At 41.6% G+C, this 60,948-nt stretch overlaps 3 protein-coding genes and 1 long non-coding RNA gene across 6 annotated transcripts; 3 read left to right on the top strand and 1 right to left on the bottom strand.

Annotated features, from left to right (window-relative positions):
• The first annotated feature begins 298 nt into the window (after positions 1-298).
• Positions 299-7,991, top strand: lgi3 (leucine-rich repeat LGI family, member 3). The gene is made up of 9 exons (XM_033618818.2): positions 299-1,013; positions 1,827-1,898; positions 2,529-2,600; positions 4,004-4,075; positions 4,209-4,280; positions 4,563-4,732; positions 4,816-4,980; positions 5,078-5,168; positions 6,273-7,991. Exons 1-9 carry the CDS (start codon positions 811-813, stop codon positions 7,000-7,002), a joined length of 1,647 nt encoding a protein of 548 aa, XP_033474709.1. The 5' UTR covers positions 299-810; the 3' UTR covers positions 7,003-7,991.
• Positions 7,992-8,485: 494 nt separating this feature from the next.
• Positions 8,486-12,483, top strand: chmp7 (charged multivesicular body protein 7). The gene is made up of 10 exons (XM_033620161.2): positions 8,486-9,066; positions 9,155-9,326; positions 9,722-9,907; positions 10,009-10,142; positions 10,397-10,445; positions 10,894-11,013; positions 11,110-11,208; positions 11,312-11,369; positions 11,456-11,689; positions 11,776-12,483. Exons 1-10 carry the CDS (start codon positions 8,804-8,806, stop codon positions 11,829-11,831), a joined length of 1,371 nt encoding a protein of 456 aa, XP_033476052.2. The 5' UTR covers positions 8,486-8,803; the 3' UTR covers positions 11,832-12,483.
• A 2,801-nt stretch (positions 12,484-15,284) lies between these two features.
• Positions 15,285-25,107, bottom strand: ccdc92 (coiled-coil domain containing 92). Of its 2 annotated transcripts, XM_033620163.2 has the most exons (5): positions 24,967-25,099; positions 22,013-22,088; positions 21,729-21,900; positions 21,058-21,099; positions 15,285-17,199 (listed from the first exon to the last, which is right to left on the bottom strand). In XM_033620163.2, exons 3-5 carry the CDS (start codon positions 21,862-21,864, stop codon positions 16,394-16,396), a joined length of 984 nt encoding a protein of 327 aa, XP_033476054.1. In that variant the 5' UTR covers positions 21,865-21,900; positions 22,013-22,088; positions 24,967-25,099; the 3' UTR covers positions 15,285-16,393. The 2 variants fall into 2 exon arrangements, with proteins under 2 accessions (XP_033476054.1, XP_033476053.1); XM_033620162.2 differs by lacking the exon at positions 22,013-22,088 and having other exon boundaries at positions 24,967-25,107.
• Positions 25,108-35,178: 10,071 nt separating this feature from the next.
• LOC144464360 (uncharacterized) lies at positions 35,179-40,489 on the top strand. Of its 2 annotated transcripts, none has more exons than XR_013492086.1 (4): positions 35,179-35,590; positions 38,233-38,347; positions 39,705-39,788; positions 40,033-40,489. It is a non-coding gene; the product is annotated as an uncharacterized LOC144464360 (long non-coding RNA). The 2 variants fall into 2 exon arrangements; XR_013492087.1 differs by having other exon boundaries at positions 39,682-39,788.
• The last annotated feature ends 20,459 nt before the right edge of the window (positions 40,490-60,948 follow it).

Genomic DNA, 60,948 nt, shown 5'->3' with positions numbered 1-60,948 from the left:
TACTTAATCACTGGAGTACCCCTTTAAAGATGTTGTTCATTTTCTCTGTCATCTAGGAGAGTGTCTTTACAATACAGATTGTATGAAACTCATAAATCTACCTATAGCTCGTGTTTTGATCAGCATTTGTATTCAGATTGGCTTCATCAGTGTTTCTCTGTGTGCACTTTCATGCTTCATGCTTTGAGAAACTCTCAGCACTGGTTGCTGTTTAGAAACTGCCAGAACATAGACCTCCGCCCACACACTCAGTCACTGACACATGGATGCGAGCACACACATTTTCTCCCTGCCACCCTGATGCCTCCTCGTTTGCTCTCATGACTGCAGCAGCTCGACATGACTTCACACATGATAAGAGCTCCACAATAATCTTCCATCAGCACTGACCCAACCTCCCCGCCCCTCTTTCTGCCTCCACGCTGCTGCTGTTGTTTAAGGCTTTCTGCCTGTGCTGTAGTAAATAATTTATTGTCAGCGGCGCTACCTACAGGTCCTAGTGCGGAGAAAGCACTCCTGCTCGTCATTCCTGCAGTGTTCACTCTGGCAGCAGCTCCTGAGAGAGACAGAGAGAAAGATTGCATAGATCCAAGGAAGCTGCAGAGCACCCACACCCACCGAGGATACACAGGACTCCCCCTCCTCCCTCCCGTTCTTTCTCTCCCTCTGTCCCTCTTTCTCGTGCTCAGCTCTGCACTCAGCATTATCAGATCTGTTGGGGCTATAGGTACGCTGACCATTGCCTCTCAACAAGCCACTTGAGGAGAAACTTCAAGAAGCTCATCAGCTTCCCTTTCCTCCTGCCCAAGGATGCTGAAGCTCAGACAAGGATGGACAAGGCTGATCTGCTTGTCGCTTCTGTGCCTGTGTCTCAGCCTGCTGGGGGAATCAAACGCCAGGAGAGCCCCCAAGATACCCCGCTGTCCTGCTACCTGCTCCTGCACCAAAGACAGTGCTTTCTGTGTGGATACTAAGGCTATCCCCAAGAGCTTCCCCCCTGGAATCATCTCTCTGTGAGTCCAACATTTACATGTGTGTGTGCTTTTCACTCACCAAAAGCAGCTTTTCATAACCTGTGTGCAGGCTGGTACAGATGGCTACATCACTGATGTCACCCTGCATTATGTAACGAAGCATGGATCCTTACTTGTCTTGTAATTACCTAAAAGTGAATATTGGTATGTTGCCAACTGATGTTTTCTTGATGCAACGTGTCTTTTCATTAACAGAGAGATGTATACCAGAAAGCATTACATCATCATAATAAAAATGTCCCTTCACTGTGCCATATGCTGAACTTCGCAGAAGGAGCACAGCAGTAAAAATCCTGCCGAGCTCCAGGGAGGAATACTAACAATAGATTCCCTATCTCACTGCAGGAGACCTGCTTGTCCTCTGAGAGATCTAAGATTGAAGAGAGTTCAGGGATTTGTTCAATAAATGGAGCACATGTAATGAAATGGAAAGCTTGACACTTGATGGGGGAAGGTTATGTATTGCTGAGAAGGTTAAACGGTGCCCTCTTTGATGTGATATTGACCCCCATCGCCCGTGAATTGAATATTGAGTCAAGGGAATTCCAGAGCGCAAGCTGGTGGAGGTTGCCCTCATTTTTCAATAGAGAAGAAGTAAAGAAGTGGAGAAGGAACTTGTGTGTCCTAGTTTTTAAAAGATTTAGCCCTGCTTGATATTTAATCTGCAAGGATGGCCTAACCTGAGAGAAGACTTAAAACAAATACAGTCAGGGTTATAAATATGACATTTCCATCATGAAACAGTCACTCTTTCGCACATCCCATGATAACTGATGTTGTCTTTCTGAACAGAACGATGGTGAATGCAGCCTTTACTACGATCCCAGAGGGAGCCTTCTCTCACCTTCACCTCCTGCAGTTCCTGTGAGTGTCCCGACCCACAACAGAGCTTTTTCACAACTTTCAAAACATCAAAAACTCTTAATTCTCCCACAACCAGTGAGGTCCGCAGTCTCCCCGTTTAAACTACAGTCAAAACACTTAACACCACACTTAAGTTTTCACCCTGCCGATATCGTGGTGCAAGCAGACAGCTTTTGTTTTGCACTGACAATGGAAGTGACTTCAGCTCCTAGAAAATGAATGGTTATTGAAACAGTGGGTGACATAGCAGTAATAAGAGTAAAGTGGCTCTGTATCAGTGTCATTGCCAATCACTGACTGCCTTCAGTCCTGCTCTGCCAGACAAAGGGCCATTTATCTACTTAGATGCAATCATGAGTGTGTGTGGTCACGACCGTGTGTGTCTGTTTTTGTGTAGGTCTTAGTGTGTTTTTGTAGACTCCAAATGTATTTATGTGTTTACGATTTATGTGATTGAGAGTACATGAATGGATTTTATCAGCTACTTTACAAAGCATCTCTAAATTTACCCAGAGACAAATAGTTCTTTTTAGATATTACAATGGCAGCCGGTTGTTTAGCCCCATAGTTTCAGTTGAACATGTACTACATTATCTGTACAACTTGGTCATCATTGCTTCCTTTGTGCAGGCTATTGAACTCCAACACATTCACCACTGTTGCTGATGATGCCTTTGCTGGACTGTCTCACCTGCAGTACTTGTAAGTGCCTCACTACATGTGTGCGCCTCAAATATGAGCTAACTTGCTGTGTTTTGAATCACCTTATTTTAAATATTTATCAAGTGTACTACTGTATATGGACTGACAAAACATTTTGCTTAGTTAACAGTTTTTAAGTCAGACTACCATTTCATTAAAAGACAAAACACATAGCCTTCTTTATATTACAAATGGAATGTTAAATTATAAGCTGTCAAATGCACCCTTGCTCAGTTTGATACACTCGCGGGTTTAGCATCCATGGCCTTACTTGTAGTATAACCAATAGGAAATGGTGGCTAACGTTAGCTACTGTTAGCAAACTTTGAATAAAAACTGCAGAGTCAGCTTACTGACTTTGACTCTCTCTACTTGACTTGTACTATTTTTTTGCTTATGCGGCTATGCTGTAATTGTTTAATAAAAGTTGAATTTGCTCAGTTTAAAGCAAAGTCTTCAGCAGATTTTCAGTTTTGCACTCCTTTCTGATCTGTCATGCACTGTTTACTTATGGAAATGATTTATAACAGTAGCTCTAGGTAGGTTTATGAGGCTTATTATTGAAAACTGAATAGAACAAGCCTTAAGGCTGCACTCCAGGATTGGCCTCTGCAGTATGGCAAAGAATGCCAAAAGTAAAACTGAAAATAAATCCTCCTACGACAGCGAGCACACTGCCTCTGTGCTGTGGTAAAGCTGAATATGCCATTCTGTGAATTGATGGGTTTTACAAAGTAGTTAGCTGATGGCTTGGCGCACGCAGCTCTCTGTGATGGCCATGCCTCTCTTTGGCTGCTGGCTGTGTGGCTTTTGGCCACAGCCCAGCCATCAGGCCTCTCTGCATCACTGCCACTACCATCGTCGCTACCCGCTGTGAATGCTAATAAAGTCGTACTTTCATATCCAGCCACCTCCAGAGAGTCTGCACATGCTGCATGTCCTCGACTATCAAAAGACAAACCGTAGACAGGATCAAATGATGCTGATACGCAGACCTTTGTAAAACTGCTGCAGTCAGTGTCTTATTTTTATCACTTTAATGAAATGCATTAAATGAGCTTTTAGCATTATCTCATATTTCTTTTTTTTTCTTTTACTGCTGCAGTTAACACTGATTGTATTAGTTGGCAGGCTCAATAACATGCTAAATAAAAATCATAAAATATTTTTATGACATCTTTGTTGTCAACCCTAAGATAGACAAGCCATAACCTTTTGATCAAATCCACCAGATGCAGACTGTGTTATTACTGAAATAATTGCTGCTTACAGTCACACTCCTATTGTGCCCTGCACTGACAACACAATCTCCTCTCCAAACAAGCATGCCATCCTGTAATACTGGCTGAATTTCAGAGGCTGTCCTCACTGTGTGACATGTGAGTGCTTTGTTCTGTCCTCAGGTTCATTGAGAATAATGACATCCAGGCTCTCTCAAAGTACACCTTCAGAGGACTCAAATCCCTGACTCATCTGTGAGTACATAGTCGAGCTAATGCTATGAAGAAACCCACATCTAATGAAACTAAAATATGTATATTTTAAAACCAGGAATTTGGACTTGGATAATGATAGAATGATAACTGTCTTTTCATGTTTTGTTTTCAGATCTCTCTCAAACAACAACCTGCAGCAACTGCCAAGAGATCTCTTCAAACATCTAGACATCCTCACTGATCTGTAAGCATGCCTTCACTGAAATAAAAACACTGTGTTGACAACCCACGAGCTTTGACCCCACAATCTGTCACTATAAAAACACTGGTTTGCTGGTATTCCCTGAGGGTTTAGTGGACTACCACACTCATCTGCAAAGCTGTCTGGCTCGTGTGTGTGGTTTGTGCCTGAGTCAAACCATACTGGTGCACAAAAACACATTTCTTCTTCCTCTTAGGTTTGGATGATGTTTGAGCAATCTGAGGTAAAAAATGACATATTCTCTCTTCCCTATCTGTTACTCAGAGACCTGCGGGGGAACTCTTTCCGCTGCGACTGTAAAATCAAGTGGTTGGTAGACTGGATGGAGAAAACCAATACTTCTGTTCCTGCTATCTACTGTGCCAGCCCCTTTGAATTCCAGGGACGCAGAATCCACGACCTCACACCGCGAGACTTCAACTGCATCAGCGCAGGTTTCTCCTTGTCTCTTAGCACTTTGGTGGTGCCATGGAATAAGTTTTTGGATAATAAGTAATTCTGTGTTGTCTTCCCACAGATTTTGCTGTTTATGAAACCTTTCCTTTCCACTCTGTGTCCGTGGAGTCCTATGAGTTCAATGAGGATCAGTTTGTGGCCTTTGCTCAGCCTGACACAGGGTTCTGCACCTTGTATGTATGGGATCATGTAGAGATGGTCTTCAGAAAGTTTCACAACATTACCTGTAAGTTGCTGGCTGTGAAAGCATAAATATTGTAGCATTCTGTGTTTTAAAAAATGAGTCCTAATGGCTTTTCTGCTTCTGTGTGTATCTCTTACAGCTCGCTCTGCTGTGTACTGCAAACCAGTGGTGATAAACAACAGTATTTACATGGTTGTTGCTCAACTTTTTGGAGGATCTCATATTTATAAGTACGGCTACAAATCATATCTTGCAGTTAGTGACGTGTTAAATTTCTCCAGTGTATTAAGAAGCCATAACCTTAAAAGAATAGCTTGACATTTTGGGAAATATGCTCATTTGCCTTTTTGTCAAGAGGAGATGAGAAGATCAACATCACTCTCACATCTCTGCGGTAAATTTATCACTGGTGCCAGCAGATGAGTAGCATAGCTTAGCACAAAGACTGTAAATGGGGAAGCAGCTAGCCTGGCTCTGTCTAAATGCAGTAAATCTACCTACCAGCGCCTATATGCTACATTTAGAAAAATTTCATGGATTTATCTTGCTGTCAGACAGCCTTTTTCAACAGGGCACTCTGGCTGTTATCTCAGACTCCACTGACAAAAACAGTCGTTTTACTTTGCAGAGCATGGGAGTTGCTGATTTAACACTGCCTTCATCAGTTAGTATGTAAGTTAAAGTGGTGAAAGTATTCCAAATATAGTGTACACTTACACCAATATTGATTTTTTTAGGTGTCTAAAATCCATTTTGCTGCAGCCTCTATCCACAGCTGTACCTTGTGTTGCTTCTGTGCCAGTAGATTTAGACGGTAGCAAAGCAACATAGTAGGCTACATAAAATAAGCACAGCAGAAATGTCAGGTAGGTTTGACCACCGTATTTAACTTGAATCTTCAAATGTTATAGTGACCGCTGAAAATGACAACAGAAATAATCCAGGGTGCTGATTTCACATATCTCCAATATTCAAATCAATTGCCCGTTGACTACCCAGATGTGACTGTTGTTGCTGTGTGACGTCACAGTGATTCAGTCTATAGTCCTGCACATAACCCCTTGTAAAATGGCAGATTGTTGTTTTTATGCTTCCATTTTTGTATGGGTTAAACAAATGAAATAGCACGTGTTAACTCATGCACTTTAGTGTGATGATAGGATGTTTTCCCCATCCTCAGTTTTTATGCTAAGTCAACCTGCTACAGAGTGGTGCCAATCTTCTCATCTAACTCTTGCCATAAAAGCTAATAAGCATATATCCCAAAATGTCAAACTATTCCTTTAGTTATGAAAAGCTTTCGGAATACTATGACAACCTTTTCATTATCACAGGTGGGAAGAGGACCCACAGCGCTTCGTGAAGATCCAAGACATTGACACCACTCGAGTAAGGAAGCCCAACTTCGTGGAGACCTTCCAGCTGGATGGAGAGTGGTACTTTGTAGTGGCAGACAGCTCCAAGGCAGGCTCCACCAGCATTTATCGCTGGAACAGCAATGGTTTCTACACCCATCAGTCCCTCCATCCCTGGCATCGGGACACACATGTGGAGTTCCTTGATGTTGGGGGAAAGCCTCACCTCATCCTCTCCAGCGCCTCTCAGCCACCGGTGGTTTACCAGTGGAACCGAGGCCAGAAGCAGTTCGCTTTCTTCTCCCAAATCACAGAGCTAGCGGATGTGCAGATGGTCAAGCACTTTTGGGTGAGGAAAGTTCTTTACCTTTGCCTCACACGGTTCATAGGTGACTCCAAGATCCTCCGCTGGGAAGGGCAACGTTTCATAGAGATCCAGACTCTTCCCTCTCGGGGCTCAATGGCAGTGTATCCTTTCACAGTGGGCCTCCGCCAGTATCTCATCCTTGGAAGTGATTTCTCCTTCTCCAGAGTATACCTGTGGGATGACCTCACTCAGCGCTTTCAGCCCTTCCAGGAGCTCAACATGAGAGCCCCACGAGCGTTCAGCTTGGTATCTGTTGACAACAAGGACATACTGCTGGCTGCCAGCTTCAAAGGCAACACCCTGGCTTACCAGCATCTGGTGGTGGATCTCAGTGCCAAGTAGACATGCTACAGTCAGAGCGCAAGGAGGTGTTCCTGAGCATTTATCAACATGTGCCAAATAAATGAAAGACTGCAAAATGTTTAAGCCATGTAACTAAAGGTCTGCTGTTTCACCTGATGTTTTAAGCGAGGCAACTAATAAAATGATGATCTATTTTTATGCACTATCCCTTAACATCTGAATGAAATATCACACAGATAACACACAGCATCGGTAACACGCCAACATTGCTGCCGCATTACTGCTTCTGTTCTGCCAACCATATATTTAGGCCAATTATTTTTCAAACATATTATATTGTATACTGTACTTTACTAATGTGAAAATGATGTGCATGTGCATCTACTGAATTACTCACTGGATGAGACTGGATGAGATGGGATATTGTAAAACTATAAAGGTTTTGTAAGTTACACAGTGTAGTTTATCTGTGTGGCATTTTGCATGACACGGTACACATGATATAACTATGTAAAATAAGCAATACTTACCTGCGCAATACTTTGAATCCTTTGTTGTGTTTATCTTTATATATGAGAAGCCCTTGAATTTGTTTTGGATATAATGGTCATTTTGCAATAATAACATGGTATCAAGAGTAGGCCTGAGGCATGAACAAACTAAGGCTTCAAAATGAACGGAAAATGTGAAGTTTTTAAAGATGATATCCTTGGTTTTGTTTTCCAAATCCCAAAACGTCCCAGCAGTTGACGACAGTGGGGTCTTTTGGGGACAAGAAATGAGGGAACATTTGGCGGCAACTTGGGGATTAAATTAAAAACAAAACTGAAAGGTGTTGTAAAAAAAAGTGTGGGGATTTCTGGGAGCTATAACAAGATCAGAGAATGATTATTAAAGTTATAAAAACTTAGAACCCTTTGCTATGTTTTTATGTACAGTCACAAACTGTATTGTTGCTGTGTACATTTGCACATTGAATAGAGTGGGTGGGAAAGGGGTACGATTAAATCCAGCTTATGGCCCCTAAATCCTGTGTCCTGTCTTATGTGGTTAGAACATCTTTTCAAAAACAACTCCAAACACAACTTCTGCAGCTATTAATAGTTTCTCTTATATTACAGCACAAATGAGTCCTAAAGACTTGATACCACATCAGTCTCTATGGTGGATGATGGTGTAACCTTGTATAGCACTTAAAAAGAATAATGAAATTAAGCCATTCACACGTTAAACAGTTTGTACTTACTGACATCGTCGAAAAATAGGATGAAATTCAAATAAAAAATACTTTACACATATATCCTGGGAGGAAAATCCATGGACTGTATGGGAAAATCTCAGCTCTGTTGCAAGGATGCGTATTAAGGGCGCAAACTAAATGTGCATGAGGAGAAGTATGTGTGCGCTTGCTTTGATTTTCAGGGTGTCTGCTTGGGTGGAGTTAATGTATTTGTTTGTAGTACAGATGTCACCGCCTTTTCGCACGGTTGTGAACAATAAAACGCGCGCCACCATACATTGTTGTTGATATGTGAAACGTTAGCTCGTGTTAGCCAAATTTCAATGCATCATGGTGAAGTGAGGGTTCGCTCTGACAGCTGGCAACGACATGTGAGCCACGGCTCTGAATTTTCCCTCAACAGACGATATTTTAGCTTTTATGACCTTAACGCTACGTGTCGATATTTGTTTATGGTGAGAGAGGGCAGGTAACGTTAGTGGGTGTTGCTAGCTAACCTAACGTTAACTTAAGCTAACGTTAGCTGCTCGAGGTGTGGGCTTGGTGTAACAAGCAAGTCGTTAAAAGGGTTGAGCTAAAGTTTGGACTTGGTTATAGCAAATGTTTAACAGCACAGAAATGACTCTGCCACCCGAGTGGGACGACGATGAACGGATGAATTTCATGTTCTCGGACTTCAGTGAGAACCGAGATGTCAACACGACGGACTGGGACAGTAAGATGGACTTCTGGACGGCTCTGATGTTAAAAGTCTGCAGGGACCGAGGCACCGTGTGTGTCAGTCTGCAGGAGCTGAATAAAGCCTTTAGGAGGAAAGAAAAATCACCGCTGGGTTTGGCGACTGTCATCCAGTCCATGGCCAGGTAACTCTTATTACTGTGTCAGTCACCGCTGACTGTCATTGTCTCTCTGGCTCAGTATAGTTATTGTCTTTATTTTGACTTCTGCCAGATGTGGGAAGATCCAGAGGGAGTCAGAGTTTGCAGCCAATGTGGACTGTGGCTGGCTGTCCTGGGGTGTTGGTCTGCTGCTGGTTAAACCTCTGAAATGGACCTTTTCCACTCTTCTGGGAAGCAGCCGGGTGCCTTTGGAGGAGTCCTTTGTTGTCATTGAACTAGTGAAGGTTTGCTTAACTCAGTTTATTCCGATGTGATTCAGAAACACTGCAACACAATATTGTTACAATGCGTGAGACACCATGATTTTGCATTTTTTTTGTTATACTTATTTCAGTAATATGCTGTGCATCACATTTATCTGAATTTTTCCGTATGTAATCTCCATACAGGTTTGTTACATAGGTCCAGTACAACTCTTTGATATAATGACCTAAATTGAGCATAGTATGCATCTGAATAAGAACTGGAACATTCTGTACTGCCATGGGTACTTTGGACACAGGTCAACTTGCAACCATGCTGGATGGTTTCACTTTCCCTATCTGTGGTTGTAAAATTCTGCAATGAAGGTTACCATGGCAGATGCTAGATATAAAGTTGGTTATCTTTTCATTTCCAGGAGAAAGCAGCAGAATTACTCAGGGTGTACCGGAGCAGTGAATTTGCAAGCCGCTCCATCCTGTCATTTCAAGAGCTCCTTACTCTTTCTTCTGATGTCTGTGCTGATGAGAGCACCCTGTGCATGGCTCTCCTGCAGCTGCAGAGGGACAAGCAAGTAACGGTTTCATTGCACGAGGGCGAGAAGGTAAACAAAGAGCTCATTCACAGCCCTGAGAGACATCTTTTGCAAGTTACCTTTCACCTGTCTTTCTATCTTTCATCTGTCTTCATGTGTCTTGTTTACAGATTGTCAAGTTTTGTCAAGATGGGCAAGATCACGTTTCACCAGTCAGCGATGTGGATATGGGCATCTATCAGCTGCAGCGCAGTGAGAAGCTGCTGGGAGAGCGGGTGGAGAAACTAAGTCTTGAGGCTGACAAGTACAGTAACTCAAATATGATTTTAAAGTAGAAGTAGTAGTATTTGTGATTGATTGCTGACAAAGAAGTGTACTGGTATGTGACTTTCGTTCCAGTCGTGAAATAACCAGTACTATGTGTGCCGCTTGATGCTTTGGCCATCTTTTTCTCCAGGGATTGGACTAATAGTCAGATTATCTGCACTGCACTTAAATGGTTCTGAAAGTCAGACTTTGTTGTGATTATTGCTATAACTTTGCATAATCTAACTGCAGGTGCAAAGAGGAAGCAAGGGTGTTGCTCCGGGAAGGCAAGAAATCACAGGTACTAATAATATTTAAAGGAACAGTTTGTAAGATTTAGGGGTAGGGTAGTGGCATGTGGTGATGAGAATTGCAGATTGCAACCATCTGAAACTTCTCCTGGTCAGGATTCCTTCAGTATTCATTGTTAAAGAGGTTTTTACCTCAAAATCAAACATAGAGGTCTCTTTCTCTTCAAAACAAACAGACCATTTAAAAACACTGAATAAAGCAGTTACACATTAAATAAATCAGTGTTTTTCCAACACTTTCATCACTGAGGGCCTGCTTACTACAGCAGCCAATGACCTCAGGTGATTATACATTTAATAAAACATACATATTATATATTCCATTTCTGCCAGTATATCCCCCTAAATCCCACACACTGGACCTTTAACTGAAGGGAATAAAAAACATTTTATTCTGCCTTGCACAACCAAATGTCATTTTCACTGTCTGTCCCGCAGGCTCTGAGGTGTTTAAGAGGCCGCAAAAGGGTCGAAAAGAGAGTAGACAGCTTGTTTGCCAAACTGGAGTCCATCAGAGCAATCCTAGACAGAATAGCCCAGTCACAGACTGATAAGATGGTAAGTGGCAGAATAATCCTCAACACTCTTTCCGTGCAGGTGTCTGTAACGAATTTTGTTGCCAGTCTTAGACATGGGTGCTGAACATGTTTGTAGGTTGTGCAAGCATATCAGGCCGGAGTTTCAGCCCTGAGGCTCTCTCTGAAGGATGTGACTGTGGAACGTGCTGAGAGCCTTGTGGATCAAATCCAGGAGGTACAGTGACTGTTCATTGTCAGACAACAAATTGTATATTGTATTATTTTAATTGAATCTTACACGTAAGCATCTTGATATATCTTTTCTATGTTTTAACCAGTTATGTGACACTCAAGATGAGGTGAACCAAACTATATCCAGTGGTGTGACTGGTGCAGGTATGCTGTACTATTAGTGCCACATCTTTAATACACTGCGTATATCAATATCATGAGATCTAACTTTGTTGTGCTTTTTTTTGTAGATGAAGACATCGATGAGTTGGAGGAGGAACTGAAATATTTGTTGGACGAGTCAAAGCCAGATTTCCCCTCAGGTTTACCTCAAGTTCCAACAAACCGTCTGCGCCCCTCCGAGGAGCTGAGCCGTCCAGGTACTGACCTGCTCAGTACTCTGCCTGCAGTACCTTACCGCCACTTGGATATTAGCACTGAGCAGCTGGAGGACGAGTTAAATCAGTTAACCCTTACAGATTCAGGTTTGCACTTTTTGATGTCTTTTTTTTTCTCCATTGGATTGTAATATAAATGTATTGAATTAACATATGGTCACTTATCTGTTCAGGCTTTCAACAGAAGAAAATGACTTCGCCAGCCAAGAGATTAGAGCCTGCACAATAATGGGAAAACATGGCAAGTTTGAAGCTCTGCATCAACATATCAAACTATCTCTTCAACATTTCTTTGAGTCAGAGTTCATACAAGTAAAATAAAGTACAGAACAACTATATTAGCAATCGCTAAATCATAATTGTAAGAGTTGTAAAATCAATATCAGGATAAAAACAAGGCACTTTCTTTCATTAATAAAAAAAAAATAAAAATGCCTTTTCCATGGAGGCATGCCAAAAAGGATTTTAAAATATTTCTTTTTCTTTTGTAAATTATTTTGATTTTTAACTTGAAAGCTTTTAGATCTGCCCTGCCATGAGGATCTGAAGGATCTCAAGTCAAAGTGAACATTTTCACAGTTAAATATGCTCTTTGGTATGCCACCAGGAAAGCTCTTAATTTTTTTGGTATTTTTTGACAAGAGTGTAAACAAGTATATTTGTTGTTTGTAGTGTGTGTTAATTGATGAACAGTCCTGTAAAGTGTATTAAGTGGCCTTTTCAACTGTAAATGTGAAACTGAAAGTAAAGAGAATATTATGCCAAATGATTTAATCAATAAGTATATTTAGTCTCACTGCAACATACCTGTGATGACTCAGAAGCCTACCCTAAGTGAGTTCAACCAAATATGTTTCTCAAAATAAAATTTATTTTAATCACTTGTCTGTAGTGGTATATAAATGTCAGTGTCAGTCACTGTGTTCGAAGCAGCCCTGAAATGAAGGCAGTGTTACTCTTTGTTTATTCCAGGGGTGACACCACACCTCGTGTGGTTTGGGGAAAAGTCAGGGAGACTTGTAGTCTTATGTAATTTTCAACCTGCCAAGGAGACTCACATCAATGTACCAGAGGCACAGACTGTAGGCAGTTATGCTTTTGAATACAATGGCAAATATGAAACCTGAGTGTCCTGATACAGTAATACAATTAAATTTGCTCATTAAACCTAGAGAGGAATTTTTGCAGTGTATGGATTCAGGTCATCTTAGAGGCTTTAACACACACACACACACACACACACACACACACCTTTAATAGCAAGTCACTATCCATGGTTTATAAAATTAATGTTTGGTAATATGGATTTACAAAAGTAAACAGTATAAACTCATATTTGAATATATCTGATAAAAGAAACCTAAATAGCTAAAGAAGAGCATTTCACTAAAGTATGTACAGAGCTTTGACCACCAGGGGTCACTGTTATTCCTACTAATATTTTTGACTCAACCAGATAATTAACTGCTGGCAATCAGAGGTTCAAGCACAGCCTCTTTATACTTGTATTTTAAAGTATTTACACTACAAAATCTGATTCCACATGTCATAAAGCCAATAGGGTGTAAAAGACACTGTTCTGCTATTGAACTGTGTCTGTGTTTGTGCATAATATCTTTGATTTAAGACTCAATTTGACCAAATGTACACAGTAAAACAATAAAAATGAATCCTGTGTTATTGGGAGTTAAATAAAAACCTGTAAGATGTGTACGTGTAGCAGTGTCAGAACAAAAGGATGAAACATAGAGGCACGATTATATTCGATATCTGAATATTGTAGTGGAAACATTCTTTGGAATAATGAAGGTAAGAAATTCTGATTTATTGATGCTTGCAAAATACACACCAATATACATAATACTGTATCAAGATCCTTAAAGATCTCCAATGTGTTGGTGTCAATTGTACCTTTCCTTAATTGTACCTTTCCTTACTTAAGATTACTTCTTTAGCAATCATTATAATATGTTTGCATAAAGAATGTGTTTTAGTTTTTGAAGGATCTGTAAAGTCCAGCAGTTTTTATAATTAAGTTGTAAATCCTGGTTTGTTAGGCAAGCATGAGGGGCCTTTGTGTGACAGATGTGACCCTTAATTTTCCAGAGTTCATGAAGGAGACCAAAACATTTCCAAACTATTTAATCACTGGGCCTTTCAGTAGCTCCTAGTTTATTTTAAGTTCAGAAAAACATCCACAGATGTAATAATGTATCACTAAATTGCTGGTAGGTACTGGTGGTGGTGTGCCCTATTTTCCATTTACGTCCATCACTCAGCTTTCCCTGTGATGAAAGAGTGACACCCAGTGGCCACATGTTGAACTACATATACATTTGTAGAAAAAGGCTCACTGCTTCTTTCACTGACATTTGTGTTCCAGTATCAGCAGACTCACACTCAGAGCTGCATTAAGTTGTTGTTGCTGGGAGACAACATAATGTTATTAATATGATACTGAATGGTTGCTGTAGATAATCCCTCTCACATAATGGTTCCCTCTGCTGGATTGTCAGCTCTGAAGTGCACTTAAACAAGACACTTCACTTACAACTCATCCAGTGGACCAGCTCAGTGATTCTTACACCCTGATATCAGTAACTACATACACTCTTAGAGGGCATGAGGGGACACTGAATGGTCCTGAACATGGAGTCTGATTATGATGTAAATTATATGCTCTGACCTTTACAATCACCAAGTCTCAATTCAATTTATTTTTGATGTGCTAACAATGTACTTCTTCCCAGGAAAAAAACAAAAAAAAAACAAAGTACACTTAACTTGGCCTTATCTATTTAAATGTAATTATTAGCAGTGTTCTAAAAGTGTTATTTTTGATATACTAACAATATACTTAGTATGCCAATGCTATATCAAGTGCTATGAAAGATATATTAATATAAAGTCAAACATAATTGGTTGTACTATTTCAAGACACCTCCAAGGTTCACTTAAATATAGCCTATTTTTATACAAGTTTCTTTAATTAATGTTGTACTTTTTTAGAAATATACTTTAAATCAACTTTTGTTTTTAAATTACATTTTAAGTGCACTTGAAACTCATTACAAATTCAAATAAATTAAAATGTATTCTCAACACAACTTTTAATTTAATTCTGAATATATTTGGTGTAATAATTGTATTAACATTTATTTTGCAAGCTGATTAATTAATATACTTAAAGTAATACCAACAAAGATGTTCTTAAGTATATTTAAGTGCATCTTAATGGTGTGTCAAAATACTACAGTCAAGTACGCTATTTGTATTCCAGTATGTCTATCATGTCATATACTATATCACTGGTATTTTAAGTACATTGTTTGTACATTGAAAATTGCACACTTCTAGTGTATTAATCATGTGCTTATGTAAATGTACTAAGTATACTTAAATTAGGTGTACGTCAGTATACTTTTCTTTTAAACTTGGGAAACACCTATGGGAGATTTTCAACAGATAGATGTTAGACAGCGCTCTCCACAACCATCATCAAAACAAAAAATAAGGGGAAAAATCTTTTAGCAGAATGCTCTTCACCTCTCCAGTGGACTTCCACAGACTCAGATTCTGCAAAATCTTTGCTGAGGAGCACTGAAGTTGCTCTGAAAGTTCGTAATGGCCCATTATCTTATTACAAAAAATTTGTCACCCATCTGTACGAACAAATACCAAGTAACCAAACCAAAAAAGCATTGCTTTATTGTATTGTTTCATACGTATACTTCAAGGACAAGTGATATTAATGTGAAAAGCAGGTTATTAAGTGATTATAATTACCGTCGTGTTGGTGGTGCTGTAACTACTGTCAATATCTGAGGTGCTTTTGTGTTCTCTATTAAACAATAAATAAAAAAAAAAAAGAATTCATTACAAATGTACAGCCTTTATAAAGTACAGGTAATAATATCACAAAACCCTATTACAGCAGTGTTTTCAAAAATGCCCTTGTATTACAAATAACATCAATCGGTACTGTTTAAGCCAAAACTTAATTCTCTCAATGGCCTTCACTGTCTCTCTCTGAAACACACACACCAATCCCTCTCTCTTTCCCTCTCACGCACACACACACACACACACACACACAAATAAACGGCCATCGTTTCATGCTGCTTTACACACGTACGCCGCTGTTTTTGCAAGCCAACGAAAGAAAGATGAAATTACAGCTCTTTCACCTCTCACCAGTAAATCTCAATTGCACATTATGCAGCTCGTACTTACAGTAATGTTATCATACTGACATCACAAGAAGATGAAAGACATTCGGGGAGTATTAGTTTAATAATTTCAGTTCTATCCTATGCAGCTGCAGACATCTTGTTATATAGTTTGTTGATACTGTATATCCAGACTGTTGTTGAGAAGATGGAGCAGACAGAGATATGTAAAGATAACTATGAGCCATGACTACACTACACAGCTTGTGTATGGTTGATCTGGTCGAGCAGGCACTGATGCAGATATTTGGCTGAGAGTTTGTTGTATGCACCACATAAGACAGGATGAAGAGAAAGTCTAAGCAAAAAGTCAAGATGTGTATAATACAAGATCTCATTGGGTGTAAATAAGAAACATTTGGCATGCTTTATAGTAGTCCTTTTTTAAATGTATATCAAGAAAAAGTCTTTATGGAATACCATGAACAAAATTATAATTTTGTACTTTTTAAATATTGCAGTGTTGCGTCAAAAGCAGGCTACACAGTGGGTCAGGCTCCATCCTGCTCTTGCAGTGTGTATACAGTAGATGTGTGTTTATGTGCATGTTAGCATTGCAGTGTTAAACTGTCCTGTCGGTTCCAGAGCGCTTCCGCACGACCTTCTCCTCGTTGACCTGGTCCACTGCCAGTGTCTCCAGCTCTGCTTGCGGTGGGGCCAGGGGAGGGGTGCCATGTGGGATGCGGTGTGCCACGCCCACATGAGCCCTGTACTGACGGTCCCGAGCGGGGCTGTGACGAGGGCTGGCCGTAGCACCCAGTGGAACGACTGGGCGCTCAGAGGCAATAGGAGGGATAACAGCGGGTCGTTCTCGCACTACCTGCGGTTCGGGTGAGTCTCTCCCAGCCTGCAGGAAGGGTGTGGGGTCGGGCATGGCGTCTACTGTCTCCCGCAGAACCAGCCGCCTACCGTCCGGGCCGAGCCGATACACCTCTGTCAGTTCTGGGTGAAGAGGCTGGGAGAGACTCTTCTTCATGCGACGCCGTGGGGTTTCAGGCTGCCTGTCCTTTGCTGGCGGAGGCGTGGGCTTGTATGACGTGACTGGACTGACGTTAGGGCTGGCCTCAGACGAACTACCAGCTAACAGCTTCTTCTTGGTGGCATGAAGCTGTGAGGTAAGGTAAGCAATAGTGCTTGCTCTCTGCTCCAGCTCCCCGGACAAAACAGCCAGCTTGTGGCTCTTCATCTTGAGCTCCTCCAGGTACTTCTTCTCCCTCTCCTTGATGGTGTTTTCCAGGACTGAGATCATGGCGTTCTTCTGCTCAAGGTCCCTGAGCAGTTCTGTGTTCTCCTCCTCCTTCTTCTTCAGCTGTGCCTCCAGCTCCTCACACCTGCGTTGCAGCTCCTTGCAACGGATCTCACTGCTGTCTACACACACACACACACAACAAAAAACTGTTAAACAGCAGCTCTGACATGTGTGCACATATGCATACATGTAATAAACAGCAAACATAAGTACACATATACAGGGTTTCTGCAGGTGTCAGACTCTTACATGTAATGCTTTTAAGGCCTTTTCAGATAATTTTTTACTAAATTTCTGACAGATTTTTGGACAAATCATCTCTTTTTTTATTCAAACACTGCAGCTAAGTATAAACATGAGTATATATGTGATCCCGGGCAAAGGTAGGTTTTATGTAGCGAGTATGAACCATACACTGTAAAAATAATAGGCATAGCTATCGTGAAGTCACCCATTGGTTTGTGGACTGCCGTGTTGAGGCCTAAAATTTGGCATTTTAACTGTTGCCATCTCAGTTTTTTGGAGTCAGAAGAGACCATATTTGGGCGAGAGGCTGGCACTGTGAAGGAGCGAGGGGTGGATCTAACTGAGAAGCCCCAAACACTATCTGCAGAAAGCCTGTCATTCAAAGTGGCCCACCCTTAATTATGCTTAACTTTAAGCCATAATTAAATGTAAATGGTAGCGTTATATGAAAATTCACCCCCTGTACAGTTGTTTTGACAGGGGAAATTAGCTATGGAGACCAAAACCATTTTGTACTATGCTGTAAACATATTCATTTCTGCTGTAAAGTTGGGCATTTTACCATGGGGATCCACGGGGACTGACTGGCTTCCAGAGCCAGCCTCAAGTGGCCATTCAAAGAACTGCAGTTTTTGGCACTTCCATGTTTGTTCCATTTATCAGCCCCAGAAGTTGCCGCCTGGTATAAACAAGCTGTAACCTCCAAGGCTCATTTTATGAAAGCCCCAAATTATGCATATTTATTGAGAGCTAAACTGTCTGAGAGGCGTCGCTGCAATCTGTGAATCAGATCCACCCTTTGCTCCTCTGTAACTCTACCCTCTCGTCCAAACATGGTCACTTCTGGGTCCAAAAAACCAAGATAGTGACTGCTGAAATAGCCCAGTTTCCACCAAACACTTTCGGTATGGTACCTTTGGAACCAAAAGTAACCCTTCAGGCATGATACCTAGACCCTTGTGTTTCCACCGCAAACAATGCCCTTTCATGTGGGCACTGTATTTCCTCATTACTGGTGACACAGTGGGTAGTCTGCACTTTGTTTATTGTCCACAGAACGGAGTTACACACTGACATTTTCAGAACAAAATAGAACAGGCTGCAGTGAGAGTCTCTCTCCATGGGGTATTTAAGATTAGTAGGTTTGTGCATTTAGTCCTTTTCAGGCAAGCTTGGGGGTTTAGTGTTGCTGGAGCACACAGGAACAATGCTCTGTGGCGCTTTCTTTTCTCCAAGTGAGGATTAGGATATATGCAGTTCACGTAATCCGGTCGAAATTAATATATATAAAAACACTTGAAGATCCACTCATTACTAAAAGTGTATGTCATACAGAAACTCAAGTAATAGTCTCAGTTGTCGTATGTAATATGTAAGGTAAGGTAAGGTAAGATTCACGTCGTCAACTCGTGCATTGAGTAACATTACAAGTTAACGTTCCACCTTAGAAGTTGCCGGCAGTCGGCCCTGTGAAAGAAGTTATTTTTTTCCACAGACTCCAGCTGCTGCAAAAGGCAGCAAAACATCCTTAAACATTATAGCTACAGTTTACAAAACTCTCCACGGTATAAATAGAGGTTACATAAGCCTCAAAACCAGCCACAACTCGGCCCTGAGCAGAGTGACTGTCTGCTATTGACCAATCAACAGACTGCAGTGTTCACAGCTCCACCTTTTAGTACCAGATCTGTGCGCTAGGTATACAACAGAGGGGGGACCAAATATAGGGATGGTACAGAACGGTTCCATTGGCACCATCCACAACTTTTTGCAGTGGAAACGGAAAAAAAGCGTACCTAACTGAACTGAACTGTGCTGTACCGTACCGTATTGCTCGGTGGAAACAGGGCTAATGCCCAACTCAAGGCTTCAAAATGTCAGTCCACAAACCAGTGGGTGACATTATGGTAGCTACGTCCGTTATGATATGCAGTCTGTAGGTATAAACTGAAAAGACAGCTTTAGGTTCAGTGGCAGATTTACAGATTTGTATCCTAAGAAATGTGGACTTTTACACACACAGCACGGTGGTACAGTGGTTAGCACTGTTGTCTCACAACAAGAGAGTTCTGGGTTCAAGCCGGCTGGGGCCCTTCTGTATAGAGTCTGCATGTACTCCCTGTGTCAGTGTGGGTTTTCTCTGGGGCTTTCTGGATGTCTCCCACAGTCCAAAGACATGCAGGTTAGATTTACTAGTGACTCTAAATTGCCCCTAGGTGTGAATGTGAGTGTGAATAGTTGCCTGTCTTTATGTCTTAGCCCTGTGATAGTCTGGTGTACTGTCCAGGGTGTACCCTGACTCTCGCCCAATGCTGGCTGGGATAGGCTCCAGCCCCCCCGTGACCCTTGAGCGGTCATTCATAATGAATGAAATTTAAATTTCAGACTATATAATGACTTTAAGGCCAAATAATAATAACACTGAATTTAGGACATTTTAAGACTTTAGACTGGATATAGAAGTGCACACAAGAAAAACCCAGAGACCAGAGACAATCATATCCCCAGACTGGGCCGATCATTACTACATTAAGCGCAGACACTGACTATGGACAGTCTGCCAGCTGACAGTATGATCCTATGGAGACTCATCTGCAGTGGGCAAAAAGCTCCAGTCTCACGTTTCAGCTCTGGCAGGCAGAGAGGGTACTGCTTTCCTCCGACCTTGATCAATGTGCCGCCACCCTGCCCCGCCCAGTTACAGCCCATACAGCCATGTTTGTATATGTGCAAAAACCATAGAATAAAATACAATTGCATATTATGTGTATAAATGTGTGTATATCACAAAGTGCAAGTTTTCAATGCCCAGTTTACATATACATTTCCTACATTCAGTCTCCTCTCAAATACAGGGATGGTTATAAAGATGCTTTCCCTTCATTTTTGAAGGGGGGCTGGTAAATTTTCACCCCAGTCGGAGCAGCTGAGCCCTGCTGCACTAAGCAGGTTGCAGGCTGTCCATTAGTGCTGTGACAGATAATCTCATTTCCTGCACTCCAATCTCTGAGATGTCCCATGCTAACATGATAGTGCCTCTAACTGGAGGCCCTAATGATATTGCTCAGATCTGGGCCAGCCATGTTAAAAAACCCGGAACCCACAGAGATCCCGGTGAGACGCAACATGCTTCCTGTTCAGTTACATATATCCATGTGGTCATCAGAAGCATGTAAATAAATTAAACTGCATGCAGCCTGCCTGGGGCCTCCCCGACTGTACTCTGCTGTACTTCAAGCCAGTGTGGAGACAGTGGAGCTGGGCCTGAATCAGACCAGTGTTGTGACTCCATGTCTTGGCCATGGTAACGCGGGGGGAGGGGCAGTTGGCAATGAAATGTGGGAGCGCTCATGAGCAGCAGGGAGTCCAACATTGCAATGCTTCCTGGGTAGGACTTTTGTTACCAGGAAACAGGCAGAGCCCCCTGTTCTCAGGCCTGTCCACTGACCTCTTTTCCAGCAGAACACACAGATTTATAGTCTCGACTGTTGTTGAGTTTTGTCTGCTGCTGCGCACTTTCACAATTTGAATCATTTGTTTAACACCAAAACTGTACGCTGACATATAACTAGAAATAATATCAGTATAAAACCAGGTGGAAACGACTTGTTACAGGTACTTCTATGTCAAGCTAAGTTGACAACAGCAAACAGTGATGGTAAATAAGGACACTAGACACTGACTGTCTGTGCTGATATGCGTGTGTACTATACAGTACGATAGAGGCTTACCTGAAGGATCAGAGCTTCTCACAGTGAGCTCGTATGTCAGATCTGTGAAAAAAGAAGAGGGTTAACTTACTTACATGTCTGCGTCACATGAGGTTGCAAAAGGACAGCTATCAAAAGGCACACCCCTCACACAGACTAACTAGCAGCACTGTGTGTTCGGGGAAGACATGACAGTGCTTTCCACATGGCGGAGTATTCATTTAACAGGATTAGTGAGAGTTCCACATCAGCTTTGTTTACAAGTTAGCCGGGGATATGGGAAATGAGGGGTATAGCATACAGTGTCCTGTTTTCCTGGGTGATCATCTTTATATCCTCCCTTTGTGAGGGAGTATATCTATTACTGGCGGTATGCTCAATACAGGTTCGTAGCACTACAGTGCAGGGTGTACTCACTAATGCTTGAGTGCATTTTCCATAAGTCATCATATTCTTTCTAAAAGGTTTAATAGTGGCACCACAGTATCTTGTTGACTTTTGGTCTCAAATATCCTTTCAGGTTATACATCTGTCCCAGCTATAAATTCAAGGATACTGTGATCATTATTGTGATTTACAGTTTGCTCTGCTGTTTTCAAGTATCCCATCTCTTCTCTAAGGCATCCTTTAATGTGCTGGTTTTATCCCGCAGCATGAGGAGAAGAGAGGTGGCTACTTGTGGCCATGCTCACCTGTGCATTGCTGTTGTAATCTGCGGATCTCTGCGTGAAGCCCCTTCAGCGTGTTCGCATGGTCCTGCTGGAGGAAGAGCAGGTTTTTCTGTGCGCTGTGCAGCTGATTTTCCAGTGTGACATTTGCTGACGCCATGGCTGATTATGTTCAGACACACACTGGCCTTGCAACCTGCAGACACAGGTGACAGAAAATAAGGAGAGACAAAGAGAGAAAAGGAAAGAGAATAAGAAGAGAACAAACAAAAGCAAATGCATCTAGTAAACATGCCGTTCATTCTCACCCGTTTGTCTATAAACATCTGGGTTTTGGGATGTGCTCCAGCTTTGCTCTGTCTGCCAACTGGCCAAGACAACCTGCTTTAGATGACAGATCAAACTAATCACTAATGGATAATACCATCAAACCCATTCGCAATCGAGGCCATTTGGCACTTTAACTGACTAGGCAAGTGTGAAAATTGTAACCTTGTTTGTTGACTAAAAAAGAGCAGTAAACATACTGAGGAAAAAGTTAGAATGCTCTTTCACTAATTTGCAGATCAGGTGTGTGGGCTATTATCATCATTAATAAGGCTGGGTCAACACTACAGTGAGACTGTAGCAGAGAAAGGCTGAGCAACCATAAATAGGCACACTCCAATTTTGCTTGCTGTAATTATTGACCAATCACTGATATGAAACTATTGATCGGGAATCTGAGAGTGAGCAGTGTGAGCCTTGAAAAAGTCAGACATCTGAAAGGTAGCACTAATCTAATATATGCTCATTTTATCTACACTGTATATACAGTAATCTTATTAGGACATATAATGCAAATACCCTTCCTTAGCCAAAAAAGACGGGTAACAAAATAAAGTTCAATTCTTTTGGAATAAAAGTAGTAAATTAGAAAAGTATACAAGCTCTTAACTTGTGTAAATAAATACAGATGACATGATTGACATCTCTTTCTGCTAGAAAGTTTTCTCTTCTGAGTGAATACCATGATGATTAACAAAAAATAAAAATGAAATCAAAGCTGAACACAGTGAGAGACATCTTAATGACACTGGGTGTGGCATCAGCGCCGCCAGTCTCATACAAGCCTCTTATTTCCCTGCTTTAGCCCACCTTCCACCTCCCTCCCTTCACTGGATGTCCTTGTTTCCAGAGCCAAGCCAGAGAGAGAGAGAGAGAGAGAGAGAGAGAGAGAGAGAGAGGAGAGAGAGAAACCATCACTCAATCCCAACATCTCCACCCTCTGCCAGACTGTACTGAGCTGAGAGTTGAGAGCACATTGATCCATGCAATACCCCTCCTGAGTGCAGAGAAAGCCTCTCCCTGCATACATAAGTGTGCTTCAATAAAACATCCCAGAGCTTCTCGCTCTTACATCATCAGCCCGCTTACATGAATTATATATCCCATGACACCTTGCTGGACACACTTCCCAGTTTCAACAGTCTTCTGTGTTTATTTCATGGCTTACAGAGCAAAATGAACGCATGTGAAAACACAGACTGGTAATCACAAATAGAGCCACTGGTGTATCATAAAGGCTGAAGAGATAATCTATTATTGATGAGTAATGTGGAGTCCTTCCGATAAACCCTGCGCAGCAAGCATATCTCTCATCCCAGCTCTTTCCTAGAATAGCTTGGACAGCCTTCCATTAGCAAAGGCATGACCTCACCTCAAAACATGGCTCATGCCATAATGAGGAAGTGACAGTGGTACAAAGGAGTACAGAACTTCAGTGAATTGGAAAGAGACAAAGTTTGTCTTCTTTGTCCAGAGACAGTGTGGGGTGTAAATGCATATCCATCTGTTACTCTCTGTTTTTAAAGATTATTGTCAGACCAATATGATGTGCCTGTCAACTTTCCATTCTCTTCCTAGTACACAAACCAGTATTTCCTCATACAGAGAACATAAATAATCAATGAACTGCAGCAGCATGAAACATTAGCTAGTAGCTACCAGCCTTAGCCTAAACAGGAGCTCAGCAGCCACTGGTCTTCCTGTTATGAAGCTGTTTATTTGCACACAGATGTGCATACTTCATCCTTGGTTTTGACAATGTGGACTACTGCTATTCCTGCATGTCTTCTTTAATTTTGTTGCTACTATACTGTGGCAAACTGCTTCAGTAATAATCAACCTGTTCCTACCTAGCGCATGTTCATGTTTAAGGAAAGTTTAACATCTAAACACCTACCACATAAAAAAATGTCATACAGATAATCAACTGAAGATAAGCCAGTATAACCATTAAGAGCAGTGCCTACAGAACATAAGCTACGTGGTACCCGGCCGGGATACTTTCCACGGCACTTTCAATTTCAGCACCTGCATTGCGGACAGCACCCCAAACCCACATTTCACATCAAACCGCTGCTGGTCCTGGCAGTTGCTGCCAGAGGATCATTAACTCCACAAACCTTATTGTCACCAGACATCGGTATCATTCAGGACATGACCTTCTTTATCATTATCAAACAAAACGTTAATGGCCGTAATCCAGGGGCTTGCATGCCAACATCTCACTTTCCTGGTTTATGACCTGATTTACTGTAGGATGCCATCACTGCATCTCCTACGGTCATCACAAAGGCTGCCCTTGCAGCTAACGTTGTGTACTGCAGCTGTCCAGGGAGGAGCTGTCCAGTTTCAAGACACGAAAACAAGCTAGCACCACTACGTGCTATTCTCTATTGAATGGGGACAACGTCACACCAAACCCCCTTTACAATCCCTCACACAACTAATACTCTGCTTTACACAAAAGGAAATGCGCCAGTCCTAGAATATAAACAATGTTGTTTGGCATTGTGGAGGTGTGCTGGTAAATTCGGCTTACACTGTATCTACCAAACTGGCGTTATTTTTCATTAAAAGTCCGGTGGTTAGCAACATTGGGTACATACGTAGTAGCAGGTGCCACCCTTTCATTCAACGACTTCATGTTTCTGATGATAAAACAACAGACGTAACAGGCAAAGTCTTTATAAGGGTTGAAATGTCAATTAAGTCAACCTGCTTAGATAAATGCCGACCGAAAATGGCCGTTAAAATACGCAAAATAAGCTATACGTTCGCCATGAGCAAAGTGATATAAAATACAGGAATTTTTAAAAATGTATTTGAATGAAACAGTCTCTCCATACAGAGGAAACACGTATGAGGCTTTAATTATGCTAGCCTAGCTCAACAGCTAACGAGGCTACAGCAGCACATCATCTTATGGAGAGCTTACCTTATGGCTAAAAATACGCGGCCGTCGAGTATGTTGTAAAAGGTTGTGAATTGTCGTTGAACAGACCAGCCTCACCGGCTAAGAGCGTACTGGCTTGCGGGACATGTCGGTGATGCTGTCAGGGACTCGCCTCGGTCGGGTGAGAGGGGAGGGTGGCTGTGTCAGTTTCCTATCATCTCCCAGAGCTACTAGACAAAATAAAGCGATGCATCATGGGAAACCAAGGGAAATTAAATCTGGCCTAAAGACACTGAACAGCAGTTATTTATAATCCTGACATTTAACAGTAGCAATTAGAAATACCACCTGGATTTAAGAAAAGTACAACATAAACACTTGTCTTACTAACCTTTTTTGACCTGATATGTTGAAGTAGCGGTTGTCAGGGACGTGCTAACGTTGTTAGTCACCAGCGTCATCACCATAGCAACAGAATATGTCACCTGTTCAACAGTGATGCATTCACGCCCTCTAGTGTCAGAACTAGGATAAAGCATTACAGTAATAAGTCATATCTATCTGATAATTTCTCAGCACTTACTACACTGTGTTTAGGTGTCAGATTTAATGTCCATCATGTGTCAAACTGCCAGAATGAAATAAGTTGATGAAAACAGATTAAATCTGTTGGACATAGTGCAGCTGGTGGACAGCAGAGGGGAGTGTTGCCCTTCAGTGGCACATTAGGGATACTACAACAGCATAGTGTCGTCACTTATTCATATGCTACTCTATTTTCATATAGGTTATTTTAACAGATCTTACAGTGATTGGTCTTATTATGTCCATTTAGTGTAATTTGAATTTATGCATATTACAAATTCATCTATTGTTGTTAGGGAATGACAAACATGAGTCTGAGCTTAAAGCAGATTTTTTTTCTTTTATAATCAAAAAATTAGACATTTAGCAACACATGTCAGTAGATGTCTGTATTATATAATAGCCAAATGCAGAGTTCTCAGCCAAAGGTTCCAGGACCCCCAGGGGTCATTGAGGGAATTCCAGGGGGTCCCCAGAAAAATGACAATAGAAGTGAGCCCAGTGTGAGTAAGAGTCATATGATTGACTATTCTGATCATCAGTTTCACTTCCCCCACAGTTATCTTCTCAAGTGGTCTTAATTATATCTAACAACCGAAATCTTTTCAGATGGAGGTCCCTGAAGCAAAATCTTATCAAATGGAAGTCTATGATACTTATGCGGATCAATTTAGGGGTCCATGACATGAAAAAGGTTGAGAACCACTGGCCAGAAGTTCAGTTTGCCATTTGATCTCTTTTGTCTACAAATTTGTTTGACTCCTTCAGCATTCTTGTGCACGCTGCAGCAGTGTGGGGTTAGATGGTAGGTAAATAATGCACACCCAGTGTGACTATTAAAGTGGATATGCACAAGTTGAATTGGCAATGACTTTGTTTATGCCAGATGCCAGACTGCAAACACGTGCTAGTGTGGGCTTATCAGCTGACAGATGTTAAAAAATATGTCATGTGAAATTTCCTTTTGAGAAATTATGTAGCTTGTTTTTTTTAACCGTTTGTCAGTGAGGAACATAAGTGTGTGCAGTTAATGAATAAACCAGAGGTTAATAAATGAACAACCTTATCAAACACAACCTTGTGGCCAACAGCATCAGCATCAAAGTGCGTTTGCCAAATTTAGGTGTGGTGTTGCTTCCTTAGCAGGAGAAACATGTGGAAACAGGTAAATATCCCAGCTGATAATTAATCCATTAACTCCAGATTTCCACTGTTTTTTTTACACTATAATGTATGTTTGATGGTACTCCAGCAAATATATTTGTTTCATTTTCCAGTGTTCTTGTGTGTGTATGATCACAGCATATTTTGTTTGGACCTTCCAGGCAGCCCTTATATTTTTGTTTATATGGGTCTGACCCTGAGTGACACATTAATAAAGTTTATTCTATTTCAATCTTCACCTCCAGATTTTCTTTACTCAATTTATTTTGGTATTTAAATGGCCTATTTGTTAGAATTTATTCAGTAAATTGTGCCATTTAATGCTCCACATGTGGCCCCATTCCAGAGGTTTCATTAAACTTTATCTAATCTCAAATGATACCAGCACTCTTGACTCTGAGTCTGAGGCATGAAACTTGGGAAACAGTAGCCTTTTCATACCGACTCATAATATCCCCTTAAATTATTTCTGGCAAGAGAAATTCCTCAGTGGCATAGCTACTGCGTAAAATGATACAAACCAAAAACAAAAGCATCAGTTTTCATTCCCAACCTAAGACAGAGTCTCATGTGCAAAAAGAAAATATTTCGTGGAATAAATGGAATTATTGTCCACCTCCAGAAATGTTATTTTTCGGAAGCAGCCTTTAATCTCTCCTCGGTTCTGGCATGTTTGTGATAGGGATTAAATTCTTCTCATTTCTTTATTTTTAGTGTTCCTGGCACGCTTCCCAGCTGCCTGCAGAAAGCAACTGGTGGAGGAGAAGGTAAGTTATCCTCGTCCCAGGAAATCGAGGTGAAAAATAATTCCCCAGCTGAGACCCCTACCTTCCTTGTGATTTGTTTTACTTACACACTGCTCGAGCTCTCCATATATCATAACAGGTAGTAAAGTAGCTCAACGAGAGAAACCAACCAAATAAAACAAGCAGGATTGACTTTGGACTCCTGCTGTGACTCTAACCAGCTTACAGTCGTTGTTTTTTTTGCCTTTGCCTACGGGTCATCCGGTGCTGGGAAGGATCCAGCTGAGAAATGTCCTTCATATAAACCGGCCAAAGCCTCTGTCCCACCTGAGGTGTGCACAGGGGGATTTCCTCTAACAAGGCTCAAGGTTCAGCTTTGTTGTCATTATACAATACAGGATTACTCCACACACAGAGAGGGCATAAACAACGGTTTGAATATTTTATATTTGTATAATATAAAACATAACATTGGTTACAAAACAGAACAAGAATAGCACAAGCAGGATATACAGTTACATATATACAATCATATATATTTACATACATAAGTATGTTTATATATACACACATGCATATACTTATACAAAAACCTGAGGTAGTATGTGGGAATGAGGGTAGTCCAAAGGAAATGATATGGTAATGTGCATAAAAAGACCAGCAAGACCAGACTAACACTCTGGCAGGCCTCATAAATGTGTCTGTGATTTACAGCCAGGTGCGTCTGTAGATTGATACTCTGTTTCATGAAGAAAGCGAGGAAATACATTCTTTCAAACAGCCATGCACTCAGAAATGTTCCAAGTGATGCCATACAGACGGTGGCGAGGGTGCTGGACACGGGCCCAAAACGTCATATGTTATACTGCTGGAAAAGTAATAAGAGCGAACTATTACGCTTTTGTTACAACTTCTGGGCATCAGTCACACATCAGAGTGTCAAAAAACTAATTTATATCATTCTTGAATGTGTCTCATTGGTATAGCTGCTGGATTGTGAACAGATAGTGCAGGTCCTTGTCAAACTACAAATGAAATCCAAGCGCATGGCAGCCAGTCTCAAATGGCACTGTTTTACTGCCCCTGCTCTGACAAGCAGCCAATACCAACACTTCTCAGGTTGTAATAGTTTTACAGTTATTATATTGAGGTTGGCAAGGCAAAATGCCTCTAAAACTCTGAAAACCTAATTTAATTTTCCAAGACCTTTTTTTATTTGTCTGTCCAAAGAAAGTCATAATCGCTCGACTGTTGAACTGACTGTGTCATTTATGTGTAAACTTCAAAGTAAGCCACTGACAGTGCGATGGCATGAACTTATTTCAACTTTATGATTGTGCATTTAATACTGGATATACAGTATCATAATGTCAGAAACAATTGGGTGACACTTTAACCTTTGCTAATCTTTTTTTTCTTTTCTTTTTTTTATCTTGTAGATAATTTGCCATTGTAATCTTTAGACAGTGCAGGCACTAAGTGTACATGCATGCACATACTTACCATCATCACCCTCACATACAAACACATGGGTGCAGCCATTCTGGTGGGGCTGCTCATCATGTTTTAGACAAATGCTGAGTCTATAACAGACATTTGAGTCTTCTCTCTAATGGTAAATGAACCCAGAGACTTTTCTATTTTGATTTGCTCTGTGCTTGTGAGGTATGGAAAGTATTTGTCCTTTCAAGTCCTTACACAGTATTTGCAGTATGTTGCCAGTAGCATCTGGACTTTATATGAGGCTGTTTGAAAATAAAGGGGCCAGAATACGTGAAATGAGCACTTAAAGTAAAGGTTATTTCAACAGCAATCAGCTTCGCTGACACAGTTTTGTACCTTCCAATTAATTCATGACAAATTTATGGGCTGACAAAACATAGGTGAACACAGAGAGGAAATTACAGCCAACATGTTACATAGGGCCCACATGGAAAGCCCTGCTACAGTATGGAATCATTACAACGCCACTGCCAAAATATCTCTGCCTTTATTCTGGTAATTAGGGTGGACTGCAGGAAACCATGCTTTCTTTGCAACTTTTTTTCCCCTTCTTTTAGAGTTTTTTCACAGTCCAGTGAGAGCAGTGCACTCCATGCCATTTAAAGTGACACTTTAATTACTAGTGGTTAATGGACCACTAACACCAGACTTTGAAGTGGCTGTAACTCAAGGTGCCCGCACAGCCAGCCTCAGCAGGAAAAATGTGTGCCACGGTATAATCCTTCCACACGTACTGGTACAAGACATGCTGTGATAAGACACATAACTCAGTTTAAATGAGCGAATGAAATGAAAAACATAAAGGCTCACTGGACAAATCAAAGGAAAGCAATTATGGTATTAAGCTTTAAGTAATCTCTCTGAAAGCCTGGACATTTTGCCAACTAAAATAATATTTTAGAGAATGCAGGAGCATTTGATATAAAGCAAATGCATGTGTCAGATAATAGCCTACTCTTTTTATTTCTCAAACTAATTTGAAGTCCAGTGCTTGAAGTGTGGGTACTTACTGGTTAGGAGTTACGGTACTTCTACATTTTGGTGTACTCATGAATGGATTACTGAACAGGCCTACTGGGCACAGGCCCAGGGGTCCAAAGTGTCAAGGCCCCCATGGCCTTCGCTTACAAAATGCCACTCAAATCAACACATAATGACCAGTAAGATGAATAAAACATGTACAAAGAGACACAAAATGACTACAGAGGAAAGGGAAAGACAAACACTCCCTAAATGACGATAAAAAGGGCAAAACAACCTCACACACACACACACACAAACACACACAAACTACGAACAGGCATAAATCCACAGAGAGATAATAACCACAAAAATACACAAAACAACAACAACAAAAAAGCTAAACAACTATTAAATTTGTGTGTCTTGCTCCTATCGAGAGGAAGTGGTAGGGCCACCTGCATGTCTGTGCCCGGGGGCCCGTTGTCTCATAATCCACACATGGGTGCACTGTGACTTTTTCTTGCGCATCAGCACTTCCCACAAGCTGCTCATACCCTTCTCTGCACTCTCCATATCAGGTTCTCTGAGTGATTCATATGGCCCTGAATAAACTGCATTACCCAGGGGGCACTTGGTGCACTACATTGGCTACCCAGGGGGCACTTAGTGACACACATCTGTTCCAATTCTCGCCTGCCTGCTTTTCTCTGATGGCTGCTTGTCTAGGTAGCGTTATATTACAGTATTGTTTGCCTGGCTCCAAATGGGCAACACAAATGAACAAAAACACAGTCAGTTAGTCAAAAGTCAAATCCTACTTTTCTAAATGATGCAGGCTGTGAGTAGTGAAAAGCCTATTGATGTAAAGTCAGCATTAGCGAAACCACCTGCAGCTACCACCATCCCTAATGATGAGAGGAAGTAACCCAGTTTGTGTTGTTCACCAGTCATTAGTGAACTAACTCATAAAACCTTCTGTGGTAAAGGGTAGTACTGGGACTTTTTTTCCATTTCAAGCACTGTGTGAGTCATGTTTGTGAACTGACTGTTTGAAGGTCAGTTTATGGTCTGGCCATGTGACTATGAAAAAAAAATCAATTAATGTGCTTCAAAGGAATGAGTCATTTATATGTAAAGGACGATGTTAAACATTAATGTTACCATTTAAAGCACTGTACCATAGTTAGAACTGCCATTGAATGAACAGCAATAAACAAACAGGAGAAAAGTACCTCACACACAGCGTGTCAGTAAGAATTAGAAAAACCAAAAGCAAGGATATATGTATACAAAGAACATAACACACACAGTAAAATTAAAGTCATGAGAGATTTTTGGTTACATTTGGCTCCATCCATACAGACAAAGAATTTCTAATATGTACATATACACCAGTATCATCAGCATACCTTTGCAATTCTTTCTCTTGATACTGCTGTGGTAGGCCTAATGGTAGGGGGCTTAACACTGATCCTTGATGGACACCCACTGTTTAGTTCATATAACTGGAAAGTACATCATTGACATCAAGACACTACATTCTGTTAGATAAATGTGAAAACATCTATGCCAATGTCAATAGTATAAAATAAATTTTAGAAAGTTAAAAAGTAAGACTGGCATGTTTGACTATCATCAATCCATCAGGCTTTTGGTCTGACAACAATAAAGCCTCTGGGGGCGAGGGCCAATATTTCTGGCTGATCTGGAGTAGCCAGCGGATATCCAAGCCCAGACATCCTCTTCCATGCGCCAGTCATTTTGGCTATAAACACATTTCTGCATATCAATGCAGATAAGCTAATATAAAGCAGCTTGTTGTCAAATTATAGCTGATGGTTTCCGAGATTGCATCGGCCAATGCGTACAGCCTCTCCACACAGACTGTTTACGTGCTGTTCAAACGTCTTGATCAGTACTTCTCTGAAAACTAAACGCTACAAATGAAAATCAGAGCTCTTCAGTTATCAAAAGCATGTCACGTCAGCTACAGATTCTGCATATGTATCCAGATATCTGTTCATAGAGATTAGACTATCGTATGTTTTTGCAAATATAAAAACACAACACCAACTATTTCTCCTTTATCAAGCCTATTATATTTGTTATTTGATTATATTTGTGCTCTCAGGTTTCAGGTAGCTGTTTCAGTGGATGTTCAGGTGCATAGAATATAAGAATACCTCCGTATAGCCTCAAGTATTATTCTGAACAAACTAATGCTTCAGGCTAACTTGAGTGGTAAGGTTATGTGCAAAGCCTTTTTGTGGTTTGTGGTGGACACTCTCCTCTTGGATTATCACAGTGTGGTCGACAACCAGAAGAGAAGCAGAGGCAGACATGCCTTTCCTGGATTCAGAGCAGTCATAAAATCCTCCAGGCTCCTATTTCGACCACCTCAGCCATCCACTGTGCACCACCATAATCACTGCTCTGAGATATAGCCCAGAGAATCTCTGGTTTTCCAAAGAAACAAGAGACTGGTTGTAGATTTTCCCTGTTTTCAATTCCATCCTGGTGTCTAGTCACAATAAGGATGAGAATTCTGCTGACTTCTTCATTTCACGTGCTCATGGATATCCATTCTCAAACCACAAGTTGAATACTCACAGAAGAAACCTTTGAACGCTGGGTGTTCAAAAGCAGAGAGAACATTTGGCAACATTAGCCACCAGCAGAGCCAAAAAATGCATGTTCATAACTTTTATGTATATGTGCTCAATGAAAGGGTCACAGAAGCTAGCAAACACTTGCTTGTGCTTGGCCATTGCTTGAAATGTCCTTGCAAAGATGACTATACATGAGAGCAGTGCAATATGGCTGGGACTCCTGTGAAACATAGCACTGTAGCTTTGGCAGAATAATGTCTTAAATCCCACTGTAAGTATGCTGCATAACTCTGTGTCTTTAAAGGTGCACTGAGAGTACTGGAAATTGGCATTTTTTTCTGCTGGGGGTCTGAGCAGTCAGAGTTTAATCCTATGAGTGATGGAAGCCTCTAAACCTGACCCCAACCCAACACCCACCGTTAAAATCCCCTACCTGCGCCACACAAGGTGAAAAGGCCCAAATGCTTAGCAGGGACCCACTAGTTTGACCTCTGGCTGCAGAAAAACCAGGATGACAATAGCTGAAATGCTGAGTTTGAAGCTTCAAAATGGGAGTCCACAAACTAATGAGTGGTATCATGGTAACTACTTCCATTATTTTTACAGCCTATGGTCAGGATGACCCTCCTTTAAGTCCTTGGTTGCTGTAATGTCCAAATCTGCAGCAAAATAAGATATTTTTAGATTATATTTTTGTACAGGACACTAATATTACATTGCATCGATGGAGATGTTTGTGAAACTGCAGTTTGTGTTCGCTGTATGTGTTTACAGCCCTTAACCCAACTCAGGTATTTCAAACTTCAGCTCTTCTTTCCAAAGTGTGGAGCAAGCAAGCATAGGGTACATGCTGAAGGTTCAAATGCTGTAAATAAACACTGGCTGCAGTTTCTACATCTCACATATGGATTTTAGTGCCTGTGTGATCTCCAAAGGCCTTGGGTCCACTCCAGTCAAACTGGGCGACTCATCCTTTGGTGCAGGACTCCAAATAAAACAGAGCTGCCTAGCCAAGCAAAACCCACTACAGAGCTATTTTCCACCATCTGTGTGGCCAGGCAAAATACAAGGAAACCATTTCAACCCTGAGGCCTTCACAGATCAAGAAACACTAGATCAGTCAGATTGATGAAAAGGCCCAGTCAACACACTGTCAAGGCCTTTCCTAAAGTTGTCCGCTTCCTCTGTGGGGGTAAGTGAAAAGCTTCACCTAACCTTGCATCTCTCCTAGCAGGAGAGCTGCTTCACAAGCTCTGCGCACCCTGCCCTGTCTGAGCAACCTTCCTGAACTGAAAACATTTGCTTTCTAACCAGTGTCTTTTATTTCTTCCCACCATTTGAGTCAGACACATTTCACCCATACTGACAACATCCTAAGTTCCCACATTGGTTCAAGACCTTCCAAGTCACTTGCCAGATATTCTTCACACTGCTGCTGTGTTCACCTGTTGCCAGTGTCTTCCAGAGTCTTCCAGCTGCTCTCTGCCGGCCTGCAACAGGGTCGTCCCTCCTCAGCATGGCTGCAGTGGCAGGGTCCTCAGGGCCTCATGGAGGGACTCAACTTGACTATCCTCTTTCAAAGAGGACTGAGGAGGACCACAAAACACCCAAGCCCAGCTGCTTGGATGGAAACCCAACACCAGCTGGGCTCTGAGAGACCAGTCAGGACAGGAAAGCCACGGATTATGGCCTCCACTGCCACACCATCTTCAGTAATGCCACTGTCGTCCTTGGCTGCCAGTCCACCTTCCTTCTCTGAGGAAAGGCTCCTCTGCGACAAAAGTCAGAGCATTTAAGGTCTCAGATGGAGGAAAGTGAATAATTGTAAAGGGGAAAATCAATATTCAGTGCACTTTTGAATTCTACATAATGTCTGTTTTTCTTCCATCCCCGTACTTTCCTTTCATGGAGCTGCAGCATGTTTTTTTGTTTTATTGTTGGGCTACTATTCTACAATTTTCAAGAACTGCTTTAACAAACCACTCAAACCCAAGACCTTGCTGATGATTCCTCCAGTGCATATTCTGCTGTTTAGTGGCAAATGCGATTGAGTTTCATTTCAGGAAATTCTTTCCGTGCTGTATTTTCAATCAGGCAGGGGCACAGCTCTGCCTTGAAACTCTATGACAGGCCTGCTGCGGTGCCCCAGAGCATGCAATGAAAAGAGTCTTTATCTGCCACTCACTCAAACTCATTACCATGAATGACACCTTGCCAGAAACACTTAGAGTTGACATTACTCAAAAAACAATAAACAGTTTGAATGGGGAGTGTATCCACCTGCTTGAACGACAAATTATATGCCTCTCCCTGAATAATATGTAACCTTTTCATTCATACTTTTCTGGGCATTTTGCACAATTAAACCCACTGTGATGTTAAATCAGATGACACCTGCAATGGTTTTTTACAGACTGTAATTTCAACATAGCATTTTATTTTCCTTGAGCAATATCACTGATAAACACACCTTGACATAAATCACTCCTTGGACTGTTGTGTTTTCTCTCCTGAAGGTACGGAGCTCTTAATGAATCAAGTGTTTGGCAGCGTTCACGGCCACACGCTTTGATAACAGCAACACCAGATGACACAGTGTTCTGACTTGCACCTCTAAATACCCTACAGTAATCTCCCAAATGCAACACAAGAATTTACCTGGGTGACATTGGCACACAATCAGATCCAAAGTCCATAAAGGTCGAGCTGACACATGGTGCAAAGACAACAGGACATGCCATATGGTGTGGGGTGGCAGAGTGAGACAAACCGTGGACTATACAGTATATATCACTCCACAGAAGTCTAAACTGCCATCATCTTTGACTAAAAGACTTCTGCTGCAGCGCATGATGAAGGAAATTATACTGACAAGAGTGACATGCATGAAATAAATTACACAAACTTGGTGGAGGGAAAAATTGGAATCGGGGGTTGTGTAAACTAAGCTGCTGTCTGTGCTGTCGACTCACCGCTGAGAGAGCAGCTGGTGAGCCGTCAAGGTGAAGTGAGCAGGGCAGGAACAACAACATACTGCCGTCACAGCTTGTGTCCCAAAAATGGTAATTACTTAATAAAATGGACAAGGGGAACAAGGTAAGACCAAAAGTTTTACTTGCACATTTTGTACATTTAATAGACCTATGCACTGTACGTTTTGGTGAGTAGCGAGTTAGACGAGATGTACAACTGTCTTTTCTATCCATTAAACATGTGGCTGCGATCAGCAGTAGGTTAGCTTAAGACTTATCTTAGCACAAATGAAAACAAGGTCTAACTCTGCAGGAAAGAAATATTCCAACCAGCACATCTAAAGTTCACTTTATTCACATTTTATGTCTATGTGCGCTTAAAGGACAGTGTTTTATGGAGGGTTATATGCCAGGTGTTTGGACCAGGAGTTTCTGCTGGTTGCCTGGCGACACATAAAATGAGGAGCTGTTGTCATCACTGGTTTTGGTATGAATTAAACAAACACAATGTAACACGTTAATAAGTAAACTTTAGAGGTGCTGGTAGGCGGATTTTATTACCTTTGGAGAGAGGTATAAGGCTAGCTGTTTCCCCGGTTCCAGTCTTTATGCTTAGCTAAGCTAACCAGCTGCTGGCTCTGGCTTTAAATCTACTGCACATTTAAGAGTTTGGTCTGAATTTCCTCATTTTACTCTTGGCTAGAAAGCAAGATGTTGAATTATTCCTTTAAGACTTTTTGGCAAAATTTGTCAAATACTAAACGTAGCAAACACTGGCACAAAATATTTGAATTTAGCAGTTTTCAGCTTTAAAAAAATATGAGTTTCCACTTTTAAATGTCTGCAAGTCGCAGGTGAGACAGACAGAAAGAGAAAATGGGAGCACAGATGCTACCCGGCACTGAGGGCAATAGAGAGGCAGTGTGTTTGTGCACATTCCTGGAAGCCACAGCTCCTGTTGGCAGGTTGTCCTCCTGTGCCTGTTGGCTCTCCCAGCTCCACGTGTTTATGTCTTGGGTTTCTCTCCTCCCTCCCTCTCCAAATATTTTCTAATGCCACTGAAGAATGTATGAATGTTGTTGAAGTATTGGAGCGGTCATATCCAATGAGCAGGATTGTTGTTTTTTCTTTCAGCTGATACTTTATGAAGAGGCTGTACTCTCCCTCTCCTCCTAATCCCACTGACAATGAGCAAATGTTTGAGTGAAGATCAAATGTGAGATTGTTGCAAAAATGTAAATAAATGCTGTGATTGATTTCTGTACCTCACTCAGAAATATTTGCTTCTGGATTAACTTGAATGACTTCTTTGTTGAGCTGAAAAATGCTGGCTGAAAATAAAGCTGTGGTGTAATGGAGGGTTTCTGTGGCCCCTAGTTTCTCTTGTCGGTGGGCTCAGAGTGGGTCTGTGGGGCCTCTGGCGCTCTAATTCAGCCCACATATATTCCTGCATTTTTCATACATAAATAAACAGAAACCACACAGTCTGGCCGCAACAGGGAAAGTGTAAACTACACAACCGCAATGGAGGGACCAAACCTCACAGAGCTCCGGTATGGAACTCAAGTGAGATGGAGACTTACTTATAGCTGAAGTTACAGCCAATAGTGTGAAATCACACTGTTAAAGGAATACTTTGACAGTTAGATGACAATATGAATTCCACTCTCATATCTGTGTTAAGTATTGAGCTGAAGCCAGGAGGTAAATAGCATAGCTTATCATAAAGACTAAAGGCATGGGAAACAGCCAGCCTGGCTCTGTGTAAAGTGTAATCTTAACCATCAGGCACCAGTGAAGACCAATATCAGCACAAACTACACAAAAAACAACAACTTGTTTTACTTATTTTTGTACTGATTAAAGACATTTTAAATATAATGTGTTAATTACCCTGCATTCATGTGGTGTCAGAATTTTTAGAAAAATGAGTTCCACACTGCTAAAATGCATGTGAACACCCCCACAAGTTGAAACAACATCGCTGAAAATCGGTTAAAATTTTGGTACACAAGTTGCCAAGTTAACCTCATTTATGCAGAAAAATGGCTGAGGAAAGTCAGTGTTTGGTTGGTGGTATTGGATGTCAACTTTTTTGCTTACATGTAATTTGTAGTATGGAATTAGGTTGTAATCATTAGTTGCTGTCCACATAGTGACCTAGATTAGTTAGAAAAGTCTGGTAAAGCAATATTTAAGTAGTTTTAGGGGATGTAAATGCCCAGCAAAAGTCTGGGACAAAATCACTTTGTAATAGAGTGTGCCAGGGCTGACGTCAAAACCCGGAAGTTTAGCATCACGCTGGTTCCCGGAAGAGAAAGTCAATGTGATTTTTGCATTGCGTTTTGGATTATGTCAGAAAATAAGCTCTGTGGCTAACACAAGTTTATGATACTTACAGGTTTTGTTCTGTGACTGCCAGCACTCTCGTCTGTTCGGGGGTGATGACGTTTAATGTCCCTAACAGGGTTTGTAGTCGTATTGAGCAACTTGTTAGCAACCGCCTTTTTTACGACATGTAGAAGTTTCAAAATTCACAAGTAGGGTATTTACTGACGTGTTTTATGTCGTAGAACAAAACCTGAAACGCGCTTAAGCTTTTGTTAACCACAGACCTTATTTGACTTTTAGATGAGAGAACTGGAAGTGCTAAAAGCGCTAACGGAGTTCCGGGTTTACTGGCACACTCTATATAAAGCTTGAAATTGTTCTTAATGTGTTGTCTAAATGCTCTGAACAAAACAATACAACACATCTTCTTTGTAGCGTCCATGTTGTTTCCACATTACAACTTAAAGCTCATGAACACGCCAAAGGCGGAAGAACGACTTCCCAACTGGGAATGGGACCATCCGAGGAGAAAGTGAATGTGGAGGTGTTGGTAGGTGTAGTTTTGAACTTTTTAATGAGCTTAGATGGCTGTTTTGTCCCTTTATAACTTATTTAGCTAAATATACTATAATATATGTAGCAAACAGACTTGAGAGTTATATCATCTCATCTAACACATGAGCCTATTTACCAAAAGTCAGACTATTCCTTTACCATCTACTCACTGGGTATGACTGTGAATAGTGTAGTCTACTCAGTCATTGAGATTAATGTGAAGCTAGAGCTAGGATTTGGTCAGCTATTAGCAAAAAGAGTAAAAGCAGGGAAAACAGTTGGCTCTGTCCAAAGGCGACAAAACCAGGCTACCCGCACCTCTAAAGATTATAATTAAAGGTCCAGTATGCAGGATTTAGAGGGATATATTGGCAGAGATATAATATTCATAACTATGGTTTTATTAGTGTATAATGATGATAATGAAACTCAGTTGTGTTGTAGGTACCTTAGAATGAGTCATGTATATCTACTTATAGAGCAGGAGTCCACCATGTTGTTCTACAGTAGCCAAGAACGGACAAACCAAACACTGGCTCTAGATAGGGCAATTCACATTTTCATGTTTCATGTAGTTCTCCTATGTGCATGGCACACAGTAGAAGTTTGAGTTAGTTGCAACCTCACTGCTAGATGCCACAAAATCCTTCACATAGGACCCATTTAGTTGTGTGTCCCACTATTTCTTGGCTGGGCACAGTCACTTCCTGAAGTCCAGCTGTTCTTTTAGTAACTGGTATCTAGTAGTATGACAGTCTCCAGAAGCAGTGACAGACATGATGTGTCTTAAAAAAAAATCCTTAAAGATGAAGATAGTACTTGTTAAAAATGTAAAGCCTCCATTTTGACTTTTATGCATACAACCGTTTGTAAAAATTACCTACTTTGTCGTGTGTGTGTGTGTGTGTGTGTGTGTGCATGCATGTGTGGACAGCCCAGACCACATGATGAAAAGTACAGCGGCCAGTTTGTCACAGTATGAAGTTTTAATACTAAAACAAGGCTTCAGTGGATGATCTAAGTTAATCAGAACAAATAGGCCTACATTACATACAACAGTATAGGCCATATTGTATGGTATTCGACAATATTTTTTAAATCAAATTAAAAAAGAAAGGAATTTCACAAAGTGTTACCTTAACCTTATTAAATTAAGAAGCTCTATAAAAACTGCTTCGTAATTTAAAACTATTAAGCTGTACTTCTCCAAGTAGTACTAGATTTCAAATATTTGAAAAATGTTGGATTTCTTATGTTGAATAATCTCTTCTTAAGTCTCTGAATATAAGAGGCGTTATTTAAAAGACTCTCCCAATTTCTTCTCTTCAGGCAAGTTTCCCTCTTTCCCACAGTAAGTCTGTCTCCTCTGAACCACCATGGGCGGAGAGGACACATCTGCTGCAGCCGTGCAGACGCATTGCCGATGATTACCGCAGGTTAACTTGCTTATTACTGCACTGAAAATGAAGGGCTATGTCTGCCAATGGGGACAACAAGTGTACACACCATACACTCGTTTCAACATCTTTGATAAACAAGGCATACATGCTTCAACAGGACAGCATATTTAAGACTTCTGGGAGTATACAAACTGAGATTTTGAGGGTGATGTGATTTGTGTGCACAGCTGGCACTTTCCGTATATTTAGATGTATACGTTTGGTAAATTTCTCATTGCAGAGAACAGATCTAGGAGTGAAAGGTGCCTGCTCTGGACTGTTTCAGCTGCTGCCAACATCTCAGAGTGGAATATTTACCTTTCACTCTAAAACCGGGAAAAGGGAAGCCAATATCCAACACCAACCTGTGTATTCAGCAGCTGTTTGCTCAGGTGAATAAACCCTAATTTAGGCTATTTCTGTTTATTCAGAAAAGGGGGGTTACTAGTAATGTTGTAAAACTATCATTCATTAAGAGGTGCAATTCAGAGTTAACTTAATGCCAAATAAACCCTGCAAAGAAAATGATGCTTACCATGTGTGTAGATGTAGGAGATATTTGATTGATGTAGCTCTTAGTCTCTATTTGACCCCTTATTAATATGCAAAGTGGACTGATATGTTGTGTTAGGTACATGCCATGTATCATTGGTTGATGCAACATAATGATCTGTATCTTTGGAAATAAAACCTCCTTAATCAGCAAGCAGTTATAAACTCTTTCACTCAACCACTTTACAGGAGTTTCCCTTAATAAGTTCCCCTCAATGAGAAGAAATGTCGAGACTGGCCTATACATCCAAGCACTGGAAAAAAAATCCCACTGAAATAAAGAAATGTTTTATGGGTACAAGTAGATTCATAACAGGCAAGCTGTCAGGGACATTTTCCACTCTAAACATGAGCCCAACAGGAAAGTGCAAATGAGCAACCAAACAGCTGTTAAAGTTTACAGGCCTGCAGCAATTTAGTCATCCATTAAAAGAGCAAAAGTTTGAAAGAGTTGTTTACTTGAGGTCATACTTGACAGCCCATGCTGTGAGAATAAGACAGACATGGGGGAGAGACAGTGAGACAGCCCCTTTTTCATATTTGAGATCACAAACATTCAGACAATGTGAGTAAACTTGTAAAAACATTTACACACTGAGGTAAAGTTGTTAAATTCCCAACAAACTAGTGCCAATCAAGACACTGGCATAGAATCTTAGACTTACCAAAGAGGGACTTTGGTTTCCTCCCACGATGGCTTTTTAAATACAGGATACAGACAGAGAGTTTTGCCCCTAATTCATAGATGTGCGCTTATTTGCCAAAGGAAAATAAGGTCCACATTGGCATAATCTGAAATTAAAACCCGTCTGTGCCAACAGCAGGTCAAAGTTTTCACTCATCTTGCTGCATTGACACAAAATGTTTCACAGACATTCATGATCCCTAGAATATTAGGCATACTGACTTTGGTGAACCCTTCTTTTTTCTTCCCATGCCTCCTGCAAGTTGACATTTGTGGTTTTGATTAAATGTCTCAATAACCTTTGAATTGATTGCCATGAAATCTGGCACAAATATTCATGTTCCCCTCAGGATAAATTGTCATCACCTTTCATCTAGTGCCATATCCAAGGCAAACTTTTAATTTGTCCAGCACTTTGATTTGATTTTTGATTTTTGACTTTGATCAAATACCTGCAAAAGTAATTAAGTTCCCTTTGTGTTTGGTGCTAATTAGAAAATCATAGTAAGTTCGTTAGCATTTAGCTCAAAGCACAACTGTGTCGAAACAGCCTCACAATGGCACTGGCATGGCTGTCAACTCTTAGTCTTGTGCAATAATTAGTTTTCCTCCACTCTCTCTCTGGCTAAAATAAAATAGAAGTAGAGCTTTCCATCTCTCTTATTAGCTGTAAGAGAAGCCTCCCACTCTGAGAAATGTTCTGCATCTTCAAATGCAGAGACCTTTGACATAAAATAACACCCTGCTCCTTCTAGACATGCCTAAACATACACACACAAAACCACACAGGCTTTGGCAGCGGCTTGTCTGCATTCATCTGCATGAGTCGTTAGATTGCTGAGTCACAGAAAGCTATAGACTCTGAACTATAAAGAGCTATGGCTGACAACATAAACTGTTGGATGCAAATTAAGCTGTAAAATATATTGCCTCTGCGGCCTTGGCTTTGGTGCAGGCGAGGGTCCTTGTTTTCAGTCAGACAAACAGGACAGCAGTTACTGCAGACTGCACCAAATTCACCAGCAAATTACAAAATGTATGTGCTTTACTCTTATTGATGTCATTTCTGTCACATGTACATCAGCTATAGTATCTTTATTTGCAGTGTATGGCATCAGTCTTTGTGTAATTTGCACCGGTGGCTAACTCACAAAAGACAGAACGTTTGTTGTGCATAAAAAGTGGCCCACTATACAAGTTTAAATTCAGGTTTGGAAGGTGACGCCATTCCACCTCTCCTCTGCTTTCCCTCCCTCTGTATGTTTGTACAGGTGCATGTGTGATGCATGTGTTACAGCCACTGTGTGACTGAGCACTGACCCACTTCCACCATTTGGCAGGTCGGCACTGCTGCCTCTGTCCCGAGCAGAGAGACCGTGAGGCCAAGCAACAAACAGCCCTCTGTCACTGGGAAGAAGCTGTATTTAGTATTATAGGGACAGTTCAGCTGCAAATCATGCGCATCCTCGTTCAGTGGTTTGCATGATGTCCTACGAATTAGTGCCCCAAGAATGACGTTACATACTTGCCAAAAAATTATGGAGGTTAGGTTTAGGCAAGTAAATTTACTTTGGTCAGGTTTAGGAGAAGAAACATGGTGACAATGTATCTAAAAATTACATTTAAAGTTAAAGTTCAATCAAAAGTAAAATGGCTCTAAACACTGGTCTCCTGGGAAAAGTCCTGTGTTTTGTGACCTATTACCCCACCTTCCAACCTCACTGGACCACCTCCTTCTTTACCACCATCAAAGCAATGGTCACTTGATTGCAGCCTTCCCAAATATGTGGGTCATACACAAATTTCTGGCTGATGCTTACGCAGGATATATACGAAATTTGGTGCATAATGGAAATTAATTACAAGATGGCACTCGACTTGGTGTTCAAAGTGCCAAAAAAAAGGGAAAATACAACAGCAGTGTCTCAGAAGTCATGACTCAGTTACTCAAGATAGTGTAGTAAGTGGTTAGTCGGTTACTACGCCTGCCACCAAAGGAAGTGTCTATCCACTGCTAGTTCACTAAGTACCACTAAGGTAGCTAACATTACAGCTCAGCCAAGGAGGATGCCATTAGTGTTAACGTCTCATACTGTCTGAACAAAAGCCTCTCATCCATGAGTAGATGTGCACTTCCTTCTGTGCAGTGATTCAGTTGGTGGGTGTGGTTTGGTAGAGAGAAAATAGTTCCAACATGAAACTGCTCTCAACAGAGACATTGCTGTTGAGTTTTTCAAATGTATCTGTGTGAGTGCCATCTAGTTTTATTATATTCAAGAGAAGGCAGACATATCTACAGTCGATATCTCCAACATTTGGCAGCTCACACCAAAACAATCTAGATTGATAAATAGCATTAGAGGTAAGAGGAAAAATATGTATTTTTGATTTTGGGGTGAACTGTCCCTTTAACAGCTGTAAGGGCTCTTACATTAACTATAATTATCCTTCTTGACTTGACTTCTGCAGTGACTGTTCCACATATATATTTATAGTACTGTATGCATATACATGTCCACATGGAACATATCGTATGTACCATTTGAAATTTGCACACAAAAAGCCTGTAATGTAAGCGTCCTATAGCACTACTGCTATTATGATTAACACCTTGGCTCTGCTGCTGACCCACCACCACCTTTAACCAAGCATTTAACAGCAAGAAGTTTGTCAAAACACAGCCAGAGTAATGGGTGGCAGAAACAATCGGCATGGCAACCATCAGGATGAAGGGGCCTGATGGGAAAAGGGAGAGTTGGGTTGCACAGTCTGGCAGGAGCATAATTAAACCTGAACTTCGGGGTTAGCTTACATTAACTCCTGTGCCAATTCAAGCATATTAAAATCTGGAGCGTCAGCAGGCGAGTGTGTCCCCATGTGGTCCCCACGCTGGCTCCCATTCTTCACAGCAGCACTCCCTCATCATGTCGCTTTTCTGTTTCACACTGTTACCGTCATCAAGGAGGCTCAAGACATTGACACATTTCATAAATTTGAAACAATAACATTATCATTCACATGTAATAATGTCAACATGGCAAGTCGGGCATTTTGATTGGCAAGATGTGTATATTATGGCAGCACGCTGGAGAGAACAGACATGCTATGAAGCATACACCGAACCTCCTGCCTACTGGATCCTTACTGATTTTAATCAGGACAGAAGAGAAGAGAAGAGAAGAGGAGAGAAGAGAAGAGAAGAGAAGAGAAGAGAAGAGAAGAGAAGGGAAGAGAAGAGAAGAGAAGAGAAGAGAAGGGAAGGAAAGATTTCATTCATTTGTTCATTTTATTTGCAGCTTTAATATGTTTGGTTCAAAATTATATAGTAAACTTAATTTCTCTTTGCCAAAATCCAAACAGGCCACTAGATGTCTCCTGTTACTGCTTAGAAGCACACTCAGGCTCTAGTGCTGCATTTATACAGAGGTGCATGATGAGCTACACTGTCATCAGTGTTGGGGAGTAGTTGACTACATGTAGTTTAAATTACTAGTTTAACTACAATTTGCAGTAGTTGGGTGGCAGTTTAACTTATCTATCTTAGTAGCTCTTCCAGTAGTTAACGAATTTGACATTTATGTAGTTAATTATAAGCTACATATTCTCATGACGTTTTTTGGCTATACAATGAGGCAGAATGAAATATTTTCCCAGACGTTTAGCATTTTCCCGATTCCACCCTAATAACTGCTCCCTGTGCTCTCCTAAAACACATCCATGAACTGCCTAAGGGAGGACTGGCCTGCCCTGGTCCCTAAATCAAACACATCTTCATAAGGAGTGGAAGTCTCCTTTATTCTAAGACTGCAGTTCATTTATTTGTCCATATCTGACTGGGAGCTGTTTGCTAAAGGGAGACAATTTTAGGGCCCGCAGGGAGACTTTACAGTATGAGCCTAGGGACACTCACAGGCTGACACTGCTGATGCTGGCTAACAGTGCCAATGTTAAGTACAAAATCAACCAAAAAAATAAAAGTGGGTATCAATGGACATTGCAAACAGAAGCATTCCAGCATATGATCTGACCTACTGAGGTACTAGCTAAGTGAGTCAAGTTCAGTTGGCCAGTCCAGCCCATCAGTCCACCTCCCTGCCATCTCTTCTCTCCCCAGCTTGGCCATTGAATGCTGGGAGTGGCGTGTGAATCTGTTTCTCTGCCAGCTTCCTGCACTGCAGCTCTCAGACCTCCGTCCTGCATCTTAATGGTCTAAATTACAGCACTGTATTTGACGCCTGCCTGGCAGAGAGCGGGTTCCCACACCTGAGAGCTGACAGGGCAACGAGGCTGATTGCTGCTGGCAGAGGTTAGACTACTGCTGCTGGACAGGGAACAGTCATCTCAGCCATAGCTGTAGAACTATTCTGTTTAACTGCTGCCGTCGCACCCCCCCTCTTTACTTTCTGGGAGGAGGCCAACCATTTTGGGTGTGCGCCTGTTTTCACGGCGCTGAAAAGGAATATTCTGACAAGCTGACATGCCTGTCCAAAAACAAGTGACAGTTGAGCATCAGAGAGTGTTTTGGTGGGGCGCTAGGTGTCGGGTTGACTCCCTTTGACCTCAAACTGCAGGCGGATGGGAAAGCAGGCGCAGTTCCACATCAGGGACTAAACAGACAACTTCCCCAAGTGGCTGCGACACTGGGCGGTGGCAAAGGGTGAGGCTGTAGTATATCAAATTTAGCAGTAAAATCTAAATACATGTCAACATTAAAAATAAAGTCTCCTTTAAATAAAAGCCTGAGCTTGAAACAATCCAGCTCCTTTTTTTGACTCTCAGCAGACACTGCATTTCATGGGACATGAGTCAACAGACTGGGAGGTCAGTGGTGAGAGGGAAAATGAACAAGTGACACACTTACCTCCTTTAACAGCTACCTTTGAGGTGTACTAAATACACTATAATGTAATGCAGTATAATGCAATCTTGCAAGCAAGTTTTAAACTGAACTCGTCCAACAGCTGGGATGGAGAGCCGTCACCCGCCATTAGTACACTTTGACAGCCAGACTCACCTCATCTTAGCTGAACCTCTGACAAACCCTGACTGTGCATTTGTATGAGTTGAAAAGCTCTGAAAATACTGGTAACCAAATTCCTGATCTGCATGCGGTTTATCAGAGCAGCAACCAAAACCACTACTAGGTCTGCATCAGATGGAGGTCTGGCCCGTGTTCACTGAAGCATGGGTGAGCCCGTCCAAAAGAGGCTCAGGCAAATTGGTGTCAGCTGTTGAGATCCTCACAGATTTGAGGTGCACCTCCAAGAACTGATTTCAATCTGTTTTTTTGTTTTAACGTTTTTTTGGGCTGAAGTAGTTTTGCTTCAGTTTGATTAGACTGTGTTTACTGTTGTTCCTGGTTTGCGCTGGAGAAACGTTTTTTACTTTGCACGTCTGTGAGCAGAGTGAAGGGGTTGCCGGAGGCTGCTGAAGCACAGATTGTGTGTCTGGGGCTAGGAGCAGGGCTCCTTCCTGTCTCTCACAGGATGTGGGGTATCCTGTCTGGCAGCAGCAAAGAAGGGCGCCCGGCTTCAAAGGCAGGAGGAAGTGGTCAGGGGATGGAGAGAGGTAGGCAGGACGGGCTGAGGAGGCAAACAAGGCCAAAGACTGAGCCCTGCAGCGGTGAATGGCCTCTCAAGTTCTTGGATTCAGTACATTTCAACATGAATTCAATAAGCATGCCGTAATTTTGGACAGAGATGTTATGCTTTTGCTTCACTACATTTAAAGAAAGTCAAAACGACACTCTAACATTCCAGATACGTATTTAAGAAGATACTAATAAAGTACAAATACTCCATTTAATGTTGTTAATAGCTTTACAAAGCACATAAGTGGAGTTCAGTTTCCTTCCTACAGACCCTTGTTCTATTTACAAGTGAGGGGGCTCTCTGAAAGACACTTGCAAATCTTGACTTCGAAAATATGTGCAGTTGGCACGGGGAGACGCACCCTGTTCCACTGGCATCTGAGTCATGCCACAGTCAGTGGCAAATGTGTCAAGAGGCATGTATGCATGCACACACAAACACACACACACACACACACAGCAAACAAATGGGAGGTAAATAACAAATGTCAAAGGATAAATAATAGGAAGAAAGAAGGAGGAATAAAGCAGGGAACAAGGGAGGGGGAGAGATTCCCTAATTACACGTGTAACAGTAAAGTATGGGGCTTTTAAACTCATTACTCTCTCCTGTAATTTTATGCTTGTCTTGCAGGCTGACTTGCAGGAGATCAAAGGCTAACGCTGAGAGAAGCAAAGTAGGAATCAAGTAATTATCGCTTAAAAGATGAAGCATCTTTGCTTGCCTTCACTGTAAACCCTTTTCCTCTCCACATGTGTTTGACATTAGCCGTCCTGTGCCCCACATTCACATTCTAAGACCACTAAGAGGGCCTGGCTAAAAGGAGGCCCGAGGCACAAGGAAGCCTATTTATAGACCTGGGTCACAACAACAAGCTGCCACTAATTAGTCAGGTCCATCACAGAGCGGGAAATGCAGTGAAACATAGGAGAAGAGAAATGCTGACTGTAAAGGAGTCAAACTGGGTTGCTGGAAACATGGGTTTTAAGTTTAAAGCAAGGCAGTAATTATAATATATATATGTTTGCTATGCTACAACAGGCAATCACGCACTGCTGTGTGAAATAATGTTAGGCAAATGTAATCATATAATTTCTTTATAATATAAAAGGATTTTTTTTTTTTTGTCTTAGATCTGCTTCTAACCAGCAAATCTGTCATTTATATACTTATTTATCTGTTTATTGGGAGGATGGCTGCACAAATAAAAGAAACCCACAAATGCATTTTCTTTATTAATAAAGATTTTAAAATTACACTAACCATTGCAATATCTTAGTTTAATGTTGTTTCAATGCATTATGGTCATTGTATGTATAACAAGCAAAACAAAAGAAATTGCTAGTATGCTAATGTCTTAGTAGCTAACTAGCTAGCTAATGTTACATTGCTGATTTGTGTATGACAGTTCTGCATTTTGACATAGGCTATACGACTGGCAGGGTTGGAGCACAGGTTGCTAACATTCTGCTAAATAAGTGCTAGTGGTCTGGTAATGAAGCAGTGTTCTTTTTTATTTGATGACTTATTTCACTGATAGCAAGAAACTTTAGTTAAAAAACAAATTGCAAGCATTCTGACAAACATCAAAAGGATGCACGCAAAAGAAATGACCACTGCAGAGGGCACATTTGCAATGTCTGACAATGCTTGTCTAAATATCAACCACTACCCGTTGTTATTCTGTTCCAAGGGGCAAGGTGGGACTTGAAAATGCAGGGTAGGAGTAAAATAAGAAATGGGACTAGGTCCAGTATTCACTCTCTTTCATCTCTTGGTTGGTTGGTTTTCGCCAACTTCTGAGGGAGGTATGAGGCTCTTTAGCTGCAAATTGCTCCACAATGTTCACCAGCTTCACAGATTTTGTCTGTCTGCTGTTTGGTCTGGCCAAGTAGTGTAGACTTGCTTTATCAGAGAATTTTTTGCTAAAAGACTGGTGCCAGCTGCAGCCGTAAACTACTCTAATGAGAGCACAAAACAGGTAAGTTAAGAATGAGAAAATCAAAACAGTGTGGGTTTTGCCTTGGAATAGAAAAAGATTATATTTCTGGATCTGTTGCATCGATTTGTATCTATTTTTAAAAACTGTCCTTTGTGAGTCCAACAATGTCATAGGAGTGCAATGTTAAATCAATGGAGTTCTCTTTAAGAGGTTCTATAGTCAAAAGATTATTGCTCTCTGGCAAAACTATACAGGCTACATAAACTATAATTTAATAATATTTGATTTTTAAAATGTTTTAAGCAGGTGTGAATGTAAGTGTGAATGTGCTAGTTTTGTGACTGTCTTACTTTTTGCCAAAAGCATGCTGAGATTTCCACATCTCCAGTTGTCTGCACACTGCAGTCAAACCTTAAAGCATAAATATATGAAAATACATTGGACAGTAAACTCGACTGAGCCAGAAAAGTAATAATATACGTCCATTCATGTACAGTTCCAAAATCCACTAATGTTGCATGTGGTGCGATTGAAATACTTGGCTGGATTCTTGTTTGGTCTGTGGCTCGGAGATGGGGGGAGTTACTCCTCACAAGAGCAGAAACATTGGAATAACAAAATGCTCTTAATGCCAGAACCTCCTCATAGATCCTGCCAGGGTGTCAACATGCCCCGCAAGAATGTGCTGAGCTTCACTGGCCAAGGGTCAGTCAAGTATATGTTTGTGTGTGTGTGTTCAGGCGTGTGCAGTATTGTGTATGTTTGTATCTGAGGGTTTGTCTATCTGTGTGTAGGTGAACATGAGAGGGGTTTAGAGTGAGACAGCTGGAGACATGAGACAAAGACGTCAGGTTAAGAAGGCTGTTTAGTGCCTGAGGAGAACAACCGCTGACCAACAGTAACCAATACAGCCAATTACACTGAAATTAAACAATGTAATTACCGTAACATTGCAGGGTGAGTGATGGGGTTTATGCTACTGTGTCAGCATGTACCCACCATGTTGAGGTGTCCTTGAGAAAAACACTTTGGGCTCTAGTTTCCTGGCGCAGTGCAGGGTGGCGAACCCCGCGCAGAGCTAGTTGTGAGCAGCGCAACCCGAGGCGTGCTCAGTTTGGTAGTTTGGCAGACCGATGTGTGCTGAGATGGGTGTGGCGGCGCAGCAGGGGGAGGTGTCGACAGATCCAGCTTGGTGCAGTGACAGTTTCGTGCCAAAAGGCTTCGCCGAAGGTGCGCTAAAAGCTCGCCAGCTAAAACCACGTCTACTGTCAGCGCAGGGGGAGCGCAGCCGGTGTAAGCCGAAGTTTGGCTGACCGGCGAACAGTGTGCACACGTTACCAAAACCTCACAGGCAGGTTTCCAGAATGTCAGGCACATTAACAATGCAATAAATACCCAAAAACCACTATTCAATGCAACTATCTGCAATCAGCACATAAATGTATCTATATATCGACTGTCCCATCACATCTGATGTCAAATCAAAGGGGATTGGCACCTTTGGCATGTTTGGCACGCACAGTGTTGGTTAAGGGTTACTTTAAAAGTAATCAAAGTACGTTACTGTGTTACTTTTTAAAAAAGTAACCAGTTACTTTACTGCGTTACTCCCTGAGTAAAGTTACTCAATTACTTTAAAAAGTACTTCCAACATTACTCCCTGAGAAAAGTAACTCAAGCACTTTTAAAGTACTTTTGAGTATTCTACATTTCCTATTGGGCAATGGACCACAGGGCGCTAAGCCTACATTTTTTTGTCTCCAAAATTAAAGTTATGGACCACTTGCCCTTCACTGAGATCCAATTCTCCCATCACAGCCGTCACTTTGACCAGTAGAAACACAGAACGATCTGCTGTATGACAACAACACCCCAGCATTTTTAATATTTCCTCTAGGGATGTTACCACACAGAGTAAAAGGGAGAAATGATGGTGTGAAAGAGCAGAGGCACTTTGTCAACCCGCTAAGTTAACGTTATTGTCATTAGCATCAAGCTAGCAAACAATGGTACATCCTCATGGTCGGGCATAAAGTAATAACATTAACAAATAGCAGCGGGGCTTTTACTTACCACAGCTGCAGAGGCTCCCAGCTTCATTTGAAACAAACTACATTATAGACAGTCCGTTATTTATTAATCCCTCTGTATGTTTATATATTTACTTTTTATCCACTCTGTTGTCTTTGTAAAGGTAACATATCGCACCGTCATTTCAAACTCAACACTTGTTTCAAATTAAAAGCCCCTTATAACCTCGGCTAGAGAATCCCTCCATTTTCTAAATAGGCTTTTATTCTGAAACATTTGTCGAACTTCCTGTGGAAGATACAGTAGCTTGACAGTTTACATATGGCGCTTCAAATGTAGCTCCTGCCATCTGCTGATGCTTTTAGGTGACTACAACAACATGTCGGCTGGCACATGAACAGACAGTGACTCAAATAATAGTAAAAGTGATAAAAAATAGGACAAGAATAACCCAATGACATCACACGCACCGTGAAAGACGACCGGGGATAATTGGTGAGTACCAGCGTGTAGCGTGTACCAGGCATAATGCAAGTCCTGAGTCTGAAATATGTCTGTCAGCGAGTCCTACTCCACCTATTTAGACTCCACCATAGACAACGGCAGCATTTCTCCGACCACGTAGCGAGCCACAAGCTCCGTGGCTTCTTTCAGACTGATGGGTTTAACATTATCTCCGTTATTAGGACCAAACGACAGCTGTTGCTGTTTCAGAGCTGAAGGACCAGCGTTCTAAAAGTAACGGAAGTAACTGATGTCTTGTTTGAAAATGTACTTAAGTATTTGATTACTCAAACAGCAAACTAACGCGTTAGGTTACTCATTACTGCAAAAAGTAACTCAGGAGTTACTTTGTAATGCATTATACCCAACTCTGGCACGCGTAATGGAAACCCAACCTGATTTGATTAACACAGCCTGCAAACTAATGAGTTCACATCTCAGCCAACCACAAACAGTCACAGCATCAGATAGGGAGTATATATTTAGCATCTGTCATCTTAGAAAAGTCAAAAGAAAAGAAACAGAGTGAGACTGCGAGAGAGAAAGAGAGAGCGCGCGCGCACGAGAGAAACGCAACATTGATTTACAATTGTGGTGACCTCCTCCCAGGCTACCTTTGCATCATCAGCCCGTGGAGGTCTGCTCGTAGTTCTGTATATTCGGACACTGCGACCTTGGACCTCCCAGACCAAAACATCAGTTTCCTCCTGGGAGAAGTTTGGCCGTCTGACGCTGCTGCTCTCTTCTGCCGTGGCGAACTGAATAAACTCTCATTATGCACATTTAAGGGCGAGGAGAGGGGCTCATTTGATTGTTGTGATGTGTGTATAACCCACTCCACGCCTTCTCTCCTCCCTCTTTCTGACTTGCGCAGGTAGGAGGGACAGAGGTGGGAAAGAGGAGTAGCTGCGCCAGGCGCATGGTGTGCCAAACTTGCAAAATCCGCCTGGCCACACCCAGTTGGCAAAGCGCAGGTGCGCTGCGCCTCCGCCTCGCCCAGTCTGCGTAACTAGAGGCCTTTGTGTCTGACACTGACTTCTGACCTGCTCATGAGTAAGCAAACTCAAGCTGAATCCCTGGTGTTTCAAATTATTATTAAATATGTTTTAAAGAGCTTTGTATCATAATAATGTGGGTAATATGTGTGAATGAACTGTGGTTATTTTCTCTCCATCTTAACGGAGCCCAGATCTCTGTGCTCATCTCTCACCTCAAGTTTTCAAGATGTTTTAGGCTGTTGCTCGAACTACAGATTGTACTTCCGCATTTTTGTATGCCCGCCACCACCAACACAAAGATATAGAAGCAGCTCGAGAGAGAGACCCACCTCTCTCCCAGAAAAAATGTACAAAAAAGGCAGTGCTGAACAAATGAAAACCAAGATTCTGTTACTGTGTTGCCTTTTTCTCATCAAAAATGTCTTCATTATCATATTTTAGTGCACTGTTTGGCTGTAAAACAAGAATCTGTGAACAAGAAGCTGGCACCATACGTTTTTTTAGGGTTTTCCGTATCATAAAAACAGAGGCTGAGGAAACTGAAATCAGATGGTATAGTTAATAGAGTTGGGTACCGAAACTCGGTACTTTTTGTACTTGGTACCGATTCACGTCGGTACTACCGAGTACCGATTCACTTAAAATGAATCTGTGCCAAATTTCGGTACCTGAGGTGGAGGCAGAGCGAGAGCGCATGACTCGCACCTCAGACTCAGCAACAATGGCGAGCCGAAAGCGGTCCAAAGTCTGGCTGCACTTCATGCCAGTCGACAGAGACAGTGCTCGCTGCAATATTTGCGACGCAACGTGCAAGGCAGGCGGGGGAAACACTTTGAATTGGAATTGTATTAATTGTATTTATTTCTATTTAAATCTTTTTATTGAATTTTCAAAATAAATGCATGTGCAGACAAAATTTAACGTGCAGCACTGTTCTTAAATGTTCTCAATAAAATGTTGAAACTGAGAAGTTTAGACTTTAAAAAGTACCGAAATAAGGTACCGTTTGGTACCGGTACCGAATTCCAGATACCGGTACCGGTACCTTATCGGTTCAATTATGAACGGTACCCAACCCTAATAGTTAAGCAGTGTTGATCAAATATAAAACCAATATTTTGTTACGGCATTGCCTATTCCTTACATAAAATGTCTTCAGAAACATATTTTAGTTTACTGTTTAACTGTAATTAGAGATCATTTGTTACCATCAGGCTGCCATATTGTTTCCTGTGGAAAAGCGACTACGCTCGCATTACATCATAAACTAGTTGGAGCGTTTATTAGTCAAGTGCGGCACAGTGCATTCTGGTAGTTGTAGGTTTTCTACCTCTTAAACAAAAGGAAATGCCAAAGCCCATTTCCTCAGTTTTCTCTGGTCATGTAATGCCAATTTCATAAGTATTTGTGTCTTTCTACTGTATATACATCTTTAATTCCAATATGCACACCCATGAGTTCTTGGTGCATGAATTATGAGTTAATTTTAGTTAAATCATAAAGTTAATGGCCTTGTGCAAATATTTACACATATGTATGATACGCTGCAGCAAGGTGCATATTTTTTTTCTCTTCTCACAATATGCACATCATATCTCAGTCCTGTTTAAGGGAACTGGGAGTGGAATTTTTCAGCTCCGTTTTGTTAGGCAGCTGTTGCTCAGAGCAGCAGAGTGTGCAGGCCAACTCGGCCCACACACTGTGGGGATGAGAAGTGGCACAACCAGCTCACTGGACTGTCCCATAATCCCTGTTGGTAACAGAGATCAGTCACAGTGGATTGGGAAGAGGTAGAGGATGACCTCTGTTCTCTGTGCCTCGTGTATGCATGTGGGAATTTCTCCACAATGTGTATGTACATACGTCCCCTTGGGTATAAACTCCCACTTTGTCCGGCATATTGGGGTGAAGGTGCTTTCACTCAGGTGGAAAGGCGCACTGGGTCAGTGTTTATAACAAGGGGAAATACAGTAACTGCTGTGAAGGATGCTGCTCTGCACAAAGACTGATTCACAGGGCTGATGGGAACATGTGCGCAACACATGGCGGGGCTTGAACAGAGTGAAAGCCACGGGCTGGAGAGGTCCATGGAGACCTGGCTACAAACAACCACCACACATCACTCACACACACACATGTGCACAAATACCCATGTTCTTGTATATTCTCCACTCTTACAGGGGGGTTGAAGCTTCGCAGTATTACTTTGGTTTCCAGGTAGAACTCAGTGTGTGTGCTTGGGTGTATGTGGTTGTGATTGGGATGTGGTGATGAGGGATATCCGGTAGAGTGCCAGCGTGTGAAAGTGTCTTAGAACACCCAGAGAGCTCAGAGAGTTGATTACAGCTAATTGCCTAGATGAAGCGCAACAGCTGGAACTGCCTAGCTGCCATTCAAAGACACCAAACACATACACAGACACACACACTCCCACACACCAACGACCCCCTGTTTTTTTTACTAGGACAGAAATGAGCTCCCTCTTTGCACCTCACCCCTCATTCCTCTGGCTCCCCTACTCTTGGCAGAGCCAGATCTATAGCTCAGAGAGCTCTGCAAGATGACTGAGAGGTTGTTGGAGTTGATATGAGCTGGCCCGGACTCAGACTGCTGAGGCTGCTTTTTTCAGCTGTGGGGTTTCCCCCCTTGCTGTGGCATTGATGGAATCCTAAAGATGCTTGCAGCCAGATGTCTTAAAGACAGAGATAGAGAAAGAGGCAGCTTGCAGCCTGCAACATGCTTGAGCTCTCTTCAAGCTCCCAGAAAGTTATCTGCGTCCTTCCAAAAATTAGCTGGAACCCATCTGCACGTTAATCTAAAATATTAAAAGATACTCATGAAGCATAAAAGAGGTGTCAGACATTGGAATTAATGTACGAATTCCAGGCAGAAATAGGATTTAGCTTTGTGCTCTGAAAGACCATCAACAAATTCACCAGCAGCCAAATCTGCTCCAGTGTGATCAATAATAGCTGCTGAAAATGAATTGGGCTCTGTTCAAGGCAAAGGGATGGAAACAGTTGTTGCTTCTAGGAAGTCCAGCAGACAGAAAAAGATGAAAAGAGCAAGTTTGTTTATAGCAACTCCACCAGACTGTTCAGGTGCAAATAAGAAAGCCTTACAAAGGTTATCACTGATGACAGACATACACAGCCATGCATTACATTGCCCTCCTCTGCAGCCTATTTTTTGCTTTTTCACTCACAAATTCTCTTTCCACATTTTTCTGCCTCATCTACCTTCTCTTTATGTCACCCTGACCTTCTTTCCTGTCAATCCTCTGGTCTTTCTCTCAGAGACCAACTCGTGCAGACAGGAAGCGTGGCCTCTTCTGCGTTTGGGCCCATCCGTGCGGTGTTTATTGTCCTAACCTCAGAGAATTAGCACTGAAGACATTGGGAACAAAGTCAAGGGCATGCGAGCCGGTGGAGGTTGCAGAGGAGGGAGAGGAAGCAAAACAGGACCAGATTGGGTTGTATATTTGTTTAGTGTGGGGTGCAGGGCTGCCAACAGGCAATTGGATGACGAGGAGGATGAGGAGAGGTTTGGTTGGGGTCGTGTGATTGGTGCAGAGCTACACCCATTCCTCCAATTGTGCCCTGTGCACCTCATCATGCTTGTCCCATCACTTCCTTCCTCAAGAATGTAGAAATGATCTGATCAGATAGGTGTAGGTGTCTGTGTAAGCATTCCTCCATATCCATTTCTCATGATAAAAAAAGCTCAAATTCTTAGTTATACAGTTTAGCTGTGAATTCTCTAAACCACTTTACCATATGTGTAAAATAGTCAGTGGACACGGACAATGAAAAAGCCTGCATATGGCACCTTTTTCTCCTGGCTACTTTAGGGCAATAAAAAGGGAAGTTAACGACTGAAAGTGTGTGTTCCTCCTTTGTAAAATGCCATGCAGAGCAGTTAAAGTTGCTCTCCTTCACAGCAGCAGGGAACAGGAGGCTGCAGGAATGTGCTCTGTCCACACAGAGGGAAGCAAGAAATACTTCTAACAGCTATAGAGAAAGCAGTGAGGAGCTGCCAGCTCCCACTGGCATAGAGGGTAGAGTAAAAATACCTAAGCTCAATTTACATGCCGTCTTATAAGTAAAATAATTTGTCCATCTTTAAAATCAAACATTCATTTTGTGTTTGGTACAGCCTGAACTAAAGCAAAGGTGCATTCTTTTCATAGGTAAACATAGATGATTTATATGGATGGATATTTCACGCCCCCTGACATTGTTTTCTGATACATGCCATTGTTTCAAAATACAGATTTTTTAAGAAAAGAACTTAATGTCTCAAAAAGATGATGTAACATAACGTAGTACTTGCACATCTGTGTCCATTGGCTTAGCCAAAGACACTTTGATTGAGATGTGCTATCAATTTAGAATACAGAAAACTGAAAAAAAGTACAGGTTTTGTAAAACAAAGGTCATTTTTTAGGTGACATTGCAGATTATTATCTGAGACTGCTGCACTTACAGCAAAGGCAGTTTTCCCCAACACATTCTTTCTCCCAACTTGTCAAATACCAACATTTGGTCAGCCAAAAGTGTTGCCACGTGATCACGTGGTTAGGTTTAGAAAAAACACATCATAGTTTGGCTTCAAATAAGTATGCTTGTTGCTGATGTAATAAAATGTCACGTGACCTACATTCCTTAACATAGCACACAGCATTGTTAGTAAAACAACTGGATTGTCTTTTGGTTTCACCCTGGACACAAACAGCTGGCTTCCGAGTGAAAGTCCAGAGTCTGTTTGACCTATTAACCTAACATGCAGACTTTCTTGCTCTTTTTATGATGGTAGTTGCTAAGAATGTTAACAAATGCCTGGGTCATCTTGTACCACCGCAAAAGGCTGCCTCTGTGCATCACTGTCTGATACTGACAGGCCACTGACCAGGCATCTGTATTTGATGAGTCAGAAGTTAGACACCGATTGTTTTTTCCTAGATCAGTTACAATCACAAAAGAGGGTTTATGGACTGGCAGTCTAGCAGTAAAGATAACATATGAGATGGGGACAGCAAACCAACTTTATCATATAGATTGCAGAGTTAGGGTAGAATGGTATATGCACTCTTGGGACCTTGGAGTGGAAGCTGTCCCACCTTATAAACAAGGTTTTCTTTGACTCTCTGAATAATGGACCCAGTCACAGTTAGGGCTGGGTATTGGTACACGATTCCTTAAAGGTATCAACTGAAATAACCCAGTACCAAGTGGCACCAAAACTCCTACAATCAAACAATACCTGCATTCAATCCTTTTTGTACCCAGATCTTGAAAAGAATGATGTATGTTTTTGTCTCAAAGCAAATCACTGCAAGCATTCCTTGATTTAATGCAACATGTGATTGGCCTACTACTGCAGCTGCTACAACCCATTCAGCCTGTGGTTGTTTGTACAGTAATTCAGTTATCATTTTAAGAATCTGAACACTTCCCAAATTTATTTGTGTAAAAATCATTTGGATGGGGAGGAATAACTGAATGCTTTCATGCACATGATGGGCATTGAATTGATTAGAAAAAGAAGGTATCAAGTGAAGAACTCAATTGGTATCAGTATCATTTTAAGGGTACTGGTACTGGTATTGTTACTGTTAACATTATTTTTTAAATGATATCCAGCCTTAGTCAGAGTAAGATACATAATAATATTATCTGGATCTGGAGAATAGCAAGGATGTTGTTTTATGTTCATTAAGTACTAATTTAAGATTAATACATGTACCTTGAGGTGCATCTGAGGAAAGTTGTAGCTGCTCTGCGACTAATTGAACAGAATCAACAACAAGGTATAAAACAGCATCGTCTGCATAAAGATGAATTTTACAATCAAATAGTTTCTTGGTTAGATCCAACCAGTGACCACAAGGTCATTCTGTCAGTGGGAGCTTAAACAGGCACAGGCCATAACAACGGCAACCACCACCAAAATCAACACTGAAGCCGTAAGCAACAGCTTTATCCTCTGGATGGTGTAATTGCACTGTAGAGGAGGTACAATAATTAATATAAACCTTTAATTAATGTTAAATACACTGCTTTCCCTTCAATTACTTCAACCAGGAACATGTGGAGGCTCCATTTTGTGGAGAGACTTTCAATTCACACAGAACAGAGAAGTAGAGAAACAGAGAAACGTCTATAATGCTTTGTAAACCAAGTCAAATGTCAATGGCTTATGCAGTTAAAGCTAATCCCCATGGTTTGCCGTATTATAAAATGCCAAAAGCATGAAGCCAAAGGTGGCCAGTAAGAAGGAGTGCCCACATTCAGCGTGAGCCAAGAAATTATCTGTCTCATTAGGAGAAGAAAACCGTTGCAGTTGGTGTTATTAGTGACCAAGTTGCAGAGAAAAACTCAGAGGACTGGGCTCCCCTGGTGCTCTGTTTCTCTCTTCTGAAGTGAAAGCCATTTTTCTTCTTGAAAAAATAGAAAAGGAGAGAAAGCGACAGAGTGCAGAAGCAGAACACCACCCAGATTAGTTACGCTGTGAGCAGCCAAAAGAAAGTTGAACATTATTATGGCAATTTTACCTGCTAAAATCAAATGGATTACAAATTAAAATAAATGGGGTAATGACTCAGTTGTTGCAGTAATAGATTTGTCACTAATGCCCAGAATAAGGTGGGAATGGAGAAGTGAATACATAGATTTATGAGGTGTATTAAAAATACACAACAGTGGTTTGGAGGTCAGCCTCTTTCGAGAACTAATTTGTGTTTGTTTGCCTTTGTTTGGCATTAAAGGGAACATCTATGCACATAAATCCTTCAGTGGTGTTTGGGCCGTCGTCAAACTCAAATGTTACACAGAGTTTCATGCTTGTGCCTCTGAATTTGCCTAGCAGGAGAGAGAGAAAAAAACACAGGAGGCCACACAACTCCAGTTTAATGAATGTTTAAGAAAGTGAGCGGACACACAGTGTGACATTGGCAGAGACTTGTTTAAGAAGGATTAGAGTTGCAGTTGTTTAGCTCCTGGTTGGGACCAGAGCTGGGCAAGCCATGCATGACAAATCCTATAGATGTAAATGATGGAGGACCATAGGGATTTAGCTGTACAGGGGCTGAAGGCCTGGCACTCTGAAGAAGGAGGGGGGAACTTGTTGCCATTTCATCCACTGAGCTCTGTGACACTAATCAGGAAAATCTCCCTGAAGTGGAGAACTTGAGATGAAACCACAAAATGTCTGGAAGGAGTTGACTCCAGGGGAAAGCTGGGGTAAGGTAAGATATGGCAAGTGGGTCTGGGCTTAATCTTGAGTGCCGAAACGGTTATGAGGAACTGCCCTAGATAGACGCACTGATTATTGTAAATGTAGGCTGTAGTGTCTGATGAATCAGGCTGCCTGGCTATTAAAGCAACAGACTGTGCCTGGGAAGAAAAAGATGGCGAAGTGTGGTGGACCAAAGGATAACTCAGGACCTGTGTGTGTGTGTGTGTGTGTGTGTGTGTGTGTGTGCGCGCTCAGCTCTTACCCCAGCTGTCCCGCCACTCTCAAATCTCTGTGAATTCTGGCCGTTGGGTTGAACTGGCAAAGGAATGCTTTCATGTTGCTGCTTAGGAACTGGAATGGAAGTATTAAAGCAATTCAAAACATGACCCTAATTTATTAAAAGTCATCTGTTTCCTATAAGGGAGTGCTAATTAATGGCCATGGCCAGGGGGGAAATGAGAGGCTGTGCAGATGAGAGGCAGAGAGAGAAAGAGGGAGAAAGAGAGAAAGAGAAAAGTTTTTGTGGGTTGGGGAATTAGAGGACACAGAGATGCTATACATTACTTACTGTCATGTTTCAAATGGAATCGCTGCTCGAGTTAGACAAGAAGGCTGTGTTGAAAAATCATTTGCACTTTCACAATGTTTTGATTAAGACCAATTTGCTTTATTTGTTTGGCAACTGGAGAAGTAGGGTAAACAAAAACGAGGGTGAGTTTCCTCTGTGTTTACTTTAGCATGGAGGAAACAGCATATGTCTGTGTACCACTTATGACAGCAATTTTCTCAATCCCTGTGAGACGCATGGAAATTATTAAAGGAAAAATGTGCACTGTGGTGGTCACAGTTATAATGGCAATCAGCGGGAGGAAAAAGATGCCGGAGAAAGCCTTGAGGTTCTAGACATTCTTCCTGCACCTGGACTCATCCTGATCAATACAGAAACATTAGAGATAATTTTCATAAATCAGACTGTGCACTTTTCCTGTCTCTTTACCTTTATTTAATTTTCCGACTTGGTCAGTGAACATGACCAATCTTTGACTTGTGATATGAGTCTTACACAGGAAATTGCAACTACATGGAAAAACCTGCAATACCTGGAGATTTCCCATTCAGACAACCATTAACCAGTTCTCGGACCATGGCAGGAGGAAGTCTACTTGCCCCCGTACAGTAGAGTCTTGATTAAATCAGGATCTGCTGTCTGAAGCAACACATCAGCAAACTAGAGAGCGTCAGGTAGCAAAGCCTGTTTCCCTGGTCCACAGACAATCCAACACTCACACCCCATCTGTTGCAGACAAGCTGGAATCCATGTTTGCACAGCTGCTGCTTTCTCAATCTTTCTCCGTTAGTGCAAAACCATTTCTTACTCTCCCACTACAAGAGAATAACATTACAGAAGCCCCCAGGTACCACAGCTTCTGCTCGACAGTGGAAGACAAGTAATCGAGCCCCTGGATGACCATGGTCTGACCGGCCCACCGGACGTCCGCTCTCACGGCTGGACCGGACAAGCTGGTGTTGACAGAGAAATATGAGGACGTCTTCACTGGAAACACAGTCGCTTTTTTCTCCCCAATCTAATAAAGGGCTCAGATTCCCAAAAAAGCAC

The sequence above is a fragment of the Epinephelus lanceolatus genome, chromosome 9, assembly GCF_041903045.1.
Source record: "Epinephelus lanceolatus isolate andai-2023 chromosome 9, ASM4190304v1, whole genome shotgun sequence".
In the NCBI taxonomy this organism is placed as follows: Eukaryota; Metazoa; Chordata; class Actinopteri; order Perciformes; family Serranidae; genus Epinephelus; species Epinephelus lanceolatus.
The sequence above is the reverse complement of the archived record's forward strand: the minus strand, read 5'-3'. Positions and strand labels throughout refer to the sequence as shown.

What these genes read in the sequence shown, in the direction of transcription:
- lgi3 (XM_033618818.2), top strand. Translation starts at nt 811, where the DNA reads ATGCTGAAGCTCAGACAAGGATGGACAAGGCTGATCTGCTTGTCGCTT. An exon ending in CTTCAACTGCATCAGCGCAG is followed by an intron (nt 4,733 to 4,815) that starts GTTTCTCCTTGT and finishes GTCTTCCCACAG; the next exon opens with ATTTTGCTGTTTATGAAACC. An exon ending in GGAGGATCTCATATTTATAA is followed by an intron (nt 5,169 to 6,272) that starts GTACGGCTACAA and finishes TCATTATCACAG; the next exon opens with GTGGGAAGAGGACCCACAGC.
- chmp7 (XM_033620161.2), top strand. Translation starts at nt 8,804, where the DNA reads ATGTTTAACAGCACAGAAATGACTCTGCCACCCGAGTGGGACGACGAT. An exon ending in CTAAGTCTTGAGGCTGACAA is followed by an intron (nt 10,143 to 10,396) that starts GTACAGTAACTC and finishes ATCTAACTGCAG; the next exon opens with GTGCAAAGAGGAAGCAAGGG. An exon ending in GTTAACCCTTACAGATTCAG is followed by an intron (nt 11,690 to 11,775) that starts GTTTGCACTTTT and finishes TTATCTGTTCAG; the next exon opens with GCTTTCAACAGAAGAAAATG.
- ccdc92 (XM_033620162.2), bottom strand. Translation starts at nt 21,864, where the DNA reads ATGGCGTCAGCAAATGTCACACTGGAAAATCAGCTGCACAGCGCACAG. An exon ending in ATTACAACAGCAATGCACAG is followed by an intron (nt 21,100 to 21,728) that starts GTGAGCATGGCC and finishes CTTTTTTCACAG; the next exon opens with ATCTGACATACGAGCTCACT. An exon ending in GAGAAGCTCTGATCCTTCAG is followed by an intron (nt 17,200 to 21,057) that starts GTAAGCCTCTAT and finishes GTGTGTGTGTAG; the next exon opens with ACAGCAGTGAGATCCGTTGC.